Source organism: Podarcis filfolensis, assembly GCF_964270895.1.
Source record: "Podarcis filfolensis genome assembly, chromosome: 3".
Taxonomy (NCBI): domain Eukaryota; kingdom Metazoa; phylum Chordata; class Lepidosauria; order Squamata; family Lacertidae; genus Podarcis; species Podarcis filfolensis.
In genome coordinates, this window is record NC_139606.1 from 110,691,582 (window position 1) to 110,760,978 (window position 69,397).

Sequence of the window (69,397 nt, forward strand, 5' to 3'; positions counted from 1 at the left end):
TACTGCTTCTTTTTATTTTTAGTGATTGTAATTTTAAAATTGCTTTTAACGCTGTATTTTAAATGGTTGCAACCCAGCACAGGGCCTTAGAGCAAAGGGTGGTTAACAAAGAGGAGGAGGAGGAGGAGGAGGAGGAAGAAGAAGAAAAGAAGCAGCAGCAGCAGAAATGGAGACAGGGTAAACTTGGTGCTCGGGTTTCCAAAAGAAATGTATTGTGGGTGAAAGATAGATATAGACTTTATTTGCGTAGCCAACAGGCCATAGCATCAAAGGACAAACACCAACAAAAATACATTACGAATATAGTTACCATAAAATCTTATGACCTATTAAAACCCTAGATAAAAGCTGGATTATCTTTCATCCATGATTAATTTAAACCCATCCGGACTACTACCTCTAGTAGCACGAGATGCTCATAGAAGTCGGTGGTCCAAAGTAGTGCATCAAAAACTACTTACATGTGGCCTCCAAGCACAGCATCTCCTGAAAATGGGTCTCCCCAAGGCAAAAACCCTTATTGACCAGCGCATGAAGGATATTGAGCAGCAGAATAATCTGGCCTATATTAAGAAATTTAGTGCTTGGTACGCTTATCTGCCCCCCTCCCACTTTGATTTTCGGGCACCTTATTTGTCTACCTTAACCATTCCAAAACTCAGACGGGCCTTTACAATGGCCAGACTAAATATGTTACCCTCAGGTGTTCTTGAAGGTAGATATCAAAAAATTTCATTCGAGAACCGGCTCTGCCCCTGTGGAGCTGGCTACGTAGAGCCTGTGTCACACGTTCTCTTGTCTTGCTCCCTATATAAAGATCTCAGGGATGAGACCATCACACCGCTCCTATCTGCCATCCTGGGCCGCTCTTGTGAAGCCAAATCGTTCTCACTCCTAGCTGACCAGAACAGCTCGACAACAGAGAAGGTTGCCAAATTTATCGAGAGAGCAATGAGACTGAGAGCTGTATTGTGGGTGTCTTCAAGTGACTTCCGATTTGCCCAGCCTCCTCACCTAGGGATTAGCCCTCCTCACTGAATCCCAATGTGCCAGGACTGGCTGCAGTTACTGAAGAAAAAGTGCTGTTTGCACATGCTCAGGACCGCTCTTGCTTGCAATATTTTCATGAGTCCAAGGTGAATCTGGGCAGGGGGAGAGGGAAATCATGCAAAGAGGGACAGCCCTTTATTTTTATTTTTTTACTTTTTACATTTATACGCCACCTCGTGCAAGGTCACAGTGGGCTGTATGGTTCTCCCTGTCGACTCACAAGAACAACCTTGCGAGGTTGACTGAGAGAGAGACTGGTTTACAGAAAAAGATAAAACAATAAAATTGTCACCCCAAAAAAATTATTATGGCCATAATTTAAAACATACAGAAAGATATATACGAGTCCCAAAGCAAAAATTAAGCCTTTGGGAATAACTGCCATGCTTTTTGGCAGTAGCAACTATATTCCAAAAGTCAAATATTAACCTTACTTGGCTGGAGTCTGATTTTTTTTAAAACAACAACAACCCCTTCACAAATGAATGATCCTGGCTACATTTTCTTACAAAAAGCTTCTTTGATAAATTAAGTCTACAATCCTAACTACCTGTTAATTGGTCTCTAAGGTGCCACTGGAATTTTTTTTTTGTTTTGACTACCTGGGAGTAGAGATGTTGGAGAAATAAAAAACAAACAAACCAAATGTTAGCCCTGTATGGCATGTGGGAAGGCCCTGAGTAAGTCTTTTGGGGTGGGTATTGTGTGCATGTAAGTGAGAGGGAGGGAAGGAGTGAGGGAGCATTTCAATCACTGGGCCCAGTGGCATAGGTGCAATTGTGCAAATATGGAATTTTTCAATTTGAAAAAATAGACCAAGTCATGTGGACAGAAACTATTTCGGAAGAAGAAAAAGTTGGGCGACAAATATGAAATTAGAGGAGAAATGAAGTGAAAATAATTTTAGTATGAACGTGAAACTCCATGACCATGAACTGCTAGCAACAGAGTCTTTAAACCTGCCCCAGGCTTTTTGCTATAACAGACTTAGCACAGTTACCCTTCTGGAACAAGTCTTATGTGAAACAAGGATGACGGTATCCAAAACCAAATCTAATACAGACTTCAAATAATACAGTCATATTTTGCCATGACAAACATCTCTCCCAATAAGGACAGGCACCCAGGTGTTTAATTATTGTTTCTAAGAAGAAAGCACATTCACAAGTCAGGTTTTGTTGAGTCTTCACCCAGTTGAAGTGACTCTGGAGGCAAAGAGCTCCCCCGTGTGATTTGCAGGGAAATTACCAGAAAACGTGTTCCATTAACTTGGCATCCTCTGCACTATCCGGAATTTCAACCACTCCTCCTTGGGCAGCCAGGATCGTGATAAGAAACTTGGATAGTTTTTCTTTCCTGATACTCTGGCATATTTCAGCTATTTCCTTCCAGCCATCCACATTACATTCTTTATCCTTTACAATCATTTGTTCCAGCACGTCTGTAAGGACATTTGACAAAGAAAAATGTGAAACAAAGTCTTGCTGCTTTTTCTTTCTGCTTGAATCATGAGTCATAGAAAACAGAAACATGCATACCTTTGGATAGGATCCTAAATCCATTACAGGGCAATCTATACATGTCTGTGAAGAAGCCCCACTGAGTTTGATGGTATTTACTCTCAGTAAGTAAATTTGCATTCTTAAGGTTTCGCCCAATATAGTATGCAAAGGGTTGTAACCTACTACCACAGAGGTCTGCACTGATGAACTGCAACCTATGCATGTTTTCTTGGGAGCAAGCCCCATTGGACTCAGACTGACTTTTGAGGAAACACAGGTTGGATTGCAAGGTTGAACTATGTCCCAGTAGACGTAAGATGCCAAGGTAGAGCAGGTCTTTAGAACAATGGCATCCATGTAATATTATGTTTCAAAGCTTAAATCTTAAAGCTGGGGTAAAATGAAGCCATAAATAATTGCTACATTTAGTCACAGGTTAAACATGATGACTTTTTAGTCAGATTGTCCTCTATGAAAGGATGTTAACTGATTAGCTAATTGAGTAAAAGCAACAGAGTTAATCCATCACGTTTAGTAGAACATCTGCATCACATATCCAATTAAAGCACCTTTCCCCAACTTAAAAGGTAAAGGTAAAGGGACCCCTGACCATTAGGTCCAGTTGTGACCGACTCTGGGGTTGCGGCACTCATCTCGCTTTATTGGCCGAGGGAGCCGGCGTACAGCTTCCGGGTCATGTGGCCAGTATGACTAAGCCGCTTCTGGCGAACCAGAGCAGCGCACAGAAACACCGTTTACCTTCCCGCCAGAGCGGTACCTGTTTATCTACTTGCACTTTGACGTGCTTTCGAACTGCTAGGTTGGCAGGAGCAGAGACCGAACAACAGGAGCTCACCCCGTCGCGGGGATTCGAACCGCCGACCTTCTGATCGGCAAGTCCTAGGCTCTGTGGTTTACTTGGTGTCTTCCAAATTTTTTGAAATACAATGGCTTGGGCTGATGAGAGTCAGGACTCCAAAACATCTAGAGGGCACCATCCGGGGAATTAAAGGATCTTGGAAGAAAAAACATGGTCTTAACTGCTGTTAATTTGGCGTATAGCATTGGTGGCCAGTATTTTGGACAAGTGTGCCACAAGTGAAGCCCATGGTATGAAGGCCAAAAACAGACATGGCAGTGGGAGACCTGTGATCAGATCTCTCACTTGTTTTTAAAAGTTTAATTGAAGCTGAGAGCAGCCCCTGCTCCTGATTAAAATCTTCCACCTGTCCCCATCCACTACTTACCCTTGTGAGGCCAAACATACCTGCAATGTACAGGTGCCTGTAGATACGGGATAAATTGCAAGTACATGCAGTGACATTTCTACTGAAAAAACCCCAGCTGTGCTCACCCCTGCCTTCCTTGGAAATATCTTCCAACAATCGTACGCAAATGACTTTGTGTTCCGTGTCGATGAGTGTCAGGACTGTTTCCCCGAGGGACAAGAAGGGTGGACGCCCATTCCACTCTTGAGTTAGGCAGCGCATGAGTTCTACATTTGGGCAACGTTGCAGTAGGAAGATATAGTCCTCTGAAACCAAACAGGAATTACGTTAGAAAGACCATCTGAAAACAATACAATCGATCATGCCAGTAAGTGGGGCACGAGGTGCACAAAGTGTCTCCAGTTCTTTGCTGACAAGCAGAGATCTACCATCTTTAAAAAGGCAAGATGGACTTTAGGATCACATGGATGGACAGCAAATGAACTATTTTCCATGTAGAGCTAGTGCTTGTTTCAAACCAGAAGCAATAGAGAGAGGGGAAGAGCCATAATCACTTTCTCTTTCTTACACACAGAGCATTGCAAAAGTGTTTGAAGATGGCTGAGAAGCATTTATTCATTCAACATACAGTGGTACCTCAGGTTAAGTACTTAATTCGTTCCGGAGGTCCGTACTTAACCTGAAACTGTTCTTAACCTGAAGCACCATTTTAGCTAATGGGGCCTCCTGCTGCCGTGCCGCCAGAGCCCGATTTCTGTTCTCATCCTGAAGCAAAGTTCTTAACTTGAAGCACTATTTGTGGGTTGGCGGAGTCTGTAACCTGAAGCATATGTAACCTGAAGCGTATGTAACCTGAAGCGTATGTAACCTGAGGTACCACTGGAAAATAGCACATGTAATTAAGGCCTGAAAAAGCAGCTACTTGATGCATCATCACCATCCCCAACATTTGAGATCACGAGGGGAAGTCGTTTTCTGGATTTCCTGGCTTCTGGAGTCAGGCATGTGAGCTACAAGGAACAGGGCCTTCTAAGTATTAGTGCTGTTCTTGTGAAACTCCTCCCTGAAGGATGCTCACTAGGCTCTTTCACTTGCCACTTTTCAGAAGATGATTAAGATTTAAACAGGTCTTTGGTTAATTTCACTGCTGTCGTGGTTGCAGTGAGATATAAATTAACAAGGCTTGGGAATCTACCTCTTGGAAAGCGTTTGCATTGCTGAAGGTAATCCATGGCTCCGTAGATCTGTCCTTGTTTGCACAAGCACAGGGCGGCTTTTTTGTGCGCTCCACATTCAAGGTAGACAATCTGAGCCAAAGCGTAGCACTGGGACTCATTGTGCTTATCCATCTGTGCATAATTGAAGATTGCATCGCCGGCTTCCTCACAGAATGCCAGTCTAGGGGAAATAAGAGCAATTAAACATTCTAGGGACTTACCAGGCTTTGGGGTATTGTGAAGGATTTCAATGTGGAATAACTGAAATAATGATACCTAGGATCATTTTGTAACTCACTTTGACTTTAGACTTAGTGGCGGGGGAGAGTAACTAATATAAAATATAATAATAATACAATAACAATTTATAATCTAAGTGATGCAAAGTAAAAAAAAGAAAGGAACAGGAAGAGAAAACAAGGAATTGAGAAAAGTCTTGCTCATAAGGCAATGTTGGTGTAGGACTCTCTCTGCACATTCCAGGAGGTTGAGCATTACCCAAATGATTCCCATGCTGGGAAAGTAACTTCTGAGATTCTGCTCAGGTGCTTCCCGTTGACCACAAATCTGCTTGCTTCCCCACTGCCACCCGCATGCTGCCTCTGCCTCACTTTCTTCTCATCCTGGCTTGTGCTCAGCCCCAATGCAGTTGGGTCTGACAGAGCCAGGCTGCCTCAGTTTCAGAGTTAACTCTTCACATTTTGAGAACAATCAGCAGGAGCATCAGTAACACATCTGGATCTGCCTTCTTTGGAGCCAGATCACTGGTTCGCATGGCCTAGCAGACCTGTGCAGAATGGGGGGCAGCCAAGTATACTTTATTGCAGATATTAATATTGTGCAGTTTGAAGCAATAGGATGAATTAAAAACTGGTTCCTCTTGCAATAAATATTGTCCAGACCCAAAATATGGTTTCAAAGCTTTACTAAAAGAATTTTCTTCAAACAGATAAAAATACAAAAAATGATACAGTGGTACCTCGGGTTGAGAACTTAATTTGTTCCAGGTCTGTTCTTTACCTGAAACCGTTCTTAACCTGAGGTACGCTTTCGCTAATGGGGCGTCCCACTGCTGCCCTGCCGTTGCCACACAATTTCCGTTCTCATCCTGAGGCAAAGTTCTTAACCTGAGGTACTACCTCCGGGTTAGCGGAGTTTGTAACCCGAAGTGTTTGTAACCAGAGGTGTTTGTAACCCGAGGTACCACTGTACATCCAAATAGTTGCATACCAAATGGGCCTGAAATAAAGGTTTGTCTATCTCCACAGCCTTCATTACAGCCTGGAGCTGTTTTCTCTCCAGGAGAGAGAGACTTCATTGACACACCTTTGTCTTCGGTGGCTTGAGAGAACAAAAGGCACCCTCAAAATGGCAATTTGCAACTGAATATCCCTTCCATGTGATGTAAAGTTAAACACCATGTAAGAGAGTCAGTAGATAGACATCAACAGGTAATTATCAACCTGGTGGCACTTAGAGAGCTCCTAGTACAGCTCAATGGACTTTCCCATGCCCTTTTAGCAATACACATACAGTGTGATTTTCTGTTTCAGTGTGCAATTAAACAATTAAGTATAATTGACCCGGGCTTCAGAGCTAAGATGGCTGTGGGGAAGGAGAGCCAGGAGCCTGCTAGACTGTTATGGTAAGAACAAGACTCCTGCCCCCAGGCTTCAAACAAGCTCTGAATGGGCCTGTGGCCCAGTATTGCCTACTCTGAGGCCCAGTGGCTCCCCAGAGGGCTTTCCAGCATAAAAAGCACAAGCTCTACCACTGAGCTATGAACCCTCCTTGGATGGCCACTTACCTGTGCATGGTGACCCAGTGCATCACCAGGTCTAACCGTTTCTCATTCAAGGCACACTGGATGGCTTCAGCTACCAAATGGCTTGAAAGTGGCTGCTTAGTAGCTATGCATGTGCTTATTAGAGCTTCGCAGTACATGAGCAGAGGGAGAACCTTCCCTTTGATTGGGCCAACACCTGAAAGCGGAAGTCAGTAAGTTTCTTTTTTAAAAAAATTAAGCAAGCTATGGAAGATAGGAGTGCCTGGCGTGCTCTGGTCCATGGGGTCACGAAGAGCTGGACACGACTAAACAACTAAACAACATGCTTTTGCTTGGTCATTTTTCTTCTCTGCACTGCTGATTCCTCCTCAGTTCAGATTCTCCACTAAGGGAGACTTAATTCCAACCTTGGATTTATATAATTGCTTGATCTTAGGGCTGTTAAGATTTAAAGAAATGAGGAAAATCTCAGAGAGGAGGAGGGAGGGGGGAAACAAGTTGTGGAAAGTGAGGAATGGTGGGTTTAAAAGGACAGAGGGACAAATATCAGTTAGCTAGCTATCAGTTTTAATTTTTTTATCCAGCGCAATCACAAAGTAAGGTAGCAACCAGGAATATTAAAAAAATTGCATTTTAATACTACAGGCTTTGATGAGACTTCAGGTGTAAAGAAATCTGAGAAAATATATCTACATAATGTTCTAACCTGCTACACTAATGCAACTACTTAGGGTGCTCTTTTGGTTGATTCTGTCTGTTTGGCTGTCAGAGTCTTGTTGTACCTTACAGAATCAGAAAATTGAAAGGTACCTCAACAGCCCCTTCCAGTGCAGAAAATCTTCTGCTACAGCATCCCTGATAGGTTGGCTATTCAGTGTCTGCTACTGAGAGTATCTCTCTGCACTCTTTTAAAAATAGTCTAACCTGACATACTAATTATGCTACTCAGAGCACTATATTGATTGATCTAAAACAGGAAAGTCATATAAAACCTTAAATATTAATGAATGTATTATGACATAAGCATTTGTAGACTAGACTCCACTTTATCAGATGCAGGAAGTGTTGTCCATGAAATCTCATACCTAATAAATGTTAGTTGTTAAGGTGCTTTAAGTGGTTTGTGCTACAAGAAACAACACAGCTAGAGGAAGTTAGCTGATCTAAGAAACTGCAAGGAAGAAAGACCACATCCGAGGATCTCCCTCATTAACATCCTTTCAGCACCAGACATAAACTTCTCTCTTCATCCAAGTATTTAAAAGGTTATGGTAAATGTCCTTTTTATTGCTGGTTTCTGCTCCTAAAGGTTTGCTATTTTGCTGGATCTGTTTATGGGTCACTAAAATTATTACTGCAATGTGTTTCATTTGCTTTTATGCTATGCCTTATTAATAATTTTTTGTAAGCAGTTTAGAAACTTATATATACCGTATTTTTTGCTCTATAAGACTCACTTTTTCCCTCCTAAAAAGTAAGGGGAAATGTGTGTGCGTCTTAGGGAGCGAATGCAGGCTACACAGCTACCACAGAAGCCAGAACAGCAAGAGGAATTGCTGCTTTCACTGCACAGCGATCCCTCTTGCTGTTCTGGCTTCTGAGATTCAGAATATTTTTTTTCTTGTTTTCCTCCTCCAAAAACTAGGTGCGTCTTGTGGTCTGGTGCATCTTTTTTCGCTTTATAGAACGAAAAATACGGTATATCTATTGCGTGACTAGTAACTCATATACATACATACATACATACATACATACCCCTAAATTTCTCCATGGTTTCTTCATTGTGGAGGATTCCTCTTGGACAGTTTGCTGCATATATTGCAGCAGCCTCAAACTGACTACGGGAAAACAATTCATTGAACCTGGCACAGGTTAAAGAACATAAAGGTTCAAAGGCACAGGCAGTGGATGCGAAAACAATTCCATGCTTGGCAGTGGATGTACACTAGCCAGACACAACCCCAGAAGCTGTGTAACATGGGTATGATAGTCAAACTAGAAATATATAGCAAGATGCTCTTCTTTCATGCTCTTGCTATGTTGCTGTGAACAGCAGGACAGCTGTGGTGAGGAGCAAACCATCTCTTTCCAGCCTGCTGACCCCATTTTTATCTGTTTTATTTATTCAGTTTGTATACCACCCACAGGGCAATTCACAACATAAAAATACAAAATGAGAACATAAAGTATATAATAAAAACAAACACAAACAAACAAAAAACCCTCCCGCAAACCCATTTAAAAAGGACATAAAATGTTAATCAGCCCCTGGTTAAAGAGAAATGTCTTCACCAGGCACCTAAAGGTATGTAATGAAGGTGGCAGGCAAGAAGCCCTGGAGAGAGCATTCCACAAATAGGGAGCCACTGCAGAAAAGGCCCGTTCTCGTGTTGCCACCCTCCAGGCCTCTCAAAGAGGAGGCACACGAAGAAGGGCCTCTGAATAACCCTACTCTGAGGTTTTGTGTAGATGTTAAATAAATGGGAGGGGGCCGTGGAGAAGTAAGAGGGAAGTGAAACAGTGAAATGGCATTTTCTCATCTGAACAGAAAGAGAAAACCATCTCTCTGGTTCCATTAGTCTTTTTCGTTATGGCTCTCCTAAGAATCCATTTCTCCAGCAAACCCTTGCCCAAAGACACCATTTGCTTCTCTCCTTCCCTGCACCTCCATTTTCCTCATAAGCTTACATCAATTCCTGACCTTATTCTCTACCAGTGTCTTGCCTATCCAAGATCTCTGGGGCAGCCCATGCTAATGACTAACTTTGGCCCTCAAATACTTCTGTGTATTAAGGAGTAGAAGAAGCAGTTCTGATTGGCACAGCCAACTGGTAAGGGATGCTCTTTGCTTCCTGCTACATCTCCCCAGTTCTGTTTTTCCATGCAGTTTTGCTGGCTGTGTATGCCATGTCCCCATCTGTGTGGGATGTATTATTACTAGAGCAGTCAAGTACAACATTTTCCTGTTGCCTAGAATGGACACACAGGGGAATGTGGCTCCAGACAAGGAGGACTTCCTGTCATACCTGTGTGGAGCTTCCTCCCCGTGTGTGACCAGGTAGATGACCCTAACTGACCAGATAAAAGGGTTGGCCACACAACCATCTCTCTCTTGAACTCTTAGTCTCATACTTTTGGAGTCTCGTGGCTCTTAGCCAGCGCATGGCTCAACCTTCATGTAGGTTGTAGCCCACAAGCAGAAAGTCTGAGATGTAGCTCAGACTTCTTTTTACTGTAACCACAAGATAAAGCATGCCTTCAGATTACTGCTGTGAACTGAATGCGAGTAAAACTTTATTCTTACTTTTAAAGAAGACTGTGTCGTGTTATTATTATTTTAAGGGGGAAATAAAGGGAAAACTTACCAGGAACAATCCAGACTGGATTGCTTAATTAAAGGATTCTAATGAATCATCAACTTGCTTCCAATATGTTGCAAAGGGAATGTGCTCTGCTGTTTACTCACTAGCGTGAGTGAGGAAGGATAGTATCAAAACAATATATCCTCTCCTACCTTCCTTAATGTTCCCACAATCTGCACACCAAGAGTGTGTCACAGAGGGGAGCGGGGAGACTGCTTGTGCCTACTGCTGCAGCTGTCAGAGGGTCTCCACTGTACTGCTGCTCTCTGTTCAGTCGAGGAGTCTAATGACCGCAATGTGCTTGATGTGCTAGTTGTGGCGGGCACAGACTAAAGGGCATGCTGCCAGGGAGATAAAGTCCATCATGACTCCACGTCGTCTCCGGACGTCCATCGATCTCCTATAGACACTCAGTATCAGCAATTAGCGACACGAGCTTCCAGAACTATAGATTGCCACATTCCAGAGCAATGGAATGGCTCTTCCATTCCCTGGCAGTATCCCAACAACAGGTTATGGGCCCAGCACGCTTCCGCTGCGCTTCAGCAGAGTTGCGCAGCGGAAGCGTGCTGGGCCCATAACCTGTTGTTGGGATACTGCCAGGGAGATAAAGTCCATCATGACTCCACGTCGTCTCCGGACGTCCATCGATCTCCCGTAGACACGCAGAATCAGCAATTAGCGACACGAGCTCCAGAAAATAGATTGCCACATTCCTGGGCTCATGCACACTCTATCAGCAGATAGTGCACAGCAAAAGTCGCACTCAGGAGAGCATTATTTACAAGTTTTATTCAGCGTTGATCAGAACAAAAAAACATGACTGCCTGCTTCAGTGTCTCTGACACAGAGAGAGAAAACGAAAGCAACAGAAAACATAAACATCCTGTGAAACAGGAAATACGCAGGCTGTGGCACAAACATCCTGCTCCCTTTTAAGGTGGAACGGAAATATCCTAACACATGCTCCATCACCTTACCTTTCAATGTATTCAATCAGGTCTTCAGCCTCTTTGCTTTTGCTGGGGTCATGTTCAAATACGCTGGAAATGCTGCTGGCAAGTGTGTCTGCATAGAGAAAGCCACCCATAGCAAGTTACCATTTTACACTCTCAGAAAACAGAACCACCAGGAACCACAGGTTTACATCACTTTTAGTATTACTTTAAATGATATGGCTTCTTGTATTGGTGAAAGTGCTGAGAATTCTGTTTAGAGAGCTCTACTCTGCACCGCAGAATTACATTTCCCAGGGTTCTCAGGGGAGAGGAAGGTCTGTTAAACTAATTTTGGCCAATAGCGAATGTGTGCCCAAAGACATCGCCAGCTGTTTTCCAAACACTGTGCAGCATTCAGAAGTGACATAGTCTCTGTTCAAAAGGCTTACAGTTTGCAGTGGGCAGGAAAGGTCAGCTGGAGACGATGGAACATGAAAGGTGAAGTTAGGATGGTTCAGGAAAGGATTTGCTAGCACAAGAGTCAAAGAAAAGAGTGCAGGAAAGGAATCAGCTTCAGCATAAGGTGTAGCTTGTCGGAATTCTCCAGAGATATAAATTTGAAAACTGACAAATAATGATGCCGGAGCATTCCAATGAAAACAGAAATGAGAGCAGAAGTTGCCCATGTTCTCTTATTTGTCCCATGTGTCCAGAAGCAAAAACAATCCAGTGAATACAATCGGCTGTTTCTTTCAATCTGCACATGATACATAATTATGTTTCCTCTCATTTGCAAAGTGTTTCCTTTGCAGCGAAATGAATGGGGCAGAATAACATAATGACAAATTTATTTTACATAAGTTACATAATTACATAAATTATGCAGTTTCACCTCAGCAGACAGCAAGAAGAGGAACTGCAGCAGTGTTGCATGTGATAGGAAGAATGAGCTAGAACGGATCAGGGGGCTGAAAGATTGGCATAAGGGGAAGATAATGGGCAAAAGGCAAGCCCTGCGTTGGCAAATAATTTAAAAAGGAAAGGGAACTTTAGCATTGCTGGTTGCCACATGGATCAATTGTTTCAGCATGCATCACAGACAAATGTTCTTCCCTGTCATCCTTTGATGGCTTGCTGTTGGATGGCAAAATCTGAACTCGTATATTTTACCTTTTGAAAGTTTCTCATTTTCTATCATTTGAAAGATGAGCTGGTGCAAGGTTTCTAAACTCCTGTCTGAACTCTCCCAGATAGTCACAACGTTGACAAACTGTGATAGTCGATAAAAGCTACAAAGGAGAGAATAGTGCGTGAAACTGGCTGCCTGGCTGTGGCTCATCAAAAGGCTCTTGTTAGTGATTCTTCCTAAATTTCTCTTTTCCCCCAACCACACCTTTATTCTTATCATCTTGCTCCCTTTAGTCTTCAAAACACAGGACTTGAGTTTTCTTTGCTACAGACCTTTCCTACTGCATGTTCCTTCATCAAGTGGCTCACAATTTGGGATTATCTGAATACTGAAATGCAGTTCTCCAGCCAAGTAATGTGTACAAATATATCTATATATCTATAAATCTCTGTATAAATCCTTATCTCTCTCCAATTTTTTTATGCAAAGATAAACACATTGTCATAATTTGTAAATTAGTAATACTCATGGCTAGTTTCTAACAGAGACCAACCCAAACCTCCTTTGAACAGGGCTGGAGAGGTGCTGTATTTGGCAGAGGTTGTTTGACAAGAAGATGCTGGGGAACTGAACCAGGGCTTAAGTGCTGTTGGCCCTCCCCATTAAATGAAATGAATGTCACTATGTTCTAGTTGAGAACCACTGATCCATCTTCCTGCTACTAGCCTAACTATATGGCTTAGGTCAAAGCTATCTGTAAAGGTAAAGGGACCCCTGACCATTAGGTCCAGTCGTGACTGACTCTGGGGTTGCGGCACTCATCTCGCTTTATTGGCCGAGGGAGCTGGCATACAGCTTCCGGGTCATGTGGCCAGCATGACTAAGTTGCTTCTGGTGAACCAGAGCAGCGCATGGAAACGCCATTAACCTTCCCGCCAGAGCAGTACCTATTTATCTACTTGCACTTTGACGTGCTTTCGTACTGCTAAGTTGGCAGGAGCAGGGACCGAGCAACGGAAGCTCACCCCGTCGCGGGGATTTGAACCAGCAACCTTCTGATCAGCAAGCCCTAGGCTCTGTGGTTTAACCCACAGCGCCACCCGCATCCCAAAAATGGGCTCTGCAATCTTCAGAGGAAGTCCTACTACCTTCACAAGCACACCCGGTGAAGATGCAGGACAGACTTTCTCAGTGGCTGCTCCTAGTCTTTGGGACTCTCTTCCTAGACAAGCTACACTGTCTCCCTTTCTTGTTATCCTCCCACTGGCAGGTAAAGCCTTATTATTATTATTATTATTATTATTATTATTATTCCAGCAGGCTTTGAGGAACTGACTGGTTTTTAAGGAAAGGGCTCTGTACCATTTTTTACTATCTGCATTCTAGAAGATACTTTTTAACATTAATTCCTCAGGTGATTTAATTGCCTTTGAAAGATAACCCTTTATATGTTTTCAGCTCTGTCCATTTTATCTGTATTTGCTTTAATTTTTGTGTGCCTCCTTGAGTTCTGGCAGAAAAGGTGGGATACAAATGCAGTCAAACCTCGGTTGTTGAACGTAATCTGTCCCGGAAGCCCATTCGGCTTCTGAAATGTTCAACAACCGAGGCACAGCTTCTGATTGGCTGCAGGAGCACTCAAGCAGAAGCCACATCAGATGTTTGACTGCCGAAAAATGTTCGAAAACTGGAACACTTACTTCCGGGTTTTTGGCATTCGGAAGCCAGAATGTTCCAAAACGGAGGTTTTTGGGAACCGAGGTTTGGCTGTAAATAAAAGTGTAAAAATAATAACAACTCTGTGTGTGTCTGTGCGTACCAGGGGTTGAATTAATAACTACAGTGGTACCTCGTGTTACGGACGGGATCTGTTCCGGAGGCCCATCTGTAACATAAAATGCCCGCAACTCAAAGTACTGCGTCTGTACAGGCGCACTTTGGCGCTTCTGCGCATGCGCGAGCGGCGAAACCCGGAAGTAATCCGTTCCGATACTTCCGGGTTGCCGCGGAACGTAATGCAAAAAGACGCAACATGAAGCAGACGCAACACAAGGTATGACCGTATTAGGCATCCCGCCTCTGGGATCTAAGCCATGATCCAGCCTGATTATGAGGTCTGTACCTAGAGAGGACTGCATTGCTACTGCAGCTCCAAAATAGATGAGTGCGGTAGAGGTTGAAAGAAATAATACCCTGCAGAGCTCTTTTAAATACAAGGTAAATTTCATGTTGCAAGGGGGATCATTATACCAAAACTTCAGCAGCTCATTCTGTTTTTCAGCCTCATTTCGCTGGATAAGGGCATGGTTGAGGTCCTCTTCAATGTCTACAGTGTTCTCCAGGGGGATGTACTTTGTCAACATGTCTTCTTTCAGGTCCCTCACCCTCTGTTGGAGGTGAGCCAGGTGGACAGAAAGGGCATTGATGTCGAGAGAATCTTTCATGCTGATGCCTGTTGGGAAAGGAGGAGCATAGGTTCCGGTGAACTCGCAGCTGTGATAGCACACCGATTACCTGGAAATTCAACTTTGTTAAAACAAAATCAAAGCTGTGGTCATTTTTCATTACATCCAGTTTACTCAAAGTCAAGTGTGACAGCTAAATTGCATTACTTGATTTTCCTTCATTGAAATCCACAAGACTTAAGTGAAAAGTCTGTAACTATGGCCAGCTCATGCTCCAAATTTAAGAGAAACTTGATTGCTATATTAAAGAGAGCTGCTTCTCACCTGGAATGAGGATGGCAGGGTTGATTGTCTTGGTCGGGATTGGAGAGTCTTTTGCAGAGGATGTCTGCCTTAATGCTCTTACTTTCTGTATCAAGTTTGTGATTCTTTCAGAATTTTTCTCAATTATTTTTATCCTGAGAAAAGAAACAGTCATTGAAACATTAATCCAGCCTCTCTTGTGTAAGTGGCTTTCATGTTCAAAGACACCCCCACCCATTCTGACATGTGCCACCTTGTGGGGGCCACATGGCAATGATGGGCGGGGCCAGAGGCAAAAGTGAAGGGGGAATAATTGTTACTCTTACCTTTGCACAGTAGGTGAAATTTCTTTTTTTAAAAAATATATTTTATTAATTTTCCATACATTCGTGAAATTTCAATCATGCAAAACCAGAGATTTCTACATACACATCTCTTGATTCAGGCAAACAAAGGAGCATTATTTCTGTTCAAGGGCATATTGTTGCCAGGGAAAAGGACTAGAGGAGACTGAAGGGAAGGGCCATTGAGGAGCAGTGCTTTTATTTCTAAAAAAAAATGTTTAGGGGTGCTCTCATTTTCCTACTCATATGGAAATACTGCCCCTCAATGAGGCCAAACTTAGATTCGCAAAATGTTTAGGGGTATGCGTCCCCCCTGCGTCCCCCCAGTAAAAAAGCACTGGTGAGGAGACCAGCCTCGGGACAGTTCCAACGGTCAGGCAGAGAAGCCTGGAGGTCTGCATTTTGCCCTGTGCTGGATTTCTTCAGTAAGTACACCAATGGGATGTCTGAGGCAACTTTACTTAATCAAACAGAACAGTGGTTGCGGGGGAACCCACAAACATGGAGTCCACAGGCCTATAAATTACAGAGGCTCTTATATGGAGGCATTCCTTCGCCTTACATACCCTCCAACATTTCTCCGATGGAAATAGGAATGTCCTATTCAAGACAACTTGCCAAAAAAAAACCAACCCACAGCAGATTAAAAACAATAAAGAGCAGGGGGTTTGGGGGGGGAGGGGAGAGACATTTTATAAATAAAGCATATCAGTAGACAGTAAACTAAATAACAAGCCACCAAAGGCTCTGACTGAAAAATATGCTTGCCAGGACAGAATTGTCAAGAGCTTGTTTAAAAGTAGACCAGGAAAATCATACCAAATTTCAAAAGAAAGCATTGTTTGCTGCTTTTACTTGACTTTTCTTCCCCAAGAGCTTGCCACTGTACTCTGAAGAGTTGCAGTTTCACTACTTTCTTGTGTGGCTTTGAAGCCACACCATACATTTAAAGCACTCATACCACTTTAATAGGCATGGCTCACCCTAAAGAATCCCAGCTATAATTCCTAGCACCCATAACAATCTACAGTTCCCAGGATTCTTTGTGGGGAACCCATGACAGTTCAAGTGGTGTTAAGAGTACTTTAAATGTATATTCTTCAGAAAACTAGACTGAAACACGATTCATGAAAAATAGGACACTAAACCGCACATAGTTAAAAGTTTTTAACCCCATTTTACTAAGTCCATGCTGTTGTGCTACAGACTTGCTCAAAAATATGCTATGAAAGGCCGTCCACCCCACCTCCTGTACTTAACAGTTGCCAACGAGGTCCTTACTTTTCTTTCAGCTGACTAATTCTGTTCTTATAATACATGAGAGTTGTAGACTCGCAGGCTAAAATCTTTAATTTCCCATGAAGATAAAAGGCATTCTGTTGGCCCTTCTTTATTGCTTCTATGAAGGCATCATATTCTTGCTTGATTGTAGTCAGGATATTCTTGTACGCATTAGCATGCTCTATTATCTGTGTCAATAATATAGAGGCTGGTCATTTGCTTTCCCTGCTTTATAACACACTAGGCACAAGTTATGAAAAAGCTTCATTCCAAAATCTCTGTAATACCCCTCCTTGCCAGGTCAGACCAAAGCAGCCTTCCCCCTTCCATATGGCAGATATTGCTTGTTAGTGTGGTGCCTGAGGTTCCCAGTGTGCCCACCAGTACCTCCTAGGGCACCTGCGAAAGGTCTAAGTAAATATCCCCTCAAAAATCTACACTACAAGCGAGACTGCTTGTTCTTCCTGCTGTTTTCACTGCTTAAGTCTCTCCTACGTTGAGCTCCCTTAAACATGCCCACATTTCACTGAATGCCAGGATTGGACAGCCACCCTCCCATCTGTTCTGAAAAGAGGATAGGTGCAAAAAGAGCTTCTCTCCATAAGCAAGCATGTGGAGAAAGGGCTGGTGTAGATGCCTCTCCCCACCACCACCACATTGATGGACTGGCTACATGTCACTAAGACACCTGTTTAGTTTGTTTGTTTGTTTGTTTGTTTGCTATTTTACACATTCCAGGACTAAGACCCGGTATGATGAAGCCTAACTCAATCGCAAAATGTTCATATCCATATTAGTACTGATTAACACAGGCCCAGTAGATTCCTTGGCAAATGCCACTGGGAATAGGTACAGGATATTTATTATTATTTATTGAATTTATATACCGTCCTATACCCAAAGGTCTCAGGGTGGATCACAGGATAGTAGCTAGCAGGATGGACCATGAACCAGACTGGCTGCTGTTTTTCAGCCTCATAGGAACATAGGAAGTGGACTCAGACTGAGTCATGCCATTGGTTTCTCTTGCTCATTATCATTTACACTGACGAGCAGTGACCCTCCACAGTTTCAGACAGGTCCCACCTGGAGATGCCAGGGATTGAATCTGGGACCTTCCTTCATGCAGAGCAGATTTATGATCTCCTCAGTCCTCCCACATGCAATATGGGGGATAATACTACTGATCTACCTTACAGGGTTGTTGCAAGAATTGCTGTAAAAATGGATGGGAAACATTTTGCACACTTCAGAAGTCCTATATAACGCTGCACATTATTATTTTGCCACTGATTTCAGTGAAAGTCAGAATACGTTCCCAAACTCCTCAGATCGCACCCATTTGTCTTGAAAAGCGAAATGTTCTTAGCAATGCTTGGTTACCATTTCAAACACATTTCTGTATATTATGTAATACTCCTCAGCCAGTCCTTGCTCAGTACAGCCCACTTTCTCGATTTCTGAGTGGATGTAACTCTGGATGCTCTCCAGAAATTCCTTCTCCGCCTCGGGGATGATAGGAGGCAACACTGAGCACTTTCTTGCCTTGACACTGGCAGCTTTCATGACGGAGGAGCAGCTAAGCTTCTACTGCAGACAGAAGTTGAGAATTCTCAGCTGTTTCTTTCAACCAAGACACTTCAGTCAAAATCTAAAAGAAAAAAGTGACAGGGATACTGTGAAAATAATTTTGAACTTATCTGGCCAGTCTTGCTGTTTTCAGTGGGACTTATTCGCAGATAAACTGGTGCTGGTCTGGATGCAGCAATCAAGCATCTCACTGTGGAATAGTCATGTTAAATTCATCTTTGTGCAAGTATGCAGTAGCAGTGTCCTTTGTGAGGCTGGTCCAGAGGCTGAAACTACAGTAACTAGTTTGCTTGCTGGGCAAACTACCGCCAGCGTGAAACACCATATTTCTGGAATCTGCAACAGCCAGTCTGCTACTGGGCCAAGTTGAAAGATAAAACCCTCCAAGTGTCTCCATTTTCCAGGGTTTACAGAAGCCGTCCCGGTTTATGACTGATCCCAGAATGTCCCGCTTTTCCTTAGGACGTCTCTATTTTCATCGCATAAATGCTGGAGGTTATGTGACCTCCAAGCCAAGGCAATAAATAACTGCAAAGTTTAGAAGACATCTGAAGGTGCCCTGTATAGGGAAGGGTTTCTTTCTAAATGTTCAATTTTTAATCATGTTTTTATATATGTTGGAAGCCGCCTAGAGTGGCTAGGGCAAGCCAGTCAGATGGGTGGGGCATAAATAATAAATTTATTCTGATTATGGAATAGGATGCACCTATTTTCATTGGAGAAATGTTGGAGGGTATGGTAAGGCCCTATGCAGCTTGGGACTGGGATACTTGCAAAACTGTCTCATCAGACCTTGCACACCCATTAGATCTTTATAGGCTGAACTGCCATGGAGATCAGCGAGGAAGGAGTGTAACTCCATCAGCCCTGTCCCATGAGGATCCTAAGTGCCAACAAGACCCACTGACTGTGTGGAAGGTCCCCAGGTTTGATCCCCAACATCTCCAGTTAAGGCCGGGACAGGAATCCTGTCCAGCTGCTGCCAGTTTGTGTAGGCAATACTGAACTAGACGGACCATTGGCCTGACTCTCCTCCATAAGGCAGCTTCCTATGATGGGGCTGCCATTCCTAGAAACCCAGAGCTGTGCCACATCTGTAAGAATTAGGTTGTTTAGTGTGGCAGCACACACACTTTGGAACTCCCTGCCTCATGATACCAGGCAGGAGCCTCCACTGTATTCGTTTCGGCGCCTGAGGAAAACATTTTTGTTATCCAGATTACAGTCTGTATGAGTTTTAATTTGTTGCAGTCTGTTCTGCGGCAGGTTTCACCTTCTGCGTGTTTTAAATTATGGTTGTGATTTTCTTATTTTTCTGCCTTTTTCATAAGCCGCTTTGAGGCTTTTTCCCCTAGACGGCAAGCACAAACTTTTATGAAATAAGTAAGAACCTGTGCTCATGCGTGCTTTTCCCTCTCCTCCCTACCAAATCCCTTTTCCTCATAAGTTGCCATGCCTTTTTATGTGGGGAGATTACGTGAGCCTGAGGGCAGGGACCATTTCAGAGATCGTGTTGGTAAGCTTCTCTGGGAGCCTATTTTGGGCCAATGGGCGGTGTAGAAATGCCTTCAATAAATTAATATAAATACGGCCCAGGATATTATGTGGAAGGGGGAGGTCCTTCAGAATTATAGTGGAAATGGGGTTTCTGCCTCACACTGAGGGAGCTCTGGGGCCCTTTTAACAACGCGCGCGAAAAGCGCCTCTTCTTTCCCTCAGCCGAGGGAGCCAACTGCCAACCGGCCCCGCCCCGCCCCTTTTGCCCCTTGGCCCCGCCCCTCTGCCCCAGCGGACTCACCCAAGAGCCAACTGTCGGCAAGCAACCAAGCTGAGCTAAATCACTAAGCAATGCGCTGGTTGCGTGGGTGGATTCGGAGCAGTGCATGCTGGGAAAGGTAGCTCCCCTCCCTCCCCGCGTGCCCACTTAAGCTTCCAGCCTACAACTCCCAAGGGCCCTTTCGCCACCGGATCAACCGCCGCCGAGGACGCGCCCGCCTTTAAAAACTACCGCTCCCGTCATGCCTCCTCATACCTTCCAGGCGGCGGTGCACGACGGGAGTTGTAGTCCTTGCCTCAGCCGGCGTTTTCCTCCCTTCCTTCCGCTCCCCAGCCTTGGAAACCCCGTGCGCGGCCGAGCGGGTTCTCTTTCCGGCGTCCGCCATTCCGGGAGCGGGTCGTTGGTGAGTGGTTGCTCTGTGCGGGGCCTGCTTTTCCGTTTCCCTCAGCCTTCCTTCGCCTCATTTCTCGCTCTCGTTGCTTCCTCAGGTCCGACGGCCGCCGCCATGCAGATCTTCGTGAAAACCCTGACGGGGAAAACCATCACCCTCGAGGTGAGGGAGGGAAGAAAGAAAGAAAGCATATGAGGGGTTCAGGGCAAGGCCGCTGATCCTCGGGCCTCTTCGCCTCGTGTCTCCAGAGTTGGGCTTCCAGGCCTTTCTTCCCCCTCCCCGTAGTTTGTGGCCTAGAGGGAAATGGCGGGTTTTGCCCAGCTCCATTCCGCTCCCTGCTCCCTCCCATAAAGAAAAAAAAGGGGGGGGGGAGAAAGCGTGTGGCTCATAGAATCATAGGATTCCTCGCAAGAAAAGGGAAAAGTTGACAGCTGTGGTAGAGTGGGAATGGGGGGGGTCGCCTGGGGGTCATCTAGTCCAAATCCCCCCCCCTGCAATGCAGGAATCTCAACTAGGTAATTATTTTGCTTATCGGCTTAAGGAGACTAACAGAAGAGATGGTAAAGGAAAAATAGAAATTATATGAACAAGATATGATGTGGAAACACCAAGATAAGGCTGAATAGAATTATGAATTTTGTTTGGACTGATTGGGACTGATTTGGACATTAACGCAGTAATAAGATGACCTGAATCCCCCTTTGGATCTTGAAGTATGGGTTCCCCCAACAAAATTTAAAAATTTGGCTTTGTAATTTGGAATTTATGTGATGTGATTTAATTTGATGTGATTGGCCAGTTAATAAATTTAAAAAAAAAAAAGGAATCTCAACTAGATCACCCGTGACAGATGGCCACCCAGCCTCTGCTTAAAAACCTCCAAGGAAGGAGGAGAGCCCACCACCTCCAGAGCTGAAAGGTCTTAACTGATGTTGGATCGGGATCTCCTTTCTTGAATCCGTTGATTTGGGTCCTTAGACCAAGCTGATACATTTATGTGTGTGTGTGTGTATGAATGATATATTTATGAAGATGGCTATCCCATCTCTTTTCCCGGCTCAAAGGCCTTGTAACCAACCCACCCGTTTTTGCGTTAACTAAAGACCACAACAGTTCCATCGCAGCTTGATGCTGCCCAGCAACACCCAGTATTCAGAGGCATGCTGCTTCCGATTGTGCAGTTGGTGTGTGGGCACGGCGACTAGTAGCCATTGATAGCCCTTGTTTTTCATGTCTTTGTTTAATCTGCTTTTAAAGCTGCCTAAATTGGTGGCCATCGCTGCCACCGGGTATAGGGCGGTATATAAATTCAATGATAAGTTGAATGCACTTTTTTATCTCCTCCCTTGCCCCCATCCCATGTCCCTACAATAAAGATAGGTGTTTTTATATCTGAGCAAAGAACCCAGCCAGCAATAATATAACCGCCTTCTTTGCCTCTACCACTTGCTGTTGCTGAAAGGAAAGGTTTGAGAAGGAGATGTGCATTCTTTCCATTCTAGCCTGGTGATGGCAAGGGAGACAGCTGACAAGCCAAGCATCAACATTTTCCTACCATTTTATCTCTGTGCTGTGAAAAGCTTTGTCTCCTGTATGTTAAAACTGCTGTTAAAAGTACAGGAGCAGGATTGGTGTTTGTATTTTTTTTTTAAAAGATATTTATTGAAATTTAAAAAAAAAAAACAACAAGAAAAAACAAAAATAAAAAACACACATATAATTACATTCCTTTCTTTCAATAACATATTTCCTTGACTTCCCCACACCTCCCCTTCTTGTATTCCAATTCAATTTTTAGTTCAGCAAGTTCTTATCCCCAAATTTTACCTTATTATATTTAAATCCTTTTAGTTAACCAATTTTAACATAAACCTCAGTCTTTATGCATCAGTACTTATTCTTAATATCTTTTTCTAAGATCGACCCCAATTCCCTTTCACGAGTTCCCCATTTTAATATAAGTAACAAAACAAAATATATAAAAACAAAGTATAATTGTACACCCTTTGGATACCTAAAACCCCACTCCCCGCCTTTCCCGGTTTCAAGCTCCAACAGATGTCCATCAGTCTATCTGCTGTCAGCCTGGTGACCTCACGTCCGAGGCTCTTAAGTCTCTCTCATTTCCTCTCTGCCGGTTTTTTTTGGTAGTCCTTTATATTAAACACCAAATCTCGGAGAAGCTCTGTCCCAATAAGATCCATGTTTCTTCCAGCCAGACCTCCATATTTAAAATTGTAGTCCAAATCTTGTTTCTTACTTCTTTTAAGTCAAAATGTCCCAGAAACTCCAGCTTCCACTTTAGTCAGGTTTGTAATCCATAAGTCTTCAGATCCCCACATGAGGAGATCTCTCCATTCCTCATTCTTCCATTCAAACCAGATTTTCATAATCTCATTCTTCTTTTCCTTTATATCCATCTTAGCAGGCCTCTGGCTCTCCTTAATCATCTGCGGCATTATAACTCCTCCTTCCTTTCCCTCTAAATTGTCATGTATCTCTTTCCCCACTTTCTCAAATTTCTCGGATTTCTTTTCTTGTTCAGCTGCAAGAATTTTTAGCTCAGTTACAAAATCTTTTTGTTCTGATACAAAGACTTTAGTCAAGTCCCTTCCAGTTTCAGCAAGTTTATTTACTGTTTCATTCAATGTTGTAACATTTGTAGCCAAAACATTGCTTTGTTCTTGAAATTTTCCCAGGAGAAGAAAAGTCTTTTCCAGTTCAATCAGTATTTTTCCACTTGCAGCCATTCTTGTAATGTCCCAGAGCCCCCTCTAGAGGAGTTCTGGTTACTTAGTATTCCTTCCGGTTCCAATCCAAAAGTCAAATTAACTTTTTCTCTTTATTTTCAACGATTTATTACCTGAATGTATCAAATATAACCAGCCGAGGCAACAGAAACAAAGTTCTCTTTTTTCCCCCAGCTTTGACAGCTAGTTTGACAGCTGTCAAAATCTTCTGTGTCTCTTCAACAGGCTCTCTCACGGATTGCTCATGGGTCCGGGGGGGGGGGCGGTGACGTTTCCACTCTCAAAATTAACTCTTATCCTCCAGCAAATTTACTTATACTGCCAAAACGTGAAATTAATTACTTTTATCCTCTCAAGAAGAAGGTGTTCTCTCAACCTTAGTTATCTAGTCCTTGCTTTAAGATGCTTACAAAACGGGGAGACGGACTTCCTCTTTGCGCCTTCCCCACTCGTGCCAAATCCAAAAAAGAAATTTTAAATCCAATTTCCGTATTACTCACGGGTTGTTACTTTTAGTCCAAATGTTCAAAGGAAGAAGTCAGCGCTCTCCGACCATGGCATGTGGCTTCACTCCGTAGGGGAAGCAATCGACTCACAGCACCGCGCCTCTCCCTGTCCCCCGTTCCGAAGCCTTTAAAAAGGCTCCTTCGCGGGTCGGGGGGGGGCGCAAATGGTGCCCGCCGAGTCACCAAGTCCACAGGCTTCAGCGCCTGTGGTTTCTGAGGGTCCCCGCGTCGCCGCCGCGGCAGGACCCGTCCCCTACTGAGCAGATTCCCTCCGGAGCTCGGAGGGAATCCGCCATTAGTCGATCGCGCTAACCCGGAAGCAGGATTGGTGTTTGTACGTTGCTACAGAGAATATGACAAGAACTCAGTGTTTGGTCTGTTAACCAACATTATCTTGTCTATGGCTCTGTGTGTGTTTTAAGAATTGCTAGTCTAAACAAAGTCACTGAGCTAATACGCATGTACTGTTCTAATGCCTGGATTGGAGCAGTAATGAATTTATAACTATTTAAGTCTGTAAAGCAATTCAATGGTGTCTTATTTTTATAAACAGGTTGAACCATCGGATACCATAGAAAATGTCAAAGCCAAGATTCAGGATAAGGAAGGTAGGTGTTGCTTTTGTTTTGTAACTTGTGGTTTTAAAATTATTCTACTGTGGATTAAAGCTTCCTTGCTAGAATTCTGTTTACCTGTACCGTTCTTTTCCATCAAATTTGGTCTTCTAGGAGGTCATAGAATGATGCTTGCAGGGTCAATTCAGTATGCTGCAGCAAACAGGATACAGCTAGGAATGATGCCTTCTTTATTTAAAAATAAAATAAAAGCTAGCAAGTATAATTGGGGTACATGTAGAATGAGGCTTATTTTGCTTTCCGCAAAAGGATAATAAATAGATGGAAACACACTAAATGTTCTTATAAATAACTGAATCAGTTATTCATACTCCCACCATTTTTCCTCTATTAGGAATTCCTCCTGATCAACAGCGATTGATTTTTGCTGGGAAACAATTGGAAGATGGGCGCACTCTGTCTGATTATAACATTCAAAAGGTATGTACTAAGTGTTCTAATACAGTGGGTGGAATTTACTGTTGCTCTATTACAAACGTTCTGTCTGCACAAGCATTTCAGCTTGCCAGGCGGAATGTTCCTTGCTCCACCCGGCCTGTCCTGGGGGTTCTCCCAATCCCAGTCAGATTCAGTGTGGGGAGCCCCATTGTGGAACCCCATGTACTTGCTAAACCATAAAATGCAAGAGCATGCTGTAAACTTGTACCAGTAGGATGACTCCTGCTTCTAGTAGACAAGATGACCAGGTGGTGGCAGCAGGTGGACATTGGTCCCACATATTCATTGTTAATAGGATATAACAGTTGGCTGTGGGCTTCTCCTAAAGATGAAAAATACCTTTTTCCTTCTAGCACCTAAACCTGTCTGCCTTTAAAGGCATACAGAACCTTACTAGAAACAAGCTGGAGGTTTAATTACATGAATACAAAGAGCGTAGTGAACTGAATATAATGGACTTTAGCTTATCCCAAATATCAGAAGTTGTGCTGACCTGATCAAATATGAGGTGAGCGTAGCAAACTTGGATTTGAAAAGCACAGTAGGTTGCATCCAGCAGTGTTGCTCAGCTCATGGTAAGAGTTCTATCAGCGGAGTGGAGAGGGATCAATTTTCTGCTATCTCTCCCACGACCCACATTCCCATTGCAGCTACTCTGGAGGGTTGGGGGACCTTCTACAGATCTCTTCATTAAAATCATTCATATACTGATTCCCATCCAGGGATTCCAGAGCAGTTTGTTGGATCAATCCATCAACCTCTGATGGATGATTCAGAAGGATTGGGTCCTGCATCATTTCGCTGTGCATGTGTGCCAGTATCCATACTCTGCAGAGCTACATCTCAACACAGCTCCTTCCTTGGAAGCGTCTTTGGGGTTGAAGGTACACACAGTAGGCAGTAAACACTCATGGACGCCATAAAGATTCAGTTGAGTGTAGAAGTTTACTTGACAGCCATAAATGCATGTTGGTAGCAAATATATACAGACATTCACCGCTGCCATGGTCATGGCATGATTAGAGTCCAGCAAGAGTCCAAGACTCACTCTCTGCTTCTCTCTCCGCAAGGCGCAAGCAAGAGACTCACAAGAAGTTATACAGAACCACTGCTATCAGCACTACTTGTCACACTGTGTATGTTCAAAGAACAGTTTCCACAGAAAAAGTCCTTGCATAGACAAAACAAACTCAGCCTTCTGCTGCTTCTTCAAACTTCTCTGTTCTTCTCTGTTTCTGGAATAAATTATTCTCACACACACAATATCCAGCACAGTTCACAGAATTTGGGTGTGTCTGCAGAGGGCTTCAGGGGGAGTTGCTTCTCACACAAGCCCATCTAGTTGCTGGGCGCAACTCCATTTAATGCAACCCAATGACTTCTGTAGTATTTACCAGTCATTGAGATTATTTCCAGTCTATTTAGTGCATCAGCAAAGTGCCAGTTATGTGCTTTGGTATTTTATCCATTTGCTACCCTTATCTCACTCCTCCTTAAAAGAGCACCTGGGAGGTAGGCTGTGCTAAGCAACTTGTCCAGGGCTATTAAGCTCTGTGGCTGAGCAGAGCACCTATATTTTGGTTTCTTGTGTCCGTCCCAACTCCTAACAGTTGCATGACTACAGCTGTCAAAATTTTTGTGTCCTTTGTTCGCTTTCTAAAACTAGGAGTCGACCCTTCACCTTGTGCTGAGACTTCGTGGTGGAGCAAAGAAGAGGAAGAAGAAGTCTTACACCACTCCTAAGAAGAATAAGCATAAGAGAAAGAAGGTGAAACTCGCTGTCCTTAAGTACTATAAGGTAAGAGCAACTTCATGTGGGAATTGACATACTGGGTCAGCAGTAATTAATTGCCTATGAAGAGCCTGCGGGCTCTTGCTAGATACAGATTCTTTCTACTGATGGCTGTTTCTGCATTTAGTTAGAATGCCAGCATGAGCCCGTCTTCTGGTGACAAATGTAACTAAGTTTGTTTGGAAATAATGCATGAGCACAACTGATTAATAGTACTGGTTAGGGCAGTTATGCTGAATTGTTGGTTGGGGGGGGCATAAGTTATTTTCTTGCATTTAATGCTTAAATGGCAAATATGGCCACCCCGCTCTACTAGATTTTGTCGGGGTTGAGCGTGTAACCTTAAATGATAAGTTGGTGTTTCTAAAAATTGCAAGCAGTGGTAGTCTGGACTGTGTAAGTCATGCTTCTGTATTTTTTTCAAGGGAGATGGAAAATGCAATACGATTTAAAGCCTTTCTTCCTGCAGGTGGATGAGAATGGGAAAATCAGCCGCCTGCGACGCGAGTGTCCCTCCGAGGAATGTGGGGCTGGAGTATTCATGGCTAGCCACTTTGACAGACATTACTGTGGCAAGTGCTGCTTGACATACTGCTTCAACAAACCAGAAGACAAGTAAATGTGTCTATTGTAATAAATAAAAGTTGCTTTAAATTCTGCTGGTTTTTTTTTTCTAGTTACATGAGTGTTCAAAGCAGGGGCTCTAACATGTTTGCTAAATGGACCAGAGAGGAGGGGAAAGTAGATAAATGGAAGACATGGGGCTACTCATGAGCACTGCTGATAAGAGGAGGAGTTTGGATTTGATATCCCGCCTTTCACTCCCCTTAAGGAGTCTCAAAGCGGCTAACAATCTCCTTTCCCTTCCTCCCCCACAACAAACACTCTGTGAGGTGAGTGAGGCTGAGAGACTTCAGAGAAGTGTGACTAGCCCAAGGTCACCCAGCAGCTGCATGCGGAGGAGCGGAGACACGAACCCGGTTCACCAGATTACGAGTCCACCGCTCTTAACCACTACACCACACGGGCTCCTTTGTGAGAAACTTCAGTGAAAGCTCTGTCTCATATCTGTTAAAAATTGAGGCTGCTTTAGAGCCAGCCCTTTGTGCAGTTCTTGACCAGTACAAACGCTCTTGCCTGCTTTGTTTCATTGAATAATACAATTGTAGAGTTGGAAGGGACACTGAGGATCATCTACTCCAACTCTCTGCAATGTAGGAATCTCAACTAAAGCACGCATCTGGCCCGTATGGGGATTGAACTCACGACCTCGGCATTATCACCACCACGCTCTGACCAACTGAACTGCCTTGTAACTTGTACCTGTTTAGTGTAAAATACTTGCTCTGATCCAAAAATGAGATAGTACAAGTTACCTTTTATCTATTCCAAATGGCCCCTTCTTTTACAGAAAATGAGGGCAATTGTTTCCCTTCTAGTACACAAGCAGAGGTACAGCTCTTGCATTATATTGCATACATTGTGTGGAATGCAACACTGCGCTCTTCTAGTCATTCTCTCTCTGCAAGTGTTGCATATTGGCAGCTGGAACAATCTACAGTCACTTGTGGGGTGGGGGGAGGACAGAAGTCCTGTTGCAGAAATTGTTACAGGGGGTTACTGCTCATTGGGCTGGTCAGGTGAATTCAATAGCAGAGACGGGGGCATATTTTTTCTTGCTTGCTTTTTTTGGGGGGGGTGTCTTGTGATTGCCTAGTTTCCACACCTTGTAAAAAAACAAATTAAGGTTATTAGGCCTGCTGCATTTTATGGCCCATTTCTAAGATAGTTGGGTGGGACAGAAAAAACTAAAATGTAGCAATACTGATTCTAAAGTATGGATTCATGGTGGAAAAAGTACAGTGGTACCTCGGGTTACAAACACTTCAGGTTACAGACTCCACTAACCCAGAAATGGTACCTTGGGTTAAGAACTTTGCTTCAGGATGAGAACAGAACGGAGCTCCACAACAAATTAAGTTCTTAACCCGAGGTACCACTGTATGAGGTTTCTTGCCATCACTAATTCCTTTTCCAAACCTGGAATGATGGAAGACCTTGTTCTTTGGAGCAGCGGGCTGCCAACCTTTTTGTCCCTCCGGGTACTACTATCCACACCACAATGTGTTCTGACTATGATAAAATGCTATAAAGTCTCATTTTAGGAATAGGAGGGAAGAAACCCTTTGTGATGTCTCTGGGTACCATGTTGGCATTCCTTGCTTAGACACTAAATACCAAGGTAAAGGGGACCCCTGGCCATTAGGTCCAGTCGTGACCGACTCGAGTTGTGGCACTCATTTCGCTTTATTGGCCAAGGGAGCTGGCGTACAACTTCCAGGTCATGTGGCCAGCATGACTAAGCCGCTTCTGACGAACCAGAGCAGCGCACGGAAGCGCCGTTTACCTTCCCGCCAGAGCGGTACCTATTTATCTACTTGCACTTTGATGTGCTTTTGAACTGCTTGGTTGGCAGGAGCACGGACCGAGCAACGGGAGCTCAACCCGTTGTGGGGATTCGAACCGCCGACCTTGATTGGCAAATTCTAGGATCTGTGGTTCAACCCACAGCGCCACTCGCGTCCCAAATACCTATTTCACAACCATGGCTGTGTTCCACATTGGTGTAAAAAGGCTTTCAGCGGGGGGGGGGGGAGAGAGGTGCCATGGCTGCTATCATTCACCCAGCACAATCTGAGCATGGAGTCTTTGTCAGCATCGCCCTTTAGCCAGTGCCACCAACTGGACTCATACACTTCAGCCCCGACTGGGCTAGGCGAGCTGGGTAGCACTTCCAGAGACCACCTTCTGCACAGGAACAGGTCAAAGTGCTGTGGACTCACATCTTAGAGTTGTGAGCACCGGATTCACTTCCACAAGAAGACAGTCGTCGCACAGCCGAGTATAGCAGAGTATAAACGACTTGGAGAGCAGCTCTGTAGAATATCTTCTTTATTCTATCTACAACTATTATACAAACTATATACAGAGCTAAATAGGTCTAAGCATAAATGAATGCTGCACTGCACTGAGTGTCTGCAGCTGCTCTTAGCAGCAACCTTATCTATACACACGATCTCTAACACTCAGTCTCTCTCTCTCCAACACACTGACTGACTGACTGACTGACTCTTTGATATGGTGCTGGAGCAGAATAAGTAGAGAGCAGAACACTGCTCCTCCTCTCTGGAGAATCAGCAGACTCATCAGGAGATTCTTGGATATGGGAGGGGTGAAATCTCCTCAGTCTTGAGGAAGATGGGGCATATGATTCTCTTAAAGCATTGCAGGAATTGACTCCCAACGATCATGAAAATGTGTTTCCAGCTTGAAATATATAGGGAGTCATGGGAATCCTGTTCATCCCCTGGAAGCGCACAAAGGTAGCAGCAGCTTAGCTTTACCTTCAACATACATACTGAATGTGGCATGTAGGTAGAGATACTACCTTCGTGTGGTTCTTGAATTCGTGGCAAGCTGGTGCTGGCCCTGTAATCCCCTCATGTAATTTCAATGTGTGAGGGAATTTGTCTGTACTCCCAAACTGATTTGAATAATAGCTTGGCACACATGTCTGCAGTGACAGATCCTCACATAGTTAAGCAAGTACTCAGATCTGTTCAGCAAAATGTATTATTTTGGCGCAGCCTATGACACAAGTTTCAGGATGCTCCTATTGTAATACATAAAATATAGATCAAGGTGGTTTCACTGTACAGCTAAGCTCTCCCACAGTTTTTATTGAAATTTACAAGATAATGATTTTTTTTAATATTAAAAAATACATTAAAGCCCCCTATTCATTTTTACAATGCAAGCTGCTTCTCAAATGTCTCTGTGATGCAGTGCAAATAATATAATCCGAGTTTCTCAGCCCATCACATATTTGGCTGTTTTGAGATTTAAAATCCTGGGTCCCAAGAGATCGTCTGCTCAACTTCCTTTTCATTGAAACAAACAATTTCATCTCCCACTTGAAATGCTATGTTCTTGTCCAAACTGAGCCCACAATCCATGCCAGTCTTGACTACAGGGACATCATCTTTATGGTGCTTCATTGACGATAGGTATCCTAGGTAAAATAAGACATACATGAAGCAAAAATTCCAAATTGTGCAACATTTATTACAAGGTGAGAAATGTTTATAGAGTGCAGAGATTGCTCTAATCCAGACCATGTCTTAATGGTAACTAATTTTCATATAAGTCGCAGCACTCCAGAGCACACTACTCAGAATCAGAATTGTAGAGTTGGAAGGGAACCTGAGCGTCAATTACTCCAACCCCTGGCAATGCAGGAATCTCAACTAAAGCATCCAGTGTTCTCATGGTTGCCACATATAGGATTTAACCATCAAATGCATGGGTAAACGGTAATGTTTTCAAATTCCTGCTGAAAGTTAACAGTGTTGGAGACACGCACCTCACATGAGATTATATGAACACACCTGCAATAATTCATCACAGTCATACGGAAGAGAATCAGTAACTGATTCCACCTGGGGCTCTGTACCCACAAAAAATTCTACAAAGCATATTGGGAAAGTGTCTGTGACTGACATTTGACTGAGGAGGATCAAACTTTATTTTTGTATAAAGAGGTGCTTAAATATCGGTTCCTTATTCAGTCTATTTGTTATTTTTTTAGTAAGAAATTCACCTAGGGGAGGGGCAGAAAGCAGGCTTACGAAATCCAGGAGTTTCATACAATTGTGGGAACTGGGCAGTAGAACTGACTGCTTAGGAAATCAACCGCTACTCACCTGTCCAAATAACTTCTTGATTACGAATTAATTTAAATTTCATCTTTTTGTCCAGCTGCCCCTTCTGTACTCTGCAGCCAGCTACTGGAACTGTATTTTTTCCAACTGTGACATCAAAGATTGCTAAAACAACAGCTGTTCCTAAGGAAAACAAAAAAGCATGAGAATCCTAAAAGTGTAAAAGTGCAATTTGGGCAGTCTCTGCTCATTAAAAAGGATATGAACATTAATTCCAATCAAAATACAAAAGCTAAGGTGACTTGTAAAAAAAAGGTAAAGGGACCCCTGACCATTAGGTCCAGTCACGGCCGACTCTGGGGTTGCGGCGCTCATCTCGCTTTACTGGCTGAGGAAGCCGGCGTACATCTTCCGGGTCATGTGGCCAGCATGACTAAGCTGCTTCTGGCGAACCAGAGCAGCGCACAGAAACGCTGTTTACCTTCCCGCCGGAGCGGTACCTATTTATCTACTCGCACTTTGACGTGCTTTTGAACTGCTAGGTTGGCAGGTGACTTGTATCCTGTACTAAAAAAACCCTGCATCCAGACTTTCCAAGTTAAAAGCTGGATTTTGTGCCATTTAAACAACGTAACTGAACAAGTCTGCAATCTTCCCCCTTTCTTGTTTTGTAGTACTCTGCAGCTTTAGTCTGTTTTACTTCATTCAACAAAGTTTTAGGGCTTAAAGGTAAAGGGACCCCTGACCACTAGGTCCAGTTGTGACCAACTCTGGGGTTGCGGCGCTCATCTCGCTTTATTGGCCAAGGGAGCCGGTGTACAGCTTCCGGGTCATGTGGCCAGCATGACTAAGCCACTTCTGGCGAACATGAAATGAATTTGATTGGCAGACCCACTGAACTCAGGTCTGTTCTGAGTAATGTTGAAGCCCATCCCTTTTCTCCCTAGTCTTGACCTACAGAAGTTCTGTTCAAACTGCACCTCACTAAGCGCTGTAAGATTGCAGCAAACATTACAAGCAAAGTTGCAAGCACTGTATACCTGAAGGAGTGTCTCCAACCCCATCGTCCAGCCCAGCTGGACTCAAGGTCCACCTCCGAGGGCTTTCTAACCTTGTGAGAAGCAAGGTTACAGGGAACCAGGCAGAGGGCTTTCTCAGTAGTCAACTCCCTCCCTGTGGAACGCCCTCCCAGCAGATATCAAGGAAATAAACAACTATCTGACTTTTAGAAGACATCTGAAGGCAGCCCTGTACAGGGAAGTTTTTAATGTTTGATGTTTTACTGTGCTTGATGTTTTTAATTTGTTGGAAGCTACCCAGAGTGGCTGGGGCACCCCAGTCAGATGGGTGCCATGTAAATGAAGAATTTTGCATTAAAAAAGAAAAATAGATCCTTAGGAAGTGGAATTTCTGCAGCCGGTTACAGCACTGCGCATTTCTGCAGAGAATCCTGCCTCTGGTTTGTCACTATTTCATGAATATCAGTACTTTTAGAAAAAGGTAAGGTAAAGGACCCCTGGACGGTTAAGTCCAGTCAAAGGCGACTATGGGGTTGCGGCACTCATCTCGCCGAGGGAGCCGTCGTTTGTCCACAGACAGCATGACTAAACTGCTTCTGGCGCAACCGAATACCGTGACGGAAACCAGAGCACATGGAAACGCCATTTACCTTCCTGCTGCAGCAGTACCTATTTATCTACTTGCACTGGTATGCTTTTGAACTGCTAGGTTGGCAGGAGCTGGGACAGAGCAACAGGAGCTCACCCCGGGTTGTGCGGATTCAAACCGCCAACCTTCTGATCGGCAAGCCCAAGAAGCTCAGTGGTTTAGACCACAGCACCACCCACATCCCACTTTTAGAAATACCTATGCTGAAATTGCTATCCCTTGAATGAAAGTCTTCTGGTGTATCATCACGCCAAAGGTCCAGTGGCCAGACAGCTGCTTTTGGGAAGCCAACCACAGGGCACCTGGGTCAGCCATGCTTACCACCCCCACCCCCTTATTTCCGCCATCTCAAATTCAGAAGTATACCCAACACATGCTCCTCTAGAGAACAGGGCAAGGTGCTGCTCAGTTCCGCCTGTAAATCTTCAACAAGCCGGTAGATGATTTTGTGCATTTTCAACTTTATTCCCTTCTTGGCAGCCAGCTGCTGAATAGGTTTATTTGCGTTCACATTGAACCCGTATACAACACCTGACAATGCAACAGAGAGGGTAAGTGTAAAATTGCTATTTTACTTCTTCTTTCTAATGGCTCAAATTAAGCGTACTTTAAAAGTTCCAGAGTCGCTCTATTTACCAAACATTAAGGGCAGGGCTGAGTATATTCATGAAGAGAAAATTCAAAACATCTGCAGCATGGTAACATTCTGCACCAAGGAATGCTAAATTCTGAAACCCAACTGAATCGCACCCATTTGCACACACCTGCTTATTTTGCATAATTTATTCCACATCTGCAAGAGATGGGGAAGAGACACCGTGGGAACTGAAAATCCTACCCTACTCCCCTCTGACTTCCACGATTTCACCAAGCATTCCTTTTTTTAAAAAAAAATCTTTTATTTTGCTTTAAACAAGTACATATACATATAGACAACCAAAATTACAAAGAAAATTCCTTAATAGTAATGAAAAAAATTACAAAAAATATCAAAGTACATGACACAGAACATAAGCAACTATGGGAAAGATAAAAGAAAAGAAAGAAGAAAAATAGAAGAAAAAAGAAAAAGGAAGATGAGCCAAAGCAGGAAAGCTCATCTATTGTACACTTCCGTCAAGCTCACAACAGATCATTATTCTTATCAATTCTCTCTATCTGCATTCCAAAGGAATCCCTCATCTTGGTATCAGGGAACATTTCTCTATGCGGTATCATACTAAACATAGCCAGGTCTTTCTTGTTGAGCCCTTGTCCCCTAAATAATTATTTAGACATTCCCATTCTTCTTTCACCAATTTTTTAGGTTTATCTCTTATTGCATCTGTCAGCTTTGCGAGCTCCAAGTACTTGTACAATTTGACTACCCATTCCTCTTTAGTGTCACCAAGCATTCCACACACACACACCTCAAGCCTATCTTTGCAGCCATGTGGGAGAGAGACCTCCTTTATAATAAAGATGAGGTTCTTGTGATGTTAAATTCTGTGCCCTGAATTCCCACAGCCGTGCAGAAAGCCATTTATTTCACTTATAAAAACCCACGAATTGCCTTTTGTCCCACAAAGGGTCTCAAGGTGACTTGCATGAAAAGCATTATGTGAAGACTCTTAATCTTGCATGCAAAGCATTCAGAAATCAGGATGGTGTATGCAGCAACTACCCCTAAAACAGGAGAGTTAATGTGCAGCTCCAGTAGGTAAAGGGACTCCTGACCACGAGGTCCGGTCGTGACCGACTCGCTTTACTGGTACAGCTTCCGGGTCATGTGGCCAGCATGACTAAGCCGCTTCTGGCGAACCAGAGCAGCGCACGGAAACGCCGTTTACCTTCCCGCCAGAGTGGTACCTATTTATCTACTTGCACTTTGCCGTGCTTTCGAACTGCTCGGTTGGCAGGAGCAGGGACCGAGCAACAGGAGCTCACCCCGTCGCAGGGATTCGAACCGCCGACCTTCTGATCGGCAAGTCCTAGGCTCTGTGTTTTAACCCACAGCACCACCCACGTCCCTGTGCAGCTCCAATAGTTGGCATCAAAGGTGCCAGCTGGCCACAGTCTTGACAGGTAACACAATGTGTCGAGGGGATGAGATCCGCATTCCTGACTTGCCTTGCAACATGGGTGGGAAAGTGTGTCCCGTTCTGCTCCATAGGAACCCTGCCTGCAGTCACTGCAGCACACCTTCTGTGCACTTTAAGACCATTTACTGAGCTGCTGGCTGCTTGCAAGGCAAAGTGCTTTGGCTCTTTAGCCATCTAAGACACACGACTTTGTACCGCTTTCTTCAATGGCCACCCTTTACCTTTAAATGTCTCTGCGAGGTTTATGTCATTTTCGCTAATATCCCCAATCCCACAGTGGACCACGTCTAGTTCACACTCCTCATCGGCGTCGTAGGTGTCCAGGATGTTCAAGAGGGCCTCCACAGAACCATCAACGTCACCTGGGCGGAGCAAAAGTCCCGGTGAGTTTAAATGTGAGTGGCACACACAAAACAAAGAACAGCACAACTGATTTCTGTACAATCCATGAGGAACTTAAGTCTCATGCAATTAAATGAGAAGGAGCTGAGCAAGGAATAGAGCTTTGATTAAATTCTTGGAAACTGTGTCTCACAGACACACTGAGAGCCAGTGTGGTGTAGTGGTTAAGAGCGCTAAGACTCGTAATCTGGGGAACCAGGTTTGTGTCTCTGCTCCTCCACATGCAGCTGCTGGGTGACCTTGGGCCAGTCACACTTCTTTGAAGTCTCTCAGCCCCACTCACCTCACAGAGTGTTTGTTGTGGGGGAGGAAGGGAAAGGAGAATGTTAGCCGCTTTGAGACTCCTTAAGGGGAGTGAAAGGCGGGATATCAAATCCAAATTATTATTCTTCTGAAATTAAAACCTCCCAGGACTTTCCAACAGTCTGATTAAAATGTTGTGGGGTTGCTTGGAATTCAATAAAGAAGAGTCTACAAGTACAGCCATTAACAGTCATGACTATTAATATCTGTATTGTATTTGCGTTATTAAATGCATTTCACAAAGAATAACTGGTATGGGGAAAGGAGGTGGCAGTTAGCAAGCTACTCTGTTAGTTGATTCTTTGGCTGAGAACCGTGAGGGTGTCTGGAGGAGTTTGTGAGAACAGGCAAGCTATGGACTAGTAACTTATGCACCGCTATGAAGGCGTTTTGAAAACAAAAAAGACTAAACCCTCTCTTGGGCTCAAGGGAGAGAAACACATTGTAGTCATTAACGTATACGTGAATAATACTTGCTGTTCAACTGCTGCCAACTTGACAAGTCTCAATTTATCTTCAGGTCTTGTGTATGGCGCCTATTTTATCATAAATGGCTAACAATGACAGGGGCCATTCTCAATGCCAGTTAAGCCACACCTGTGTGTCAGTTAAGTAGCATGAGGAAGGACCACAGTTCAAGCATTAAAGCATTTGCTTTCCATGCACAAGGACGACCTAAGTCCACTGCCCAACACCTCCAGGCAAGACTGTGGGAGCTCTGTCTGAAATCCTGGAAAGTCGCTACCAATCAGTGCAGACAATACTGAACTAGGCAGATCAATGGTCTCTCTTGATATAAGGTAGCTTCCTATGTACCATGTGTGCCCTCTTGTGGGCCTTGCTTTCTCGAGGCTTCAAATGGTGCTTTTTAATATTATATCGGGAAGTGCACCCTGCCCAGCCCAGTGCTGGGGAATAATAATAATAATAATAATAATAATAATAATAATAATAATAGCAGCTCTTGGGAGCAGGACAAACCCAACTGAGTAAGAAGGACTCCACCTTTGATGATGATGTGCAGCACATTTTTGTCACTCTCCCCTTTTTCTTTCGGTCGTATAGCCAGGAGATGCTTTTTGCTCTTGTACACCGCTGCCCTTCTCTGCTTCCAGGACATGTTTTCCATGCCTTCTCTGTCCTTCTTGTAGGCATCCCTGTGCTCCTTCTGCTTCGCCTCGATGACCTCTAGGTCCTTCTTCGCCTTCTCTTGTTGCTCGGCGTAGGTTCTCCACTCAACAACTTCACGGGCCCTTTGCTTGGCAGAAGAACAAAAGAGCTGCCTCTCTGATCTAGCAGGATAGCTGGGATCCCAGGATCTGGGCTCCCACCTCCATCTGCAGCCCCCACCCAACAGCCCAAGGGTTCCCCACCCACCAGCAATGTATTTTTGGTGTGCACCGAGAGCTACAGAGGGAAGTGGGGAACTGTGTTCGGTACCTGGAAGGGAAGGTAGTAGTCAAACCTCTGCAGCACTGACCAGCCAGATGTTAACAGCTCAAACTAGGATGGAGTCAGCCACCGCAGCTGGTACTCAAATATATGTTGCCTCCAAACACAGCTGTTCTGCTTAAATTATCTTAATTTTTTTTAAAAAAACCCCTCTATTTTTTGCCTTAGGCTTTTTTATTATTACTTGATTTTAATTTTTTATTCATTTTGTATGCCCCCCTATACTCATAGGTCTCAGGGTGGTTTGCAAAATATAATAACAATATAAAAAACACAAGTTACGTGATAAAAATAAGAACAATAACACACTAAAAATCTACCCCCCCCCCAAAAAAAGGGCATCGGATGACAATCAGCCAAAGGCCTGGTTGAAGAGGAATGTTTTTGCCTGGTACCTAGAGGTGTATAATGAAGGTGCCAGGCAAATCTCCCCAGGGAGAGCACTCCGTAAGTGGGGAGCCACTGCAGAAAAGGCCCGTTCTCATGTTACAACCCTCCAGACCTTTCATGCGGGAGACACACGAAGAAGGGCCTCAGAGGATGATCTCAGGGCCCGGAGAGGTTCATATGAGGAGAGGTGGTCAATGAGGTACAGTGGTACCTCGGGTTAAGTACTTAATTCGTTCCAGAGGTCTGTTCTTAACCTGAAAGTGTTCTTAACCCGAAGCACCACTTTAGCTAATGGGGCCTCCTGCTGCTGCACCACGATTTCTGTTCTCATCCTGAAGCAAAGTTCTTAATCTGAGGTACTATTTCTGGGTTAGCGGAGTCTGTAACCTGAAGCGTATGTAACCCGAGGTACCACTGTAATGTAGTGGAAGAAAGCAGGATGCAAACAGCTTGCACACAGCTTCTGTTCTAGCAGTGTGAATAGCTTCTTGTGCTGCCACAGCCGAAGCCAATCCGTGTTCATTAATTCTGCTCCTTCTCTCTAGTACAGGGATGGGGCCCAATGTGGCCATTCCGATATTGTTGGGCTCCAACTCCCATCAGCCTCAGAAAGATGGGAGTTGCAGCCCAACGACATGGGGAAGGCCGCAGGTTCTCCATCCCTGCCCTGGTAGCTTGTCCCTGCTGCTCCCCCCCCCCCGAGGCCTGGAGCCCAAGGTGAGTGTGTCCTCGTTGCCCAGTGAGAGGACCCACCTTGGGGGCGCCAGGCTTAAATGCTGAATGGGAAATCTGTGGTACCTCAGACTCTACTTCAAGGATTTCCTCTCCGGCTGAAGGAACCTCCTTCCATCCCACAATCTCCACTGGCATGCTTGGAGGGGCAACTTCCATGGCCTTGCCGTTCTCGTCAAACATCAGACGCACTTTGGCCCAGCTTTTCCCTGCAACCAGAATACAGCCCTTTCTCAGAGTGCCTCTCTGGATGATGGCAGTGGTCACTGGACTAGAGGGGAGAAGGAGGGAAGATCACGTTTGATTTCGTACAACCAATTTTACACTACTAATTTTATTTGCTTTTTTTAATATGGTCTTGAGACGCGTTATAGCATATGTGGATTGTAGCAAACAAATTCGCAATGCACATGCTTTCTGTTTACAGTGGTACCTTGGGTTAAGTACTTAATTCGTTTTGGAGGTTCGTTCTTAACCTGAAACTGTTCTTAACCTGAAGCACCACTTTAGCTAATGGGGCCTCCTGCTGCCGCTGCGCTGCCGGAGCACAATTTCTGTTCTCATCTTGAAGCAAAGTTCTTAACCCGAGGTACTATTTCTGGGTTAGTAGAGTCTGTAACCTGAAGCGTATGTAACCTGAAGCGTATGTAACCCGAGGTACCACTGTACTTTGATATCTGTTTTACCACACTTGAGCCCGGCCCTTCCAAATAGTTCAGGACAGTGTACCTAGATTCCCCACTCCTTAAGTCAGGGATGGGGAATCAGTGGCCCTATAGATGTTGTTGGGCTTCAACTCCCCTCACCTCCAACCAACAATCAGGCATGATGGGAAATGTAGTCCTGCAATATCTGGAGGGCCACTGGTTTGCCAACCCCACAGTTCCTTACTTAGGTGAATTATGATGGAGATAAGGACCAGTCCCAAGTTCACCCACTACATTCCCGGTGGCTCTCCTGTGGCTTCCCAGAAGCACAGAAAGAGATCGATCGGTTGCACACTGGGTTCAACAGCCTAACCTCTCTTAGTGTTGCAATAATAGAAGCCACTTTGCTTCTAAATAACAGGAAATGGAAATGCAACAGGAAATGGAATTTGGACATCTGGAACTGGGCATGAATTAAAGGATATATAACAAGGGAGGGGGAAATTATGGACTATTATTCCAATATGTGATCACAGTAGAGAGATTTTAAGATGGACATGGATGGAAAAATATGGAGGACTGGTGGTGGCAATTAATGAAGATAAAGTTAACATTGAAGAAAAAAGCATGGTTGACATTTACCAATAATAATGACTGAAATGACTAGTGATTCTGTCAAGGAATGAAGGGGCGTGTGCCTGTGGCTCACCCTTTTCCTTTATCTGTGCGAGACTCTATGATGGTGCCTTCCACGGGGCCCGTAGAGTCTGCCTTCAGTTCCAACACCTCCGCAAGAGCCACGGTTGCCTCTGCTAAAGCCATCAAGTTGTCACCCTACGCCAAACAAAGACAGTTCAGAAAAGAGCTGAGTCGCTCGGGATCAAGGAAATGACACATCAGACCGCGTGTTACGTTACGACAGGAGATGAATAACTCTAAAATCTGGATTACTGCATAGAAGGCTGTTTGGGGATGGGGATGATTTAAACCCCTCTGCATGGAGACTGTCATTGTGTGGCCAGGTATTCCTTCATGTCCAGGAACATGCATCAGCATCAGGGAATTTTTTCCCAACCCACAGTACTTCCTTTGCTGGGTTGTGGGTTTTTTGATCATTTGCAATGGCATGAGGAAAAGACATCCAATCTGCATGGTCCGTCATATAGCAGCTTTGTTGCTGCCTCTGCTCTTTAAGGAGGCAACCCTAGGGCTATAGGATAAACAGAGAGAGGCCAGAAGTTGAATTCTACCTCCTTGATGCTACCGAAACCTGGCCCTACCAATGGATGCTGGTAGAGTCAAAAAGAGGGTGTTTCAAGGAAGCACCAGGAAACAGCTTGAATCGGACAGATCCAAAAGCCCAGGTGATGGTGTAAATCACACCTTTGTATTACCCTCCAAAACAGGGTTTCTAAGAACCCACAAAATGGACCTCCCTTCTGCCCTGCTGGTGAAAACACAGCAGGGCTTAGCTGCAGACGGTAGCGAAATCATCTTTGGGTCCCACCCATTTTAGGATTGCAGATTTAGTTGTTTATTCAACCTCAAAAATTAACATTTGCCCCAACTAATTCTCTCCCAGATCGATGTATGAAACGTCTTAGCGTTAATCTAATGATCTGCAGATCTACACCTGCAGACACACAAGAATGGCACAAGCATTTTTCTTTTGCACCGTGAAAAACACTACAAATTACCTTCCAGAATTACCGTATTTTTCGCTCTATAGGATGCACTGGACCATAGGACGCACCGGACCATAGGAGGGGGAGAACAGGAAAAAATAAATTCTCCTCTGCTCAGCACCCCTTCAGCGAAGCAGCAGGAGAAACAGAGCCCCTTCCATTTCTCCTCCCGCTTCGCTGAAGGGGCGCTGCACAGAGAGGGAAAACTGTGCAGCGCCCCTCCAGCGAAGCAAAGCCTGGAGAGCAAGAGGGATCGGTGTGCACCGACCCCTCTCACTCTCCAGGCTTCAGGCGGCTATCCGCAAGCCTTCGTAGTGCAGCCGGAACTCCTGCTGCGCTCCGAAGGCTTGCGGATAGCTGCCTGGAGCCCCCGGAGCGCAGTGGGAGTTCCCTCTGCGCTCTGGGGGCTTCAGGCGGCTTCAGCGAAAGCAACGTGAAGTCTCCGGAGCGCAGGGGGAACTCTCCCTCTGCGCTTTGGAGGCTTTGCGTTGCCATCACTGAAGCCAAGGAGCCTGCATTCGCTCCATAGGACGCACACACATTTCCCATTAATTTTTGGAGGGGAAAAAGTGTGTCTTATAGAGCGAAAAATACGGTAGCTGGAACTAGCTTATGGGAAAAGGAAATGTGCTTCTGGAAATAGCACGCTTCCAGAAATGAAGTCCACCTATGACCCACGGTTAGCACCGTGACGACAGGTGAAAATTACCTTTAGTGCTGAAACATGGACAGCCTGAACATCTCCTCCATATTCTTCACAAACTACATTGTGAGCCAGGAGCTCTTTCTTAACTCTATCCGGGTCGGCTTCAGGCTTGTCGCATTTATTAATGGCAACGATAATTGGAACTGCGAGAGAAAAGGAAACGGGGGGGAATGCCAAAGTCTAAACAGCGAAGCATGGGGAGCAGCAAACCAAAGACGTTTCCCCAAAACTACAGTTCAATCGAGTGAAAGGATATTTATTTGTGAAGCTGTTTTGATCCCACCATATCAGAAAGAGCAGCTCGCAAACAGGTAAGCATCTGACCTAAGGGCCTTGGGAAAAAGTGAAGGCTTTCAGTGATTATATATGGTATTTGACCAATGGCACTTATCTCTCCATTCCTCCCACCTGTTTAAAGAAAAGTGCTGTACCTTTGGCATTTTTAGCGTGTTGAATAGATTCCACAGTCTGCTTCATTACGCCATCTTCTGCGGCTACCACCAATATGACAATATCCGTGACATGTGTACCTCTCGCCCTCATGGCTGAAAATGCAGCATGGCCAGGAGTATCCAGAAATGTGATTTTTTCTCCAGAAGGCAAACGCACTGCAAAAAAAAACCCCAAACCCCAACAACAATCAAATCTACACAGCACTATTGTAAAAATTATAAATGCATGTCAAAAATCTATGCTCCACAGAGCTCCATGGGTCTTGTTCCCCACCAAAAAATGGTTACACGATTGCAGACTGCTCAAATTCCTTTTGAACATGGATTCTGTTAAGGCAGCAGCAGTTCTTCACAAAGCCAAACTCCAATTTCTACTCAGGGAATCTGCTAAACATATATTTTTTAAAGGTTTCTTTTACTGTCACTGCTGCAGTCCCAAGCTCCACTGTATGCCTTCATGATAAATATTATTTTCTTGGAAGCCACACTCCTTATTCTTGAAGCTGGTCTTCATTTCCGTGCTGTACAGCAGAGTAGTGTCAGCAACTCAATCTTTAGATCTGGGACTGTTTTCTGACACCAAAACACCTTAGGAAACAAGACTGTGTTGAGATCCCAAGGAATCCTGGGGGCTGTTCAAGGGTGCTGAGCGGACACCCTTAACAGCTATGACCATTAAAGTGGCCCAAGTGTTCTTTAAATGTATGGTGTGGATGGGACAATCCGAGGAAAAAGCTGGCGTAATTATCAGTGCACGTTAAAATTGCTGGTCTCTTTAAATTTGAAGGTTCATTATTGTTCCACAAGATGTGTTTTTCTTTAAGGGCCAGAGCAAATAACGTGACCTAGTTTTACAGCTGTGAAGCAGTATAGTAGGTGCTGTTAAAGGTAAAGGGACCCCTGACCATTTGGTCCAGTCGTGACCAACTCTGGGGTCGTGGCGCTCATCTCGCTTTATTGGCCGAGGGAGCCAGCATACAGGTTCCGGGTCATGTGGCCAGCATGACTAAGCCACTTCTGGCGAACCAGAGCAGCGCACGGAAATGCCGTTTACCTTCCTGCTGGACCTATTTCTCTACTTGCACTTTGGCATGCTTTCAAACTGCTAGGTTGGCAGGAGCAGGGACCGAGCAACGGGAGCTCACCCCATTGTGGGGATTTGAACCGCCAACCTTCTGATCGGCAAGTCCTAGGCTCTGTGGTTTAACTCACAGCGCCACCCGCGTCCCAGCAGGTGCTGTTAAGTTATGTTAATTAAGCTGTTGGGTATAGTATATAAAGAGCAGCACCTAGCTCTCTCAGTACCCTGGTGGATGGGTTGGTGGTTGGGTCATGCTTATTGATATATTGTAAAAGGAGTTTTTGTTTTTGTTATTAAAACCTAGCAAAAGTTATTTTTGCGTTCCTTGTAATGTGTGGTCTCCCCAGCACGCTTTCTGCAGCGCAACTAATCTGCAAATAGCCAACAAAAATAAATCATACCAAGAAAGGCACCGATATGCTGCGTGATGCCGCCTGCTTCCATTGCTGCCACCTGAGTTTTCCGCAGCGTGTCAAGCAACGTGGTTTTCCCGTGGTCGACGTGGCCCAGGATGGTAACAACCGGAGGCCTTGGAGTTAATGAAGCAGGATCTGCAGGAGGCCTGCAGTGAACAGAAACACACAAGGCTTGCAGATGAAGTCAACCAGGGGTCAGCAAACTTTTTCAGCAGGGGGTTGGTCCACTGTCCCTCAGACCTTGTGGGGGGCTGGACTTTATTTTGAAAGAAAAAAGAACAAATTCCTATGCCCCACAAATAACCCAGAGATGCATTTTAAATAAAAGCACACATTCTACTCATGTAAAAACACTAGGCAGGCCCTACAAATAACCCAGAGGTGCATTTTAAATAAAAGGACACATTCTACTCATGTAAAAACACACTGATTCCTGAACCGTCTGCAGGCCGGATTTGGAAGGCGATTGGGCTGGATCTGGCCCCTGGGCCTTAGTTTGCCTACCCCCATGAAGTAAACCCTCCTTGTGTTTCTCCTTAACATTTTTCTCTTAACAGATCCCTTAAAATTCCTGAGCATCAATGATCTCAGCATGTGATCCTCAGCAACGAGTTACAGCCCAATGCCAGTAGACTGCCAAGATGTGGTTTTTTCTTCTTCAGGAAATGGAGGAAGCATGGATATGTGGCTAAATGAAACTGGGTGCTCTCTTCACAGCAAAGGGCTTTACTTCAGTCAGCGCTTCTTTGTTTATTGAGTTATAAAAACTAAAAGATCTCAGAAAAGTTTATTTCGAAGACTACTGACCAAATGAAATTTCCATAACGGCTAAATGGTTTTTATTTGGACTCGTAGACAGAAGCACAGGAATCAGTTTCCAACGTATTTCTTATCAATAAAAATTTCAGTGCGGCGCAAGCAAATTTTTATTCTGAAAGCGCAGCTCAGAGAAAAAAGGTTGAGAACTACTGGACTAGAGGATAAGCAAAGCAAAGGGGGTGCGGACAGAGAGAAAACAAAATTGGCTCAATATTAATTAAGGCTTTGATTGACTATTTAATTTCAATGCTTAACACTGAAAATATCTCTAAGCGGTATACAAATAACTGAAGCAACAACAACTTAAAACAAAATATTATGAAAATGCAGTTAGATATGATTTGTATATTCATACAAAGTTACTAATATATTTAAATCAATATCAATTCATTTTTTCCTGACACACCCTCCCTCTCAGCCTCTGGGCTCTCACCCAGGGTCCAAACAAACAATCAGCTCACCCACAAAAGTCTCACAATGAGAAGAGTTCCTGGAAACTGCGGACATCACCTTAGTCTCTCACTCTAGACTTGCTTCGAGGGGCAGGTCCAAGGTGAATAGTACATTCTAAGAATTCCCACAGCTATGTTCCATTCAGCTGCAGGAGCTTCTGTTCACATAGTAAGAGTTGCTTTGTATAATGGGTTTTGTTCACCGAAGAACCCCTTCCATGAGTACAGCTCTCCTTCCATGAATGGAAACTCCTTTGACTAATAATAATAATTTTCCTATTTATACCCTGCCCATCTGACTGGGTTTCCCCACTCTTGGCGGTTTCCAGCACACACAAAAACCTAAGCGAAAAGTGAGGATCCAAGCTTGTGAATGAGTATCAAAGACTATAGACATCAAACGTAAGCCGGAATAGCAAAAGAGTGATGGAAAACAAGGTCTGCATAAACCTAGCAACCAAAATGAATTAACCCAAGCCATTACCTCTTTACGGCATCTTTGTTTTCTTTGATTTTGTCTTCTTTCAACTTGGCCCATTTGTGTTTCATGCCGGATTTTTGAACGATGTCCTTGATCAACACTTCATCCAGGACCGAGTCGGGTTCTAGTGCGTCTATATCAACACTCGTGTTTAGCAAGGCTTCGTATATATGATCTGAATACAGAAACAGAAAGTTGTACTGGTCAGTGCACCAACCTCAGGAAGAACCTGGTTGATGAAGCAGCTCTAAGAAGAGCCTGCTGGATCAGGCCAGTGGCACATCTGGGGCAGCATCCTGTTCTTACATTAGCCAACCAGATGCCTATGGGAACTCCAAAAGCAGGACGTGAGAACAAATGCACTCCCTTCCACTTGTGATTCGGAGCAACTGCCAATTGGACGCATACTGCCTCCAACAATGGAAGTAAAACATAGCAATTTGGACTACTTGGAGCCTAGCTGGATAGGGTCTTTGTCACACAGGGACTTGCAGTCACCACCACAGCAGCTGCTGAATTCAAGCCTGGATTTCAGTGCTGTATAGTTAAAGCTATGGTTTTCCCAGTAGTGATGTATGGAAGTGAGAGCTGGACCATAAAGAAGGCTGATCGCCAAAGAATTGAAGCTTTTGAATTCTGGTGCTGGAGGAGACTTTTGAGAGTTCCATGGACTGCAAGAAGATCAAACCTATCCATTCGGAAGGAAATCAGCCCTGAGCGCTCACTGGAAGGACAGATCCTGAAGCTGAGGCTCCAATACTTTGGCCACCTCATGAGAAGGAAGAGAAGACTCCCTGGAAAAGACCCTGATGTTGGGAAAGATGGAGGGCACAGGGAGAAGGGGACGACAGAGGACGAGATGGTTGGACAGTGTTCTCGAAGCTATCAGCATGAGTCTGACCAAACTGCGGGAGGCAGTGGAAGACGGGAGTGCCTGGCGTGCTCTGGTCCATGGGGTCACGAAGAGTCGGACATGACTAAATGACTAAATAACCAAATTTATCACTACCACCTTGGGAAAATATATTTCACATGTGGGGGAAAAACTCTAAATGAAACAAGCTAAAGAAGTACAACAAAGGGTTTCCCATTCTCCTCTCCCAACCTCCCACTGCAAAAAACCCCCCATCCAACTGGGACCAATTCTATGGCAAATTCATTTAATTCAAACCTTTCTCAGATGAAAGTAGCTCAAGCACATCGGAAGCAGATGGCTGAGGAATGCTCTAGAGGATGAAAGACATCTTACACAAACCTCCTTTATGGCACTGGAAAGGCAGGAAATCTTGAAACAATTAAAATGGGCTAATGAGTGACATAAGCTCCGCTGCAGGACTCCCAAGTCAGCAGATACCAGGACCACATTCTCCTGTCTTGTCAGCAAAGGAAACTGCAATATACTGAGTTAGACTATTGGTCCATCTATCTCAGGGTCTCTTCAGGGTTTCAGGCAGGAGACATTGCCAGCGCTGCCTGGAGAGGCTGTGCACTCAACCTGCATGCACGCAGGGCAGATGCTATACTGAGCTTCACTAAAAAGGGATTCAAGTGGGAGCAGCTGAGAAGGAATTCTGATGATGGTGCCCTTTGCAAAGTCAAAGAAACAGTCTCACCTATGTCTTTATGCATGGCTTTTGCAAGGTCTTCTACGGTCATCCTGGACATTATCTCAACCTCCTGCTTCTCTTGTTTTAGTTGTACATGTCGCGGTTTCTCCTTGGCCAATTTCTTTCTCTGCAAGAGAGGTCAAGGAGCACACATGGGATGGATGGAAGGGGAAGCAGTTTCACGCAGAGCTGTAAAATCTTAAAATGCAAGGCCTGCTTTGCTTATACGGCAGCCGGACACACACACAGCTGTGTAAGAAAGATCCACAGACACTCAGCTCCAGTGAACAAAGTGCTGACGCACTTTGAAAGAGGAACAATTAAACCATATGTTGTGCCGTATTACCATTTTTCATCTTGTTTCCAATGGTTTCCACTTTTGTCATTTCAAGATGGGCTGGGCAAAAGGCACACTTGAATTTGTTCGGAACAGATCAAACACTTTTACTCGACGTTTCTTTTGCATTAAGCATTGTTTTTGTTTCCCTACAAAATACACTGAAGATTCCTCCACAAAACAGTGCCAGCTTTCATTCCACAGGCACACACAACAGGAATTCTTGGAAACAAGAATAAAGTAGCTGTTAATTACCTCCTTGGTTGTTAAAAGCCTGAATTGTGAGCTGGTGTCTGGCTGCCAGAGCAGGGGGTGCAGCTGAACTGGGCACATGGGGTAGGCAGATGACAAGACAGGCTTCCACTGTGTTCGGTGTACTTTCCCATAAGCCAGGGAGTGCAGCTGCCGGCAAGCACGGTGCAACTGGCCCAAGTTCTCCAGCGTCAGCATCACCCTCCAGTTCATTTCTTCTCTGAAGGAAAGGATAGAACGAGTCACCTTTCAAGATATATGGACCATTAGAAGCCACAAATGAGAACAGAAAGCAGCACCAGATGCAAAGGAGGAACAGGAATGCTGTGTCTTCCATGGCTGTGTGGAAGAGGAAATGTCAGCAGGAAATGTTTATTGGGGTGTGTGTGTGAGAGAAAACCATGTTTACTGTATCTGAAGAGGTATGCATGCACACAAAAGCTTATACCCAGAACAAACTTAGTTGGTCTCTAAGGTGCTACTGGACAATTTTTAAATTTATTTCAACATGCTTACTGTAATTCAATATTCTACATAACTATTGAAAACCACAGAGGCTCCCATCTTCCTTTATTCCTGGCACCCTAATCAGAAAATAATAATAGGTTGTCATGTCCGGACCCCAAGAAAGAAATCTGGCCACGTTATGAATCAAAAGGAGGAATCTCCCCAGATGTGGACTGTGCTGCAATGATGGAAGAAGCTGCACACGGCAAAGATGAGAAGGCTGTCAACAGACAGCTTTTCCAGGTCATGTGGCCAGCATGACTAAGCCGCTTCTGGCGAACCAGAGCAGTGCACGGAAACGCCGTTTACCTTCCCGCTGGAGAGGTACCTATTGATCTACTTGCACTTGGACGTGCTTTCGAACTGCTAGGTTGGCAGGAGCAGGGACCGAGCAACGGGAGCTCACCCCATCACGGGGATTAGAACCGCTGGCCTTCTGATTGACAAGCCCTAGGCTCAGTGGTTTAGACCACAGCGCCACCCTAGTTCCATACGTCTGCTTTTAATTCCCCCCCCCCTTTTTGGGGGGCTTTTAACTCATTTTAAACTTTTCTTGATGTTATTCTCTGGTTTTATGTTTCTATATCGCTGCAAACTGCTCTGTGTGTGTGTGTGTGTGTGTGTGTGTATTTGCAGCCGCTACAAAGATATACTGGATATTTTTATAAACATGAGTACTTGCTACCAGAAAGGATACGAGGATATGAAGGTCTTATTTTTATTTGTAAGCCTGCCTTGAGTCACTGTCAAGCAAAAAAAAAGCGGGGGGGGATAAATAAATAAATACAGTAACAATAACAATAGTAGAAGACAGGAAACAGAGTGACACAGACACTCAAAGGGGGCCAGGGATATTATAATGATGATGATGCCGCCCATGGGTTTTGTGACATAAACTCTATGGCAAATGGGCCGCTCTTCCTTATATGAAGAAAAGAAACAGGGCGGGTGAGGGAACAGCCTATCCTGCTCCAAGGCTCCCGTTCATCCATTCAAATCAGCGGGAGAGGACCGACAAGCCCCGCCCACATTCTCATTGCTTCAGTCCCCTCGCCGTGCGGCTTCCCTCCTGCTTTGCCACCACCCTGCCTGAAGGTGGCGCTCGCGCTCCTCGGCCGCTAACGGCTCTTTTTTAAAAAAACCAAAACCACCCACCTCTCGCGCATGCGCAGCCCAACCGCCGCGTCTCGAGACAGGGCCGTTAGGAAAGCCGCTGTCGCCGCCGCCGCCGCTTCTCGTGCTGGTATTCCGCGCCGTCCTCGCCGCTACCCCCCGCACCGAGCACCCCCACCCGGGTGCGTGTGTTTCTGTAGCTACCTGTTCTCCGGAAGAAGCCTGCCTTCTCCCTCTCCCTCAGCGGGGAGCCGAAGGCCCCAGCGCAACCCTTGAAAAGAAAAGAAGAGGAAAGGTGTTCTTCATGCCGAGTTCTTCACTGAGCATGCGCCACCCTTCCCGAGCATGCTCGGTGGCGGCGGCCGAAGCCCTTCTCTTGCCCTCACTCGGGAAGGGCGGAGCCGCAACTCACGTGGTGAAAAGGGGTGTTAGAAAGCTGCTGAGTGACAGCTGAATAAGACCCTGGCTGAGTTCTATAGGTTTTGCTTCCTAGTAATTAATTTTCAGCTGATGTTTGTCGCAAGTTTACTTGAAGCTGTCTATTTATATACCCACTTCCTGCCAGGACGCAAAAGTTGGTTTACAATGTTAAAACTGAAGCCACAAAATAAACCGTATAAAGTGTAACGTTGGGGTCAGTCCTGATTTTGAGTCGTCCCTGAGGGTTGCATTTGCCTCCCTCACTTATATGAGGCAGAAGTTCCACTGTATTCGGTGCTGCAAAATAAATGCAAATAAATAAATGCAACCCACTCCTTTGTTCAGTGATAAAGGTAAAGGGGCCCCTGACCATTAGGTCCGGTCATGACCGACTCTGGGGTTGCGGTGCTCATCTCGCTTTATTGGCCGAGGGAGCCGGCGTACAGCTTCCAGGTCATGTGGCCAGCATGACTAAGCCGCTTCTTGTGAACCAGAGCAGCGCACGGAAACACCATTTACCTTCCCGCCGGAGTGGTACCTATTTATCTACTTGAACTTTGACGTGCTTTCGAACTGCTAGGTGGGCAGGAGCAGGGACCAAGCAACGGGAGCTCACCACGTCTTGGGGATTCGAACCACCGACTTCTGATCAGCAAGTCCTAGGCTCTGTGGTTTAACCCACAGTGCCACCCGCGTCCCTTGATTGTTCAATGATACTTGCATCCAAATAAGCAGGGAGAATATTTGCAGCCTTATTTGTGGTGGTGTATTGTAGCTTTAATCTGTCCTAGCCTTGATAAATGATGTTCGTTTTAAAGCAAAAGTAGAGTTTTGCCATTATTGGTTTATGCAGAATTGAGTTGGCATTCCTACATGTACTTACCTCAATGGGACAAACTACTGAGTAGACATGTATACTAGACTTATACTATTAAACTAGGCAGAAGTTCTGTCTTCCATATGCTGGCGAGCGATTGGAATTTTTAGCAGCTGCAAGGATGGGCAGATTGTTAACAGCTGCAAATTTAACAATAAAAAGCATGGATGTAATATAGAAATTTGCGGTGACAAAGATGAACCCCACCCCCACTCCCAGATAATGGTTGTGTGTGCTGTTTCTTAAGCAAAACTGGAAGACTGAAACAATTTTACTTAGTTCCTCTTTTGATTCTCCATTTTACAGCCCATGTTTAATTCATTTTTCTTTTTTCTCCTTTGGGTAGTCTGACACATTCTTTTGGGGCGTCCAAACATTGTTTAACATGCATTATCACATACAAAGTTTCTGAAGTGTTCAACCACAGCAAATTTGACAAGACACCAGCTGCAATCCCCTTTGCACCTATTTGGATTCAGTGGCGCTTACGTTCGAGTAAATTTGCACAGGGTTGCACTGATAGTCTAAGCTCTAATTTTCTTTCCTGCCAAGGCACTATAATTTGCAGCAATCCTCTGCTCCTTCCTCCCAGGCCCAATAAAAAAATCCGCCTTCCTCTCCTCAGGCTAAAGAGCACTTGCTTGCACTGTGTCATTTGGGATTATCCCTGGGGTTTCTCTGCATTGTTAATGTGAGGGGAGGGCAGAAGAAGATTAAGGGTTTTCAAAGGCTTTTAAAAGGACCACTGCTTCTGCCTAGAATTTCTTCTAATCTATGGGACTGATGTCATGTGTGTGCCAGGAAGAATTTCATTGAAAAGACCCAGCCATCTGTAATCTGACTGCAGTGGGGGGCTGGGGGGTTGCGGTGAGAGGAAAACACAGGCAATCAGTGAGCACAGCAGACATATGTTGACTGCTGCCATGTCAGTGAAAGTGCTTTTGACAGGCGCTGTCCTTAACAGACAAACAGCATTTTGTAGAGTTTTCTTTGGAAAGGACATGTGAGACTCTGCAGATACGTTTCACATATCCAGGTTCAGGTTTATGCTTCCCTGTGCCGGTTGCTAATCATTTGGCAAAAGAGTCTGCCATGCCTTTCACAATGCATTGTACATGGGATGGTTTGGGGGATGACACTGAAACTTCAATGGGTTCAAAATACAGCGGCCAGATTATTGACTGGGATTGATCAGAACATACCTTGCCATATTTCCATTTTCTCCTTTCTTTTTACTAAACCCATAGTGAAAAATCACTTTGAAACTTATACTATTTTCTCCTCTGTTTTTATGTTGTTTTAATTCTGCTACAGTTTAATTACTTTTTAACTATTGTTTTTAATAAGTTTTTAAGGTAAAGGTAAAGGGACCCCTGACCATTAGGTCCAGTCGTGGCTGACTCGGGGGTTGCAGCGCCCATCTCGCTTTATTGGCCAAAGGAGCCGGCGTACAGCTTCTGGGTCATGTGGCCAGCATGACTAAGCCGCTTCTGGCGAACCAGAGCAGCACACGGAAACGCCATTTACCTTCCCGCTGGAGTGGTACCTATTTATCTACTTGAACTTTGACGTGCTTTTGAACTGCTAGGTTGGCAGGAGCAGGGACCGAGCAATGGGAGCTCACCCCGTCGCGGGGATTCGAACCGCCGACCTTCAGATTGGCAAGTCCTAGGCTCTGTGGTTAAACCCACAGCACCACCTGCGTCCTGTATTTTATCTGTGTTGTTTTAATTAACATGAACTGTCTTGGTGTCCCAAACTATGAAAAAGGCGGGATGTAAATAAATACAGAAATAACCTAGTGCTATGGGTTTTGTGATGGTAATAAGTCCTTGGCTACAAAGGAGAGTCCAACTTAACATCAGGAAGAACTTTCTGACAGTAAGGGCTGTTTGGCAGTGGAACAGTCTCCCTTGGGAGGCCGTGGACTCTCCTTCCTTGGAGGTTTCTAATCAGAGGTTGGATGGTCATCTGTCATGGATGCTTTAGCTGAGATTCCTGGCATTGCAGGGGGTTGGACTACGAGATAATAATAATAATAATAATAATAATAATAATAATAATAATTTATTTATATCCAGCCCTCCCCAACCGAAGCCGGGCTCAGAGCAGCTAACAACAATAAAAGTAACACAGCATTCTAACATCAATTCAAAATCAAATTAATGGCAACCATTGGGCTAGAGTTCTGTGAGGATTACTGAAGGAGGGGGTCAGACTGTGCCTTGGCCAAAGGCCTGGTGAAACAGCTTTGTCTTGCAGGCCCTGCGGAAAGATGTCAAGTCCCGCAGGGCCCTAGTCTCTTGTGACAGAGCATTCCACCAGATTGGGGCCACAGCCGAAAAAGCCCTGGTTCTGGTTGAGGCCAGCCTAACCTCCCTGTGGCCCGGGACCTCCAGGATGTTTTTGTTTGAAGACCCTTGGGGTCCCTTCCAACACTACAATTCTGTTATTCTATACAATTAGGTAAAATGCCCCAGTGTAACAGAAGGGCAGGGTGGGATGAGCTCTACTTGCCACTGCTGAAACTGCTTTTTGAGCTTAGTGAACCAGGCAGAGGGCCTTCTCGGTAGTGGCACCCGCCCCGTGGAACGCCCTCCCACCAGATGTCAAAGAGACAAATAACCACCAAACTTTTAGAAGACATCTGAAGACAGCCCTGTTTAGGGAAGCTTTCAATGTTTAATAGGGTATTGTATTTTAGTGTTTTGTTGGAAGCTGCCCAGAGTGGCTGGGGAAACCCAGCCAGATGGGCGGGGTATAAATAATAAATTATTATTATTATTATTATATTATTATTATTATTATTATTATTATTATTATTATTATTATTATTATTATTACTGGAATTTCCTTTTCTACACAACCATTAGAAAATCATTATGATTCCTGCATCACCAGGGGTTTAGGCCAGATTACCACTGAGGTACAGTGGTACCTCGGGTTAAGTACTTAATTCGTTCCGGAGGTCCGTTCTTAACCTGAAACTGTTCTTAACCTGAAGCACCACTTTAGCTAACGGGGCCTCCTGCTGCCACCACGCCACCAGAGCACGATTTCTGTTCTCACCCTGAAGCAAAGTTCTTAACCCAAGGTACTATTTCTGGGTTAGCGGAGTCTGTAACCTGAAGCGTCTGTAACCCAAGGTACCACTGTAGTTGATTAGACAAGTTCAAGGAGGTAAAGGCTACCAGTGGCTACTAGGCATGAGGACTATGTTCTGCCTCTACAATCAGAGGCTGTATGCTTCTGAATATCAGCTGCTGGAAACCACAGGTCCTGCTTGCAGGCTTTGTTGTTGTTGTTTAGTCGTTTAGTCGTGTCCGACTCTTCGTGACCCCATGGACCAGAGCACGCCAGGCACTTCTGTCCTCCACTGCCTCCCGCAGTTTGATCAAACTCATGCTGGTAGCTTCAAGAACACCATCCAACCATCTCGCCCTCTGTCGTCCCCTTCTCCTTGTTCCCTCCATCTTTCCCAACATCAGGGTCTTTTCCAGGGAGTCTTCTCTTCTCATGAGGTGGCCAAAGTATTGGAGCCTCAGCTTCACGATCTGTCCTTCCAGTGAGCACTCAGGGCTGATTTCCTCAAGAATGGATAGGTTTGATCTTCTTGCAGTCCATGGGACTCTCAAGAGTCTCCTCCAGCACCATCATTCAAAAGCATCAATTCTTCGGCGATCAGCCTTCTTTATGGTCCAGCTCTCACTTTCATACATCACTACTGGGAAAACCATAGCTTTTACTATACGGACCTTTGTTGGCATAGTAAAAGCTATGGTTTTCCCAGTAGTGATGTATGGAAGTGAGAGCTTGCAGGCTTACCATAGGCATTTGGTTCGCCACTGTGAGAACACAACGCTGGACTAGATGGGCCACTGGCCTGATCCAGCAGGACTCTTCCTATGTTCCAACTCTACAATTCTATCAGACGATACTACGCCTGTTCTGTAGACACTGCCCAACAGTTGGCCAGTGAAACCTAAAGTTGGCAACCCCTGGAATAAGTGGATCATCATGAAACTCAAAACACTTTTATTTTAAAAATCATGACATGGCACAGAAGACCTTGATCTAATCACTAATATCAGAAGTTGTTTCTCAGCTTTAAAAAATACCTTGTGGGTCCCGCCCCTTTCATATTTTGGTAACTAGGCAGAAGCATTTTAACAGGATTAATATTAAATCTCGCTTCAGTTGCAGGCAAGATTGTTTAGATAATTGGTTTATTAAATAAAACACACCAAGAGCAGCTGTTTTCATTAAGCAGTTGAATTGCAATGCATTTCACACTCTGCAGTTCACCTATTGCCAAATACGTGTGAATGCACAATTAAAGCCATTCAATTTAATATCCATTTCCCCTAGAATTAATGCTAATTTATTCACTTTCCAGTTAATGTCTTGCATTAGAACAGATTGTTGTTCTTAACAGTTTAGCAAATCCCTCCTGGCATAGACTAGGAAAGGCTAGCTCACAGCATTCCAAGAGAATCTCAAAATGCTTAAGGCCCAATCCACTGGGTACTTCTCTCTCATTAAACTACATTGAATCAATAGCGCTAAACTACATATTAATTTAAGCAGGAATCTAATGAATATTAAGAGATGGAGCATGGCTCAGTGGCGGCACATTTTCTTTGCAAGCAGAAGGCCCCAGATACAATCCCTGGCTTCTACAGATACAGCTGGCAGATAAGCCTTCCCTGGAACCCTGGAGAGATGCTGCCGGTCAGTGTAGACAATACTAAGTTAGATGGACAAATGGTCTAACTTGGGAGAAGGCCACTTTCTATGGTTCCTATTGCTTTTGCATATGAAATTACTCCTAGATTGTGCTCTTGTTTTAGGCAGGGAAATCACTTCGTAAGCAAAGGAGCATGCATTGCACCAGTTTAGATCCCAATAGTTGTATTTTATTATTATTATTATTATTAAAGATTTTCTTGTTGTGTAATGTCTCTCGTATTTTTTCCATGTAACATTTTTACAAATCAGTTTCATTTGTTGAGACATTGGGGGGGAAGGGGGTGGAGGGGGGAGATGGGGGGGGTCGGGTGGTGATGTTTCTATTTTGCTTAATGTATGTAGGGTTTGGTGTCAGCGTTGCTTGTGCTGTTCACTTGTGTTCCTTTGGTGGTGAGAGAGGTTGGGGTTGGCCTAGGGTGTGGCTGTTCATTTGGGGTTGGCTGTGGTGGTCCTTGTTTTCGTGTGTGAGTGGGGTGGGTGGGTGTTTTGGATCAGGGTAGCCATATTGATTTGTATGCTGTTGGTGGATTATTGTCATTGTCTTGTTGGGCTGTGTGTGTGATAAAGGGGAGCCATACCGTAAAGGCGTCTTCTTCTATTTGTCCCCGTGTCAGTTTCAGTTTATTGGTTAATTTTTCTAGTAGGGCTGTTTCCCATACTATTTGGTACCATTGGTCCATACTTACTCCTGACAGGTCTCTCCAGTGTCTGGTTACGGTGTTTCTGGCTGCTGAAAGTAGGTGGGTTATGAGTTCCCAAATAGCTGTAGTTGAGGAATAGATCATGTTAATCATGAATTTTGTTGGCATCCATCTGTCTACAGAGGCAATGGAGTGTGCCTCTGGGAGTGAAGTCAAACGGCTGCATTAGCAGCACTGAAGTGACCTCCTGGGAGGACAAGCCTGGGCAGTGTCTGTGGAGGTCCAAGACCCCACTCTTGGCCTCGCTGATGTGGTCCAAAGGAAAGCAGAACAATGCGGTTGGCACCAGCTTGGCTGCAGGAGTTGCTGGAAGGAAGCGTACAAAGCGTTGTCCAACTGTTTTACGGACTCCACTTGTGTGCGGTTTGCTCCTTAGCCTTTTCTTCTCCAGAATACAGTGGTACCTCGGGTTAAGAACTTAATTCGTTCTGGAGGTCCGTTCTTAACCTGAAATTGTTCTTAACCTGAGGTACCACTTTAGTTAATGGGACCTCCTGCTGCTGCTGTGCTGACGCTTCGCGATTTCTGTTCTCATCCTGAAGCAAAGTTCTTAACCCGAGGTATTATTTCTGGGTTAGCGGAGTCTGTAACATGAAGCGTCTATAACCTGAAGCATCTGTAACCCAAGGTACCACTGTATATCCTGCAAGGCTGCAGAGGTTTAGGACCAGAGTTTTCCTTCTAGATGGGCTACCTTCCCAGGATGAGGAGCCTCATCTGCCCCACATACTATACATAAAGTAACTGCAATCCTATGCATGTTATATATAGGATTGTAGTTACTTTATGTATAGCAGTTACGAAATTAAAAGTTGCCTGCTCCTTGGGAGACAGCAGTCACGAAATTAAAAGACGCCTGCTCCTTGGGAGAAAGACGATGACAAACCTAGACAGCATCTTAAAAAGCAGAGACATCACCTTGCCAACAAAGGTCCATATAGTTAAAGCCATGGTTTTCCAGTAGTGATGTATGAAAGTGAGAGCTGGACCATACAGAAGGCTGATCGCCGAAGAATTGATGCTCTTGAATTCTGGTGCTGGAGGAGACTCTTGAGAGTCCCTTGGACTGCAAGAAGATCAAATCTATCCACTCTTTAGGAAATCAGCCCTGAGTGCTCACCGGAAGGACAGATCGTGAAGCTGAGGCTCCAATACTTTGGCCACCTCATGAGAAGAGAAGACTCCCTGGAAAAGACCCTGATGTTGGGAAAGATGGAGGACACAAGGAGAAGGGGACGACAGAGGACGAGATGGTTGGACAGTGTTCTCGAAGCTACCAGCATGAGTTTGACCAAACTGCGGGAGACAGTAGGAGACAGGAGTGCCTGGCGTGCTCTGGTCCATGGGGTCACGAAGAGTCGGACACGACTAAACGACTAAACAACAACAACAACTGCAATCCTATGCACGTTACTCAGAGGTCTGAATGAGGATTACTCTCTAGCAATCGGGGTTAAAAGCCTGCAGCCAAGGAGTTGCGGATTGCAATTCCACGCGCGTTTACCGGAGAGGAAGCACCCCTGCAATCAGCGGGGATTCGCTGCCGAGTAAACGCGAGTAGATTCGGAAATCGAACCGCGCACTTTCAGCTGCAAAGCGGATGAAAGCGAGCAGCAGAAGTAAAAGCGATCCCTCGTTTCTTTCTGGCTAGCGGAAGACGTTCCCCTCTCCTTGGCCCAAGCGGAAAGGCGGCGCCTCCTCTCCCGCAGCGCGTCGCTCGATCAGCTGACGGCCCCCATCTTCAAAAGGCCCGAAGCGAGGGCGAAGGATCAGCCATGGCCGGGCAGCCGCAAGCGGAGGGGACACTTCGGAAGGCGCTAGAGGATCACCTGCACGGCCTGGGCATCCAAGCGCTGGCCGTGGAGCACCCCGAGGTGAGGGGAGTGCGCGGATCGCGGGCGCACGTGGAAGAGGAAGAGGCAGGGAAGAGCAGTTGCCACGTGGCTGGCTCAGATTAGCAGCCCCTGGTGCTTATTCGACCTGGCCAAAGCGGGTGTTTGGAGGAGTGGCGTGGAGAAAATCGGTATAGTTTTTCTCCCTGTTTCATAGCGCTAGGACGAGTGGGCACCCAACCAAGCTGAATGTTGGACGATCCAGGGCAGATGAAAGAACAACTTCATGCAACGCATAGTTTTAACTATACAGAACTCACTCCCGCAGGGCCAGCAACCTGGATAGATTTAAGAAATTGGAGAAATTTCACCTATGCCCTGCTTCCAAGATCAGAGGCAGAAATGCTTCTGAATACCAGCTGTTGGAAACCAAGGGCGGGGAGAGTGCTGTTGTTTCTCACATTTGGTTGGCCACTGAGAGCAGATTCAGGAGCAGATGGGACTTGGCCAGATCCAGCAGGCAATATTATTATTATTATTATTATTATTATTATTATTATTAATACCCCACCCATCTGGCTGAGTTTCCCCAGCCACTCTGGGTGGCTCCCAATCGAGTGTTAAAAACAATACAGCATTAAATATTAAAAATTTCCCTAAAAAGGGCTGCCTTCAGATGTCTTTTAAAGATATGACTACAGTCTGATGCAGATGCCCTGCTCCCAGCATTTTTCTTACAATACTCTCCAATATCAAGTTTACAGCTCTAAAGCAATAAAACCACAGTAGACACATTAGGATACCAAGAGTCTTATAATGACAAACAATAAAAGAAACAGCTCCAAGTCGTCATGGCCTTGGAAAAGAGAATGGCTCTCTGGACACGCTCAGAGGGGCTTAATTTTTAATGTTACAGCTGCTATTATTATTACTCCTTTGACAAGAACAAGCTAGGAATTCAGTAGGGTAAAAGTGATTTTGTGTTTTGTTGGCAGGGGAGAAATAATGCAATTAATTATGTTACACTTAGTGATGCAATCCTACGCATGTTCTACCCCAAAGTAAACTGCACTGAGTTCAATAGGGTTTACTCCCAAGCAAGTGTTTAGAGTTACATCAGCCTTAATATTAGTTAAAGTCGTAATAGTCTGCTGGATCAGGCCTATGGCCTATCTAACCTGGCAATCCTGTTCTCACAAGGACCAACCCGGTTGAAGATAGGAGTGTGATAGGAAGTATTTTACTCATGTGAAAACTGCATTATAACATCTTTGCCATCACATGAGAAAAAACCAAGCAACCCCATAGTCTGAGATAAAGAGTTAATAAAACAGGGCAATTTCTGTGCATTATCAAACATAGGCCCAAGAAACGAGGAATCCTACTAGCCACTTAAGAACATTAATCACGCTGCAACTACAGCGTTAGAGCTAGTTGCAACTTCTAACATGAAACTGATACAGTGGTACCTCGGGTTACATATGCTTCAGGTTACAGACACTTCAGGTTACAGACTCCGCTAACCCAGAAATAGTACCTCGGGTTAAGAACTTTGCTTCAGGATTAGAACAGAAATCGTGCTCCGGCAGCATGGCGGCAGCAGGAGGCCCCATTAGCTAAAGTGGTGTTTCAGGTTAAGAACAGTTTCAGGTTAAGAACGGACCTCCGGAACGAATTAAGTACTTAACCCGAGGTACCACTGTATAAGCAAGGGGAAATTGGGTAAATTACTCTGGAGTGCTTCGCACCCCATCACTTTGATAAACCTGGGTGTGACTAGTTGCTGGACAGTGACCCATATGGAACACATCCTGATATAGTCCCTTCTTGCTGAAAATGATCTCGAGCTCAGGCTCGGCATATTTCTGGATTTACACTAGTCAGTCTTGTTCCTGTATAGGAAGCCTGTGGAAACATTCCGCTTGGGAGTTCTCCTGTATGCACTATGTTGAAATGAGCAAGATTTTTGGAGTCATTGCATTGGGGTTTGCGCATGAGTCATTCTGTGAATTGTGGCTTATGTGTAATTTGAAAAGCTCGGCCAATGGATTGTGCAAGGAATAGCCAAACTATTTCAGTGATCTCTTTTAGGTGTTCACAGTTGAAGAAATGATGCCTTACGTCCAGCATCTGAAAGGAGCACACAGCAAAAACCTTTTCCTTAAAGATAAGAAGAAAAAGGGGTTCTGGCTGGTGACGGTCCTGCACAACAGGCAAATCAATTTAAATGACTTGGCAAAGAAACTAGGCGTCGGGAGCGGGAATCTTCGTTTTGCTGACGAGGCGGCCATGCTTGAGAAGCTGAAAGTTGGCCAGGGGTGTGCAACGCCCCTAGCTCTTTTCTGTGACCAGGGAGATGTGAAGTTTGTGTTGGATTCTGACTTTCTGGAAGGAGGCCACGACATGTTGTATTTTCACCCAATGACAAATGCAGCAACTATGGGACTACATCCAGATGACTTTCTAAGATTCCTCAAGTCCACAGGACATGAGCCTACAATTGTACATTTTGATGAAAGTGACAAGTAGCTTTCCACCACCATTTTATATGTAAAATCATGTCATGAAAATTTAAAGATGCTAGCTATCCGTTAATTTTATTTGTATAGTGTTTTTCAAAATTATAATAGTTTATCTTTAGTTAGGAAGTTTCTACCGGTTTCATGATGTATTTGATAACGATAATCCACACCACACTTTTAAAGCGCACTTATACAGTCATGGCTATCCCCCCACCAAAGAAAATTGTGAACTGTAGTGTACCCCTCTCAAAGCTATAATTGTCAGCACCCTTTGTTGTTGTTGTTGTTTAGTCGTTTAGTCGTGTCCGATTCTTCGTGACCCCATGAACCAGAGCACGCCAGGCACTCCTGTCTTCCACTGCCTCCCGCAGTTTGGTCAAACTCATGCTGGTAGCTTCAAGAACACTGTCCAACCATCTCGTCCTCTGTCATCCCCTTCTCCTTGTGCCTTCCATCTTTCCCAACATCAGGGTCTTTTCCAGGGAGTCTTCTCTTCTCATGAGGTGGCCAAAGTATTGGAGCCTCAGCTTCAGGACCTGTCCTTCCAGTGAGCACTCAGGGCTGATTTCCTTAAGAATGGATAGGTTTGATCTTCTTGCAGTCCATGGGACTCTCAAGAGTCTCCTCCAGCACCATATTTCAAAAGCATCAATTCTTCGGCGATCAGCTTTCTTTATGGTCCACCTCTCACTTCCAGCACCCTTAAGCCTTAAACACAGATCCCAGGATTCTTGGGAGGCAGAGTTTGGGCAGGCAAGCCATGGCTGTTAAAGAGGTAAAGGAGTGCTTCAAGTTTGTGGTGTGGATGTGACCATTGTTATTTCCAGCCACATCAGTCTCTGTGAGTGGCTGTGAGTCGGTGGTAAGGCCACATGTTTGAAATCTAGAATGTCTGATTCAGTACCTAAAATCTCCACCCTTTGTGGCAACCAGTACAATTTACGCAATTCCAAATACAACCACATTTGACTTAATCGTTTGCCGCTCAGGTAGGATGGGTGGTGGCTATAAGCAACAAACATGATTTTATTACCATTTTCCAGATACAGAGTCCTTTAGTTCCAACTCTGTGCTCAGGAAGGACCAAATAAAAGCATCTTTGAAAAAGGCAAATAAAGAGAGAGGGAAAGTTGAGTTATTTGGCTTGGAATTTTAATAACATAATTAAGTCGTGTACAATGGCAAACATTACAAAACTCCTTAATAGGTATAAGAAAGGAAAACTACAGCTTTAAATAACAGCTTCTGTAAAACAGTGTTTAAACAGTTTGTGTCGCACCCAGGTGCTCCCTCCTTTTAAGGCAGTTCCATTCTTAACAATGCTTGAGCTACACACACACACACTCACACATACACACAACAGTTCACACCATTGCTGGAGTCTCTCAGAACACAAAACATTTTAAGAAACAATGCATTCTGGAAAAGGCGATTGTAGCCTTGGCAACTGCGGCAGCAGAGCGGAAATTAAAACATTTCATTGTATTACAACACGTTTCCAGCTTCCACTTTCCAGCTGCTGGATGTTGTCTTGTGCAGTGAAAAAGCCCTTGCATTTAGTTTTAAAGGTGCTGGGATTTAAACAGATGGCGAAGTGACACATTAATTTCTGACACTGTCACAGACTTTATAAAGTTTTTTAAAAAGTTAATTATTTTTAGAAACGGGGTAGACGGCAATGAAAATTGAAATTAAGTGGGAGGACCATTTCAATTTTCTTTCCGATTCATAAGTGATGGAATCTAGAGAGATCAGGGAGCCAGGTTATACTCCTCAATGTGCTCTGGGAAGGGAAGCTAAAAATATACAGGGCTTTGGTTCTCCTGCATAAAATCCAGGCACTGTTTTCTGTTAAGCTGTTAGCAGAAAACCATCTGGCTTTATACAAAACAAATTACTAGGCTTGTTGAGAAAGAGCTAGAGAAGCAAAATGCTTGCAAGCTCGTGAGCCTCTTCCTCTGCAAAATATCAATGAATTAAGTTTTGTTAAGGGAAGATTGTATTTCGGTCTTAAAACTTTGAATTATGCTATTAAAAACAAAAACAACCACCAACAAAACCTTACACATAGTGCTAACTCCAGCCTATTGCCAAAACAGGTAAATCATAAAAGGCATGATCTTGCGTTCACTTTGCCTGTGCAAGTGTTGTGAAAATAAAGCAATGCTCTTGCGCAACTCCCTTTGACTTCAAGGGAGGCCTGCATGCACAAGAGAAGTTCCAGGTAGATGAGAGTCAGTCTCTAGCTGATATAATTGCCTGTAGAAAGGTAGAGTGCATGTGAAACAAATCATTAAGCCAAAGCACACAGGAATATGAAACAAGTGCAAAGCTCAAAAAGGTGCAAATCTTAAGAAAATAGGTATGGTCAATCAGCGGGTTGGTAAATGCATGAAAAACACACGATTGTTCCCGAAAGCTTGAGAGTCTATAAACAAAGCAACAGAAGCTTAGGATCAGTTCATAAAAAAACAAGCTGATCTACAAAGCTAGCTAATCACCATCTCCATGTACACCCACATTTAGAAACATAAATGTTCCCAGATATTAAAGTCATCCTTTTAAAAGATCCCGTATCTTCAGAGGGGAAGAGACTGGTGACACAAGACAGGGTGGCACAACCCGCTACTGAACAAAATTACTGATGTGTTTTATGTGATTTTCATATGCCTAGTATCCAACCTCTTCTGTTTTCCTCTTCAAGGGAAGTTTACTGTTCACTCATTTAATTTTAATTTTATTTTGACAAAATCATAGTCAAGGATGCATGGTAATATTTGAAAGGCCATGGACTCAGAAATTACCAATTATGGCCACAATCCTACCATCCCATGCAGAGGGTAGGAAGTACATACAACTTTTAGGCTGAAGAGACTCTCCATACACACTAGCTGTATGCTGCCTGTAATTTATTACTATTTATTACAAGTATTTATAATATGCATCCCCCTCCAGGGTTGAAAGATGCACAGCCTGAACCAAAATTAAACCGTAAGATTAAAACCGCACAGAACAAAATGAAAAGCCTGGACGTTAGATGCCCTGCTTCTTGGTCTGTGTGTGTGTGTGTGTGTGTGTGTGTGTGTGTGTGTGTTTGTTCATCCAGTTACATGCTTGCTGTTCAGGAACATGCCTGACACAGCCATGGGGAGAATTCTGAATGTTTGCTGCTCTCAGGACAGGACTGGAATGGTGAGCTACTCTGCCTATCTGGCCCCTGCTGTGTTTCATTTGCACCTTGCTGTTTCATTTGCCAGTGGGGGAGACAGAACCTATTCTTACATTACAAATAGCATTAGTAATCATTTGCAAGAAGCCTGATGGCTGTAATAAACGTTTGCAACGCTGTACAAAATGCTTTCTTTAAAAAAAATTGTTTGATATTAACATAGGGGGCTCCGGTCCCAGCCCAACAGGAGTTTACTAGGTCGGTCTTCACAAACATAGCACCCTCCAGATGTTTTGGATTACAACGCTCCATAGAATCATAGAATTGTAGAGCTGGAAGGGACTACGAGGGTCATCTAGTCCAACCCCCGGCAAAGCAGGAAACTTTTGCCCAACATGGGTCTTGAACCCACAAGCCTGAGATGAAGCAGACCCAGCCAGCAGCCATGTTGGCTGGGACTGATAGGAGTTGTAGACCAAAACATCTGGTGGACCCCAGATTAGCAAGGAATGGGCTTTTAGATATAGTACAATTCCTTGCAAATAGTTTGGCTGAGATAAAAATGAAGCGTGGTGATGAAGTTTAAGGATGCCCATGTGCACAAAAATATTAGCAAGGTTGAATGAACCCGATGAGGTTAAATGGTTAAAATGCGATATATTGTCATGGAAATATTAATACATTTAGTGACTCGTAAGAAAATAAACCTTTGAAATTTAATATAAACCAGGATAATTTCATGTACATTTCCCAGGATTAACCAAATCTATTTTCCTGTGCTCTTTGCAAGAGTTTTAAGACAAATGCATACAACAAATATTTTTAAAGTACCAACAGCATTAATAAATCTTAATTCATATACAATTATAAGGAACAAAAAGGTGGAAATATTAGTAAGAGCCTTAATAAAAAAGGAATGGCTTCAAAATGCTTATCAGAACCTTGTTCACCTTTGTCTTCCCCCATAAAGCTTCCTCCTAAACCATAATAAGCTAACAAAATCACAAATTAAAAAACACAAGTAAAAATACAAAATATTTAACTTAAAGACAGTTTTGTTCCAAAATTTGTATTTGTTGAAAACAGAGATTGTTTTATTGGACATAGAAAGTTCCAGGAATATTAATTCCATCGTTTCCCTGCCCCCACCCCACCCCAATTGTATTGTCTTGCAAAATAACTTGTTGCCTTGAAAACGCATGGAACAAAAAAATTCATGTAGAGTGTGGATTAAAGTGTTTAGCTAAGTTTTCAGGTACCTAAACAATTTTTTCTTGCTATTTGCACCAAAATAACCAGCAGTCTCATTTTACAAAGAGCAACATCATGCAAATTATGCAAACCAATAAAATAAGCTTGAGGGGTTCATTTTTGTACCTGTATTTACAACAAATTCCACAATATACTACAGCCTTCTCCCCTTTCAGATTTACAGAACTAAATATTGCTAATTATTAGCAGAAGCAGTAAGCAGTTGATGACTGGGGTTCATAAAGGAATGAAGAAAAAAAAGCAATTGTGTTCCTGGAGCAAATCTTGAGGCCATACAACCCTTGGTCGTTAGAGAGGTTAAAGCTGTCCTTTATTCAGTAGATCTTAACAGTGCAATGTGCAATAAATTCCTTCTTTAAAAAAATTCAGCAGGAGACACCAGCACAGCTCCTTGATTCAAGGAAAGAAGATGCATATTTCTTGATTGTTCTATTCATGTAGGCCTGTAAAAACCTTCAACTATTTTTAAAAACACAACATGATTCCTATAGCCGGATGCCTTGTTACTTCAGTAATAAAGGCTTCACACTGAGATACTGATGGACACTTTTCTCTCTGTGTTCAAGTGAAAAGTAGAAAGAGAAGTAAACGTAAGAAAAGCTTAAAAAGATATAGAAGAGATATAAAAAAGTAAAGTGACTACAAGAACTAGGAGGACACAATAGAAATGGTTTAAGCAATGATTAAGAAGAAGGGAGACAGAATGCCAAGAGTAAAATATTATATAATGGCATCTGGGCACCGTTATAATTGAATCCTATACATGATTACCCAGAAACAAGTCCCATTATTTTCAATAGGACTTACTCCCATGTAAATGTGAATAGGATTGCAGCCTTTCAATTCCTGTAGCTATGCTCTTACAGTACATGCATACTATACAGGGCTGTGCATATGCTGGAAGTCTCCATGATTGACAGAGAAAAAAGCACAAGTGGTGCTAACTTGGGGTAGAACTCAAGTTTCATAATAATTCATGGTTGTTTTTTAAAGATAGGGTTTCAAGTCCTTAGGACTGCAAAGATATGCTTGAAAACAAGTTTTTCAGGAGCTGGAGGGGTGGGGGCTGAACAGCATTCCCAATGTACACAAAAGGCCAGGGATACTTCTGTGCCCTCAACATGACTGAAATAAATCATGCAAAATAGTAAAAATGACAGTTAAATAAAATAAGAAGCACTGCGCTTAATTTATTTAATTCGCAGAATCCAGAACCACAAAACCTGTTTCTGGGTGTAATTTTTTAAAAATCTGTTTCTATCGAGTCTGCATGACTCTGATCATATATCACATTCTAAAATGGGTATTATTGTAGCCTCAAAATGGATATGCTTGAGAAAATGACCAACTTATATGCAGTATAATACAGCTGGCTCTTCAGAGGCAGTTAACATAAAGGTTACACTGGCACAGGATTGCACAGGAGTCCCCAAATGAACAACGCAATGTCATTTTTTGGATAGTGACTTGCTACTATACACTGATTTATTATTGGAGACATATATGAGGAAAGCTAGGTGGATTTAGAAGGCTGGACACTCCTTGCCTGGGTAGATAAATAAGTGTCACATGCTGGCTTAGCTTGGATACAGTAAGCAAGATAGTGAGCCATTTAATGCAAGCGGTACTGACAACTGTTAATGCAAATTGCACTTGTTTTCATTTATAAATGTTAGTTTTTTACTCCTCTGTAAATGAAAGCAATCTCATTTACATGTTGGGCAGAAAACTCACCACTTGGCCCACATCTCATGTAGTGGGGGTAATAGAATTAGGAGCTTTGTTGCTCCCTAGACCTGCTTTTTGAATTTCTGTTTTCTGGTTTAGCTTCCACATCTGCAGAAGAAAAGCATTTTGTGTTACTTGTTCAGCAAGGGAGGAAATTACCTGATGTTGCAACATATACTGTTAGGTACTATTGACCAAAAGTTCACAAAAATGGAGAGGAACAAAAAGGGAAGGTAGGAACACAACTGCAGGCGCTACAACTTTATTCTGTCAATAGACTACAATAACAAGAACATTTAAGGAACTGTGCAGCAAAACATGTGCATTTGATTTATGCATCCTACCAATAAAGTCTGTAAAGCAGCAAATTATCCTTGCATGCAATAAAATGGAACATGCAAAATCAAATTATCTGAAAGTAGCTCTTTGCTTAGAAAAGTAAGTCTTCAAGCAAGCCTTTCCTTGCAAGCAAAACAACTGTCCCAATTCACAAAACAATTAATCAAGTGCCTCATGCTTTTCTTGGGATGCTGGACTTGTATTTAATTCTTTTACTTAGGGTCAATTCATGCAATTTTAAAAAAAAGTGCACTGAAAGGCCCGTGTACAGAATCAACTATATACCGTATTTTTTGCTCTATAAGACTCACTTTTTCCCTCCTAAAAAGTAAGGGGAAATGTGTGTGCGTCTTATGGAGCAAATGCAGGCTGCACAGCTATCCCAGAAGCCAGAACAGCAAGAGGGATTGCTGCTTTCACTGCGCAGCGATCCCTCTTGCTGTTCTGGCTTCTGAGATTCAGAATATTTTTTTTCTTGTTTTCCTCCTCCAAAAACTAGGTGCGTCTTGTGGTCTGGTGCGTCTTATAGAGTGAAAAATACAGTAATTCCTTTGTCACTCATTCAATTCCAAACACACCTACTAGGAAGTAAGTCCCATCAAACAAAGTGGGTCCACTTATAAAAGGAGAATGGTGTCACAGTTAAGTTAGGTGACAGAAGCTCAATGCTAGTAACTGCACCCTGGCATGTAAGATCAGACTTGCCCATCAGTAACACTATGGACAGAACAGTGTCATGTTGTCTGTGTGGGTTTAGACATCAGATTGTGTTGCCAATATAGCCTGTCCTCACAATGTTGCTCAGAGCTGGGACGAGTGATTTTGACACACCTGCCTGGTGGAGTGCTACTAAGGGAACCTTGCCAAGGCAGAGGTTTTGCCCAACACTAAAGGGTTGGGGATGACCTACTGCTACCCAAAAAAATCAGAAAAGTTGCCCTCTGCACTATAAGCATCTGCTTGGAAGCAGTGAAAGCACCCATAGAGGCATATAAACAAAACCACATCAAATGCAAAATTGAAGACAGAAAGAACAGCACTGAAGAAAAGAGCTGAACATAGAATTAAAGAAAAAACAGAAGGCAGGTTTAGTTCATACTTTCCTCAGGGGGGAAAGCAAAACAAATTCTCAGATACCAGTGCTGGAGCAGTCAGGAAGCTCCTGAGCGGAGAGGGGGGAAGCCCCTTGAATTCTACACCGTCAGGGCAATGGGCTGGTTTCTGACAAAAACATTTATCGGCTAGCCCTAACTGGTAGTGAATTCGCACTTACTGGCACAGACCCTATATGTGGGACTGCACAGAGAGCACAAAAGAAGCAGCAAGAAGTTATCAGCCAGCATTTACAGGACATTTTGTCAGTTGTGACAAGATCTTTTTAGAAAAGTTTTATATCTGTGAAGGACATTTTTTTCTGACTCTTCCTCAAACATCACTGAATTCTTCATGTATAACAAATGTAAATAATTAAGACAAAATGGAATCAAAGTAGCTTGCATAAAATACTTCAGTTTAAAGGTGTAATTTAGTTATTTGCTCCTCTTGTCTTTTTAAGATGGGGACAAAAAAAGCGCAAGTCTTTTGGTCCCTGGGGGTGGCCAGATAGCTGAGAACTAAGTGAGTTCTTCCTGTAGCATTCTGATTTTGCTGCTCCTGGGAGTAAAGTAGCAATCTTCAGTCTCTAAATAGGATGCCAATCAAAATTAGGAAAGGCATTTTTCATTTTCCCAGAAACTTATTTTTCCTAATGCAAGTTTTAAACACATCTCACTTATTATAATAACTTCTACTTTCCTAAAAACAAACAGATGGATATTGAAAATCCAAAGAACCATAAAACTAAGTTTTTTGCATGCAAAGGGGCTTCGTGCTTATTTTCATGAACAACGGTCCACCACACCACATGGCAAATCACTACTGAAGGTGAGGGAACTCTCAGAGATGGATTGTGTGATGTGGCATGGGAGGGGGTGTTCCTGCTGTTCAAAGAAGAAGAAATTCCAAATAGTTGTGCCCAAGCTTAAAGCATGCTGAAAGTAGCCTATCCTTTTACCTGAAGGACCTGTGGATTCTTATTCACTGAACGATTTTGGAATTTAACCCACAGTAACTCTTGGCTTTCAAACAAGCTCATGTTCCATTAGGGTTTATTGCAACTATGAAAATTGGTTTAGATGCACCATGTTCTGGTCACAAGACTCTCAAGTAGTTCTGTAGTCCAAAATGTATTTAAGCTTGTATTTCTTGAATAGTTATAGGAAGCTGTCTTGCACAAAGCAAGATCCATCTAGCTCATTGCTGCCTATAGTGATTAGCTGCAGCTCTCCAGGATTTCACATGGGAGTTGTTCCCCACCCTACTTGGAGAGCCCAGAAGCTCCCTCACCCACAGGCTGTATTGCTTACTATTTTAGAAAATGAAGCATCTTGGGGAAGGGCAAAAAAGAAGGAAAAATAAAATAAAATCCGGGTTCTTTAAACCCAACTTTTTCTATGGCATGGAATTCTACTTTCTCAAAGAAAGTTGTCAACCCAAGACCTTGGACATATCTAAAGCAGCATTTTGGACCATCAAGCCAATTAAAAAAACATTTTGTGCATCATTTTCTAATTAACTATCACATCCCTGAACGAAAATAAGAATACCGTAATACCAGTTTATTTTTTATTTTAATACACTGTAAAAATCCATTAAAAGCTATATAATAAAGATTCAGATAAAGCTCGTTCGACGAGACAACACCATGACCATGTAAATACATCAAGCATGGGACGGGAAAAGCACATAAAAGGGAAAGATGAAGAGGGTCAACTTTTCCAACGAAACTACATTTAGTTATGTATCATTAAACAGAAAAGGCCCACTGTTTAGGCTTCCAAACCTTGATGTTTTATCAGCATGAACAGTAGTACACTTTCAGTGTGCAAACTATAGTCACTATTTCGAGAATGGCTCGTTTATTAAATAGAATTTGAATACGTCCAAAGTAAAAAGCTAGAGGTGCAGAGGGGCCTCCTGCATTTTTTCACCAGCAAAACAGGGAAAGGACACTGATACAA

General features: G+C 43.9%; 5 protein-coding genes and 2 long non-coding RNA genes across 12 annotated transcripts in view; 4 read left to right on the plus strand and 3 right to left on the minus strand.

Moving 5' to 3' along the window:
• Positions 1-2,164: 2,164 nt before the first annotated feature.
• Positions 2,165-20,040, minus strand: CLHC1 (clathrin heavy chain linker domain containing 1). Of its 4 annotated transcripts, none has more exons than XM_083605208.1 (12): positions 19,935-20,040; positions 17,930-18,197; positions 16,547-16,734; positions 14,943-15,076; positions 14,464-14,665; positions 12,255-12,373; positions 11,127-11,214; positions 8,540-8,646; positions 6,806-6,980; positions 4,977-5,179; positions 3,907-4,086; positions 2,165-2,491 (listed from the first exon to the last, which is right to left on the minus strand). In XM_083605208.1, exons 2-12 carry the CDS (start codon positions 18,110-18,112, stop codon positions 2,295-2,297), a joined length of 1,776 nt encoding a protein of 591 aa, XP_083461334.1. In that variant the 5' UTR covers positions 18,113-18,197; positions 19,935-20,040; the 3' UTR covers positions 2,165-2,294. The 4 variants fall into 4 exon arrangements, with proteins under 4 accessions (XP_083461334.1, XP_083461335.1, XP_083461336.1 ...); XM_083605209.1 differs by lacking the exon at positions 19,935-20,040 and adding an exon at positions 19,528-19,873; XM_083605210.1 differs by lacking the exon at positions 19,935-20,040 and adding an exon at positions 19,794-19,816.
• A 177-nt stretch (positions 20,041-20,217) lies between these two features.
• Positions 20,218-27,079, plus strand: RPS27A (ribosomal protein S27a). Of its 2 annotated transcripts, XM_083605661.1 has the most exons (7): positions 20,302-20,316; positions 20,402-20,819; positions 21,155-21,935; positions 23,884-24,168; positions 24,530-24,615; positions 26,300-26,431; positions 26,895-27,079. In XM_083605661.1, exons 4-7 carry the CDS (start codon positions 24,090-24,092, stop codon positions 27,042-27,044), a joined length of 447 nt encoding a protein of 148 aa, XP_083461787.1. In that variant the 5' UTR covers positions 20,302-20,316; positions 20,402-20,819; positions 21,155-21,935; positions 23,884-24,089; the 3' UTR covers positions 27,045-27,079. The 2 variants fall into 2 exon arrangements, with proteins under 2 accessions (XP_083461786.1, XP_083461787.1); XM_083605660.1 differs by lacking the exon at positions 21,155-21,935 and having other exon boundaries at positions 20,218-20,316; positions 20,402-20,466; positions 24,114-24,168.
• A 3,052-nt stretch (positions 27,080-30,131) lies between these two features.
• MTIF2 (mitochondrial translational initiation factor 2) lies at positions 30,132-49,360 on the minus strand. The gene is made up of 14 exons (XM_083605130.1): positions 48,934-49,360; positions 47,113-47,329; positions 46,527-46,647; positions 44,917-45,088; positions 43,147-43,307; positions 41,644-41,820; positions 41,216-41,355; positions 39,531-39,655; positions 38,241-38,445; positions 36,606-36,858; positions 35,117-35,257; positions 33,181-33,345; positions 31,189-31,329; positions 30,132-30,497 (listed from the first exon to the last, which is right to left on the minus strand). Exons 2-14 carry the CDS (start codon positions 47,320-47,322, stop codon positions 30,328-30,330), a joined length of 2,181 nt encoding a protein of 726 aa, XP_083461256.1. The 5' UTR covers positions 47,323-47,329; positions 48,934-49,360; the 3' UTR covers positions 30,132-30,327.
• LOC310758828 lies at positions 41,833-43,058 on the plus strand. Its single transcript, XR_014545975.1, has 2 exons — positions 41,833-42,540; positions 42,899-43,058. It is a non-coding gene; the product is annotated as an uncharacterized lncRNA (long non-coding RNA).
• Positions 49,361-52,882: 3,522 nt separating the features above from the next.
• Positions 52,883-54,718, plus strand: LOC310758941. The gene is made up of 2 exons (XR_014546117.1): positions 52,883-53,315; positions 53,846-54,718. It is a non-coding gene; the product is annotated as an uncharacterized lncRNA (long non-coding RNA).
• Positions 54,719-56,899: 2,181 nt separating this feature from the next.
• Positions 56,900-60,964, plus strand: LOC310758732 (prolyl-tRNA synthetase associated domain-containing protein 1-like). The gene is made up of 2 exons (XM_083605642.1): positions 56,900-57,350; positions 59,400-60,964. The coding sequence occupies exons 1-2, from the start codon at positions 57,252-57,254 to the stop codon at positions 59,835-59,837; spliced, it is 537 nt and encodes a 178-aa protein (XP_083461768.1). The 5' UTR covers positions 56,900-57,251; the 3' UTR covers positions 59,838-60,964.
• Position 60,965: 1 nt separating this feature from the next.
• CCDC88A (coiled-coil domain containing 88A) overlaps positions 60,966-69,397 on the minus strand; it is a 77,949-nt gene continuing 69,517 nt past the window's right edge. For both annotated transcript variants that reach the window (XM_083604706.1, XM_083604705.1), the window contains 2 exons: positions 66,006-66,107; positions 60,966-64,826 (listed from right to left, as the gene is read on the minus strand). In XM_083604706.1, the coding sequence (XP_083460832.1) occupies positions 66,043-66,107 (65 nt within the window). In that variant the 3' untranslated portion in view covers positions 60,966-64,826; positions 66,006-66,042. The remainder of the gene's footprint in view (positions 64,827-66,005; positions 66,108-69,397) is intronic.

Excerpts from the sequence above, each read along its gene's own strand:
- RPS27A (XM_083605660.1), top strand. The coding sequence starts at position 20,419 with ATGCAGATCTTCGTGAAAACCCTGACGGGGAAAACCATCACCCTCGAG. Across the intron at positions 20,467-24,113 it reads GGAAAACCATCACCCTCGAG|GTTGAACCATCGGATACCAT; the intron begins GTGAGGGAGGGA and ends TTTTATAAACAG. Across the intron at positions 24,616-26,299 it reads CTGATTATAACATTCAAAAG|GAGTCGACCCTTCACCTTGT; the intron begins GTATGTACTAAG and ends TTCTAAAACTAG.
- CLHC1 (XM_083605208.1), bottom strand. The coding sequence starts at position 18,112 with ATGAAAGCTGCCAGTGTCAAGGCAAGAAAGTGCTCAGTGTTGCCTCCT. Across the intron at positions 8,647-11,126 it reads CTGATTGAATACATTGAAAG|GTTCAATGAATTGTTTTCCC; the intron begins GTAAGGTGATGG and ends AACCTGTGCCAG. Across the intron at positions 2,492-3,906 it reads TATTTCCAAGGAAGGCAGGG|ACGTGCTGGAACAAATGATT; the intron begins GTGAGCACAGCT and ends ATGTCCTTACAG.
- MTIF2 (XM_083605130.1), bottom strand. The coding sequence starts at position 47,322 with ATGAACTGGAGGGTGATGCTGACGCTGGAGAACTTGGGCCAGTTGCAC. Across the intron at positions 43,308-44,916 it reads AACAAAGATGCCGTAAAGAG|GCCTCCTGCAGATCCTGCTT; the intron begins GTAATGGCTTGG and ends TGTTCACTGCAG. Across the intron at positions 35,258-36,605 it reads GCTGCACATCATCATCAAAG|GTGACGTTGATGGTTCTGTG; the intron begins GTGGAGTCCTTC and ends TGCTCCGCCCAG.
- LOC310758732 (XM_083605642.1), top strand. The coding sequence starts at position 57,252 with ATGGCCGGGCAGCCGCAAGCGGAGGGGACACTTCGGAAGGCGCTAGAG. Across the intron at positions 57,351-59,399 it reads TGGCCGTGGAGCACCCCGAG|GTGTTCACAGTTGAAGAAAT; the intron begins GTGAGGGGAGTG and ends GATCTCTTTTAG.